This window comes from Hyperolius riggenbachi, chromosome 7 (genome assembly GCF_040937935.1).
Source record: "Hyperolius riggenbachi isolate aHypRig1 chromosome 7, aHypRig1.pri, whole genome shotgun sequence".
NCBI lineage: Eukaryota > Metazoa > Chordata > Amphibia > Anura > Hyperoliidae > Hyperolius > Hyperolius riggenbachi.
This window is the reverse complement of record NC_090652.1, coordinates 69,337,427-69,409,515: the sequence shown is the minus strand read 5'-3', so window position 1 is coordinate 69,409,515 and position 72,089 is coordinate 69,337,427. Positions and strand designations below refer to the sequence as shown.

The following is a 72,089-nucleotide window of genomic DNA, read 5'->3' as shown; positions in this document are numbered from 1 at the left end:
GCTCTGCGGGCTGGCACACTGTAGGAACGGCGGAATGGCAGGCTGGCAGGAATAAACTGTAGAATGCACAGGATGAATGGAGGCTGTGGGAAAATATTTCTGCTTTTTGGATGCATAACTAAGACATGATTGATCTGGGAGCCAAAGTCTTTGAAGTCACAGGATAAATAACATGAGCATTTCTGGAAGTGGTTGCTGTAAAAAGGTGCAGTTCTGGCAGCAGTTTGTAGTGAGGTCACTTTAGATTGTTTAATTGCAGTAGGTTGTGAATTCTGGTCAGGGTTAGTGTTGGGCGAACACCTGGATGTTCGGGTTCGGGTCCGTTCGCCGAACATGGGCCAGATGTTCGGCATGTTCGGCCCGAACCCCGAACTCCCCCGAACATCCCGCTTTTGGGGGCCCTATGGTGTCGCAGGCATAAGGGGGGAGCATGCCCCGGTCGCGGGGGGGGGGTCGGAAATTCCCCCCACCCCCTCCGCTAGCGCTCCCCCTTCTGCCCGCGTCCCCATACAAAAATTTTCCGTAAAGTTCAATAGTACCTTCAGTGGCTGGCTGGCACTGTGGTGTGAGTGAGTAGGAGGAGTCCGAGTAGGACGCGTTGAGGCCGGGCAGCGGGCGGTTCAGCGGTAGTACCCTTGTGGTACTTCCGCCCTTTCTCTGACCTCACGTCCTCTGCATACGAGGGTACGCGTCACGCATACACTCGTATGCGTCATCACGTAGAGGACGTGAGGTCAGAGAAAGGGCGGAAGTACCACAAGGGTACTACCACTGAACCGCCCGCTGCCCGGCCTCAACGCGTCCTACTCGGACTCCTCCTACTTACTCACACCACAGTGCCAGCCAGCCACTGAAGGTACTGTTGAACTTTACGGAAAATTTTTGTATGGGGAAGCGGGCAGAGGGGGGAGCGCTAGCGGAGGGGGTGGTAGGAATTTCCGACCCCCCCCCCCGCGACCGGGGCATGCTCCCCCTTATGCCTGCGACCCCATAGGGGGGCAGTATTCGGCCGAACAGGGCCCTGTTCGGCCGAACAGGGGCCCTGTTCGGCCTGTACGGCTGGGCATTGAGCTGTTCGGGCGAACCCGAACTAAAAAGGCCGAACACCATGAGGTGTTCGGCCGAACTCGAACATCACCCGAACAGGGTGATGTTCTGCAGAACCCGAACAGTGGCGAACACTGTTCACCCAACACTAGTCAGGGTAAGAGTGGAAATCAGAAGAAAGGAAATGGCGCCAGATGGCGATAAGAGCAAAAGCTGCTTCACGCTTGCAAAAGTTTTGCTTCCACAAAGATTCAGTCACACGAATATATGCAGATACATACTCTTCTTCTTTCTCTGTATAAAATTCAATTAAACCTTCCCCATCCCTCTTCAAAAAATTAAACAAATGGTCAATCTGACCGGAATTCAATGGTGATGGTTTCTTGCTGGGTAATACATTTTCATGCTGTCTGACTGCTGCAGGCTGGATATTCTGCACTAAATGAGATGCATTTATTGAGTTAATTAAAGGAAAAGAACAACAACCCGAGCTCAGGATTTCTTTATAAGCAGACATTAAGGCAGAAGCTAGTTGATGAAAGTCTAACAATGCCTCAGCGCAAATGTTCTAATGGTGCAGGGTAGACCGTAATGTTAAAGAAGTTTGGCAACAGTACCTTTTACGGAGTTCTCCCACCTCAAAAAGAATGTACAGTGTACTCCACAAATGGCCAGAAAGCTTGCTGTAATCCCGATATCCAATACCGCTGGCTGCGGGTCAAACAGCGGTACGAGCAGCGGTGATGCTCTGTTCTCACTGAATGAATCTCGCTGGACCGGACTTCTGGTCACGTGATGTGCACTCCTTCCGGCTTCCGCTCCTTGTGCGTTCCAAAGAACTCTCACAGCTCAGGCATGCGAGCGCCGGCGCAGATGACATCCTGTAGCCAATCGGATGGCTCCTAGCAGAAGCCCTAGCAACTAATCACAGAGGGGAACCCTGGCCAGCCCCACTTAACCTCATTGAGCCAATCAGAGTGCACCCAGCCTAAACCCTGGCACCCAATCACAGAAAGGAACACTGGCCAGCCCCCTTGTATAATAAGGAGGGCTGCCATGATGAGACATACAGTATTGTCCTAGCTTGCTGAATGCTCACTGAGAGACATGCTCCCGTGCAGCTGGCCGATCAATGGCTGTACACAGTGATAAACCAAAAGCTGTTCAGTTATTAACCCCTTCATTATCACTACACTATTGTTAAATCATTAATTAGCTTGATTGATTTCATTGTGTGACAGTCAGAGTGTGTGCTGTGCTGCAGTGTTGCAGGCAGCTGCTATGTGTCTGTGTGTGTGCTGTGCACAAATCAGGCCAGCTGCTGTCTGCTGGCCAGCTATTGGCCTTAGCTAGCTATAGTATAGATTAGTTAGGTTAGGGATTAGGGGATAGGATTACTGTGTTATTGTGTAGTTAGTACTGTAGTACTGCAGTCAGTGCTAGTAGTTGTTAGAGTAGTAGTACTACTGTGTTAGCTTTCTACAGAACTGCTGTGCTGTGAGCAGTGCTAGTGTGACAGTTAGTGTTGGGCGAACAGTGTTCGCCACTGTTCGGGTTCTGCAGAACATCACCCTGTTCGGGTGATGTTCGAGTTCGGCCGAACACCTGACGGTGCTCGGCCAAACCGTTCGGCCACATGGCCGAACTAAGAGCGCATGGCCGAACGTTCCCTGAACGTTCGGCTAGCGCTGTGATTGGCCGAACGGGTCACGTGGTTCGGGCCCGAACGCGCTCTGATTGGCCGAACGGTCACGTGGTTCAGGGAAAATAAATACCCGAACCACGTCATATCTCCGCCATTTCTCTGTGGGTTTAGCTTTGGGTAGGCAGGCAGGGTAGTTCGCTCTCCAGCCACGCTAGCCAGGGTCCCCCCCAGTCATTGTGTGTCGCTGCTGGGAACAGTAGTACACCGCTCGCTCAGCCACACTATATATAGCATTGTTTACTGCCACTGTGTACCTCGCTCAGCCACGCTATATATAGCATTGTGTTTTCTGACACTCTGTGTACACGGCTTAGCCTGGCTATATAGCATTGTGTGTACTGCCACTGTGCACCTCGCTCAGCCACGCTATATATAGCATTGTGTTTTCTGACACTCTGTGTACACGGCTTAGCCTGACTATATAGCATTGTGTGTACTGCCACTGTGCACCTCGCTCAGCCACGCTATATATAGCATTGTGTTTTCTGACACTCTGTGTACACGGCTTAGCCTGACTATATAGCATTGTGTGTACTGCCACTGTGCACCTCGCTCAGCCACGCTATATATAGCATTGTGTTTACTGCCACTCTGTGTACACCGCTCAGCCAGACTATATACCATTGTTTACTGACACTCTGTGTACACCGCTCAGCCAGACTATATACCATTGTTTACTGACACTCTGTGTACACGGCTCAGCCTGACTATATAGCATTGTGTGTACTGCCACTGTGCACCTCGCTCAGCCACGCTATATATAGCATTGTGTTTTCTGACACTCTGTGTACACGGCTTAGCCTGACTATATAGCATTGTGTGTACTGCCACTGTGCACCTCGCTCAGCCACGCTATATATAGCATTGTGTTTACTGCCACTCTGTGTACACCGCTCAGCCAGACTATATACCATTGTTTACTGACACTCTGTGTACACCGCTCAGCCAGACTATATACCATTGTTTACTGACACTCTGTGTACACGGCTCAGCCTGACTATATAGCATTGTGTGTACTGCCACTGTGTACCTCGCTCAGCCACGCTATATATAGCATTGTTTACTGACACTCTGTGTACACGGCTCAGCCAGACTATATATCATTGTGTGTACTGCCACTCTGTGTACACCGCTCAGCCAGACTACATAGCATTGTGTGTACTGCCACTCTGTGTACACCGCTCAGCCAGACTATATAGCATTGTGTGTACTGCCACTCTGTGTACACCGCTCAGCCAGACTATATAGCATTGTGTGTACTGCCACTCTGTGTACACCGCTCAGCCAGACTATATACCATTGTTTACTGACACTCTGTGTACACCGCTTAGCCAGACTATATACCATTGTTTACTGACACGGTGTGTACACCGCTCAGCCAGACTATATAGCATTGTGTGTACTGCCACTGTGTACCTCGCTCAGCCACGCTATATATAGCATTGTTTACTGACACTCTGTGTACACGGCTCAGCCAGACTATATAGCATTGTGTGTACTGCCACTCTGTGTACACCGCTCAGCCAGACTATATAGCATTGTGTGTACTGCCACTCTGTGTACACCGCTCAGCCAGACTATATAGCATTGTGTTTACTTCCACTCTGTGTCTGCTGGGCCTGGGAACAGTAGTACACCGCTCACCTGCCACTGTATAGAATTGTGCTCTGTGTCGCTGCTGGGAATAGTGGTACACCGCTCACCCGCCACTGTATAGCATTGTGCTCTGTGTCGCTGCTGGGAATAGTGGTACTGTATAGCATTTCTGTACTGCCACTGTACTGCTGCCAGTCAGCGTGTACTGTAAGGATAAGTGAAATGAGGAAGAAATCCGGTGAAAGAGGAAGGGGCAAGGGAAGAGGTGTTTCCCCTGACGGTTCACGTACAGGCCACAGGGGAGCACCCAAGAAAACCCACTCAATACCGCCCATGTTGTCCAGGACAACAACCCTCACAGATCCAAAAGAACAGGACCAGATAATTACTTGGATGACCTCTCAAGCGTCCAGCAGTGGGTTAAGCAGCACCAGCACATCACGCACGAGGTCCGAGTCCTCAGCCAGTTACAAGGAGCCAGTGGGCACAAAGCTGACACAACCGGCAGCGACACCACGCACACAACTGCCAGATAACCAGTCCGATGAATTACCTCAGGGCACAATGGGGTATTCGCAGGAGCTATTCCCAGCCCAACAAACTTCCACCTTTCAAAGGTCAATGGAGGAACAGCCAGAAATGTTGTGCCCGGATTCACAACCATTAACTGTGGGAAATGCACCGCGCACTGAAATACAAGGCGAGTCCGAGAAGGACTCGGAAACCCAAATCCCAGAGCAAGTTGGGCAGGAGGGGTTGCAATTGCAGGAGGTCGGCCGACAAGATCTGGAAGACGACGTTGGAGTGAGCTGCGCAGAGGTTGTTCTGGGGAGCTCTACTCCACGGCGGCGGCCCCCCACAATGACATATGACGAGTTTGAGGAGATGGAAGAGGAGGGTATGGACAATGTGGACATATACCCAGATTTTGTTTCTGAACAAGAACATCGCCGTCGTAGCAGCAGCACAGATGAGTCTGTTGAAGAACCCACTGCTGCACGAGTTCGCCTTGTGCCACAAGGTAGGCGGCGCGCAATTTCAGGCACCACAAGCGTGGAAGTTCAAGTGAGAGGCAAAAGAGGAGCAAACAGAAATCGCCAGCAAGGAGGCAGGTGCTCCAAAGTCTGGGCTTTCTTTGAAGACTGCACTGAGGATGTTACCATGCCGATTTGCAAGGTGTGCAAGACCCGCCTGAGCAGGGGGAAAAGTGTTAACAACCTCTCCACCACTAGCATGAGCCGCCACATGCTATCCAAACATCCCACTCTGTGGGCAAACGCGGCAGGACAGGGTACCAGCAACACTGCCTCCCTTGGGTTCACCAGACTCACCACCAGACCCGCCTCAGCAGCAGCAGTAGCCCAGCCATTGCGTGGTTCACAACATTCACAAACATCAGACGACGCTGACACTGTCACTTTCCAGAGTAGTGCTCTTGAGGTCTCCCAGTGTTCATCAAACACAACAACCAACAGCCCTTCCGTGTGCAGCGCTACGGTTCAGTTGTCTGTGTCGGAGATGTTTGAGCGCAAGAGGAAATTGCCAGCAAATGACCCCCGGGCCGTAGCAGTAACAGCCAGCATAGCCAAGCTTCTGGCCTGCAAAATGCTGCCATATCGAGTGGTGGAGACAAACAGCTTCAAGGGCATGATGTCAGTGGCCATCCCACGTTACGTGGTTCCCAGCCGCTACCACTTTGCGCGCTCTGCAGTGCCTGAGTTGTATGAGCACGTGGTCAGCAAAATAACCCGAAGCTTGAAGAATGCCGTTGCCTGCAAGGTTCACCTCACCACTGACACTTGGACGAGTGCGTTTGGACAGGGTCGATACATCTCCCTTACCGCGCACTGGGTGAACCTTGTGGAGCCTGGCAGCGATTCCTCACCTGCTACGGCGCGGGTGTTGCCCACGCCGCAAACAGCTGCACCGCCGTCCCTCCCACTGGATAACAACAGCAGCACCTACCTTTCTGACTCCTTCTCCTCCAACGCATCTCAAAGCTGTACCTCATCCGGAAACGCTAACCCAGCAGCAGTAGGATCGTGGAAGCAGTGCAGCACAGCTGTTGGCATGCGTCAGCAAGCGTTGCTGAAGCTGATCTGCCTTGGGGATAAGCAGCACACAGGGGAGGAAATTTGGAAGGGAATAAAGGAACAGACGGATTTGTGGCTGGCACCGCTGGACCTTAAACCGGGCATGGTTGTGTGTGATAATGGGAGTAATCTCATTCGCGCTTTAAGGTTGGCTAAGCTGACACACATCCCTTGCCTGGCGCACGTGATGAACCTAGTAGTTCAGCGGTTCCTGAGGACATACCCAGGCGTGGCCGATCTTCTGTTGAAGGTGCGTCGAGTGGCCAAACATTGTAGAAATTCCAGTACTGCTTCGGGGGCACTCGCCAAGATGCAGGAGCGCTTCAATCTCCCCCACCATCGCTTGCTGTGTGATGTCCCCACGCGCTGGAATTCTACGCTGCACATGCTAGCACGCTTTTGTGAGCAGAAGAGTGCAGTGGTCCAGTACATGACGGCACAGTACCGAGGCGCATCCGGACAGCTGCCAAGCTTCTGTGGATCCGATTGGGCCAACATGTTGGACCTCTGCCAAGTCCTCCAAAATTTTGAGCAATCCACGTTGCTTGTGAGCAGTGACAACTCTTCAGTCAGCATTACCATACCACTGCTGTGTTTACTGAAGAGGTCAATGTTGAAAATCAAGGAAACAGCTGTCATGATGCAACTGGGGGAATCTGAAGGAGAAAACGATCAGCGTGATGGTACCAACATCAGGTCATCCGCCTCAGGGAACGCTGGCCCCAGCAGCTATGATGAAGAAGAGGAGCAGGAACAGCTGGAGTTGGAGCAGGAATTTCATGCCACCACTGACGAGGGCCAGAGCGGTGCACGTTGGACTTCCATAATTCAGCGCGAATGGTCAGCAGAAGCAGACCAGGAGGAAGGTGACGACTATGATGCATCACAACAACTATCACAACGCTCACAAGAGGATGATGAGGATTCTGGTAGGACTCTGGCACACATGGCTCAATTCATGCTAGACTGCATTGAACGCGACCCACGCATTGTGCGCATTCTGGACAACACCAATTACTGGGTTTTATACCCTTCTGGATCCACGGTACAAACACAATGTTCCAAAACTGCTTGAAGAAAGAGTCAGACAGGTCAAAATGGAAGAATACCAGCAGGCCCTTGTGGAGACTTTAGAGAGGAGATTGACATCCTCCCCCTCCTCTAGCCAGTTGTACGCCGACAGACTGACTTCTGCAAACCCAGGATGACCAGGAGGGCAGCAAACAACACAAGCCGCAGCTAGTGCCCAAAAGGGAATGGTATCGGCAGTGTCCTTGGAGTGGGAAAATTTTCTGACACCCATGCAGCAGCAGCCCACTGAACAGCAAGCGTGCAGATCCACCTCCAACACCGATCGCCTGGAGAAGATGGTCAAGGACTACATGTCAGATGACGTAGCTGTGTCGAACAATCCATCTGCACCCTTCAACTATTGGGTATCGAAGCTAGACACCTGGCACGAACTGGCAATGTACGCAATAGAGGTGCTGGCTTGCCCGGCAGCCAGCGTTATGTCGGAACGCTGTTTCAGTGCTGCCGGAGGCATCGTCACAGATCGGCGTATCCGCCTCTCCACAGAAAATGCAGACCGTCTGACTCAAATTAAAATGAATCAATCCTGGATTGGAAATGACTACGCAACACTCCAGGACCCCAACCAAGTAACATGACCAATGAACATCTGGGATGGTGTAGCGTTTCCGGTCCCTGTTTATTGAACCTCTCATCTGTATTACATTTATGACTGCATGGCGGCAAAAAGCATTGCTGCTATATCCGCACGCTTTTTGTCCTCATGCAAGGCCTGGGTTGTTGTGTCTCAAAAAGCATGGCCTTCTCCTCCTGCGCCTGCTCCTGTTCCATCACGTGTGCTGCTGCTGCTGCTGCTGGGTTAGCGTTGCCGGTCACTGTTTATGGAACCTCTTATCTTTATTACATTTATGACTGCATGGCGGTACAAAGCATGCTATCCGCACGCTTCTTGTCCTCATGCAAGGCCTGGTTTGTTGTGTCTCACAAAGCGTGGCCTTCTCCTCCTGTGCCTCCTCCTGTTCCATCACGTCTGCTGCTGCTGGGTTAGCGTTGCCGCGTGGTCCCTGTTTATTGAACCACTTATCTTTATTACATTTATGACTGCATGGCGGTACAAAGCATGCTATCCGCACGCTTCTTGTCCTCATGCAAGGCCTGGGTTGTTGTGTCTCACAAAGCGTGGCCTTCTCCTCCTGCGCCTCCTCCTGTTCCATCACGTCTGCTGCTGCTGGGTTAGCGTTGCCGCGTGGTCCCTGTTTATTGAACCACTTATCTTTATTACATTTATGACTGCATGGCGGTACAAAACATGCTATCCGCACGCTTCTTGTCCTCATGCAAGGCCTGGGTTGTTGTGTCTCACAAAGCGTGGCCTTCTCCTCCTGCGCCACCCTCCTCCTGTTCCATCACGTGTGCTGCTGCTGGGTTAGCGTTACCGGTCCCTTTTCCTGGAACCTCTTATATGTATTACATTTATGACTGCATGCCGACAAAAAACATGTTACCTGTGCAAAGAAAACAGACATTTCCCGCATTTAAAAGACAGTTTTCCCTTTGAAACTTTAAAATCGATTTTCTCAAAAACTATAAGCTCTTTTTGCTATTTTTTTTTCCTCTTGTACCCACTCCCAAGGTGCACATACCCTGTAAATTTGGGGTATGTAGCATGTAAGGAGGCTTTACAAAGCACAAAAGTTCGGGTCCCCATTGACTTCCATTATGTTCGGAGTTCGGGTCGAACACCCGAACATCGCGGCCATGTTCGGCCTGTTCGGCCCGAACCCGAACATCTAGATGTTCGCCCAACACTAGTGACAGTTAGTGTGCACTAGTGTCTTCTCCTCAGGTGTCTGACTGTCACTTGGCACTTGGCACATATCACGTGGCACTTGGCACGTGGCACTTGGCACGTGTCACGTGGCACTTGCCATGTGTCACGTGGCACTTGGCACGTGTCACGTGGCACTTGCCATGTGGCACTTGGCACGTGTCACATGGCACTTGGCATGTGTCACATGACACGTGGCAAGTGCCATGTGACATGTGCCACGTGGCACGTGGCAAGTGCCAAGTGCCACGTGACACGTGCCAAGTGCCACGTGACACGTCCGGCATGCTCCTGGCACACATCGCACCTGCTGCTGCTGCATTGCCCTGCTCCTGCTGACTGTGTTGCTCACACCGCCAGGGTGCCACAGGCCACTGCTGCTGTGCTGATACCACCTATATTTAACCTAAAACACAATTGCTGCATAATTTTTTGGAGGTGTCTGGGCTGAAAGCTGTCATGTCTCAGTTGTGCGGTTGGACTTTGGACATAATGTGGGCTGCACGACCGCTGTCTGGGACCTTGGGCCTGATATTAATTGACAGACTTTTTTTTTAGATTTTAATCCCCACATCATCAATTAGTTTCCCTCTTTAAAAAAATAAAAATGATGCATGCCTCATTTACCCTGAAAACCGTTTTTTAACCAATTTAAAGGCCACTTCCGTTTTTTCTATGTGGATATCCGAATCTGCCCGGATACCTCGGATAGTGAGGTCGGATATCCGATCCGGATTGGAAAATTTTGAAATCGGATATCCGTCCCGGATTGGATATCTAGGTATCCAGATCCGAATCGGATCCGGATTTTGAAAAATTGTCCCGTTGATCTCCGTAGTACCATCTGAAAAAGGGCTTTATTCACCCATCTGCCTCTCCAGCTGAGGGTGGCTCTTTTTTTGTCAAAAAGAAGGATGGTGGGCTCCAGTACTCCACCCCTGTGTCTTTTCCTCTAGGTCTAAGACGTTCTAATCTGCTGAGCACAGTTATGGCATTGGTAATCAAGAGCTTCTTGAGGTAAAGTTGGCTTTTGAGAAATGGAGACACTGGTTAGAGGATGCTGCTTATCTGGTGACAGTATTTACCATATAAATGTGTAATTTTATTTTGAAGGAGCCAAAGAGGTTAAATTCGCTTTAAGCATTTTTGACATTGTTCTTTTTCCATTTTAATTTTACCATTACCTTTAAGTTTGGTACTAAGAACATCAAAGTTTATTTTGATTGGTTTCTAGATGTCCACTTCCCACCCCAAGGATCCTATACCCATTCAGTATAAGAATTATGTAATTTCAAAATTAGCTAACAGTTTTGTGTTTCCAGATTTTCCGATACTTTGACGTCCCATCAAGATGAATCACCTCCAGGTAGTCAAATGGATGGATTTTGTGTGCCTCCTAAACCCATGCTTCAGGTTTTCCAACAGTTCCATGAAGCTAAAACTACTGGTCACCCAGGTGAAAGAAATGCTCAAAATTTACTGGTGTGTCAGGTTTGATGGCCAATGGCCATCACTCACAGAGGAGTCTAAAGATTTTGTTAACCAAAACAGTGTGTGGCAAGCACTAGAGGATGGGCTCTCGACTCTAGTCACCTGTGCACTACAGGTGTCTCTCCATACGAAAATCCAGTGAGTCAGCACCATGCTTAGTAAAAATAGCTCTTTTATTAAGTATCAAAAAAGTTAAAAGTCCATGATGTACAAGCAGCCAGTGACAGCTCCGCTGTCTATACCTTGCATGGTTAGGTCCTAAGAGCAACAAAAGTCAGGCAGAAGTTTTAAGTCTACTGGTCATTTTTTTTTCACCAGGTCTCCTGGATCATGTTTGTAAATTAATAATCAATAGTATTCTAATAGCAAATCAAATACACAATCTGATTTTTTTTTTTTTATATTTTCATTTGCATCTAAAAATGTTTAAGTCATCTTGAGTCCTTCTCTGGAGGCAACAGCAACATTGCCCCACTGCGGAGACTCATAGGAGGAGATGATGAACTCTTAGGGGAGGTTGATCAGCTTTATACATAGAGATCTGCTGGGCTAAATTTCTCTGTGTCTCCTCTTCTATGACACGCTGACCTCCTGTATAGTACGAGCTACAGCAATCATCATCATCAACATTGTGCAGCAAGTTACTTCTAGCCTTTATTGCCGTCGGTGCCATTGAGCTTTGTAATACAGCCTGGTAATATATTTCTGCATGGAACATTAAGCTTTTGTACCAGCTCTGTAGAGCAGTTTTCCTGGTGATTCCTCAACATTGCAGTATATTTCACATTTGCCTCCTGTGTGTAATAATCACAGCACACATTCATACACACAAGATGCATCATTCTGTACATACAGGTCCTCCTCAAAAACGTAGCATATTGTGATAAAGTTCATTATTTTCTGTAATGTACTGATAAACATTAGACTTTCATATATTTTAGATTCATTACACACAACTGAAGTAATTCAAGCCTTTTATTGTTTTAATATTGATTATTTTGGCATACAGCTCATGAAAACCCAAAATTCCTATCTCAAACAATGTGCATATCATAAAAAGGTTCTCTAAACAAGCTATTAACCTAATCATAGTTACATAGTTACATAGTTATTTTGGTTGAAAAAAGACATACGTCCATCGAGTTCAACCAGAGAACAAAGTACAACACCAGCCTGCTCCCTCACATATCCCTGTTGATCCAGAGGAAGGTGAAAAAACCCTTACAAGGCATGGTCCAAAAGGGAAAAAAATTCCTTCCTGACTCCAGATGGCAATCAGATAAAATCCCTGGATCAACATCATTAAAGCGGAATATAACCCTGCATTTCAACTTTGCTCTAAAACATTATTTACAGTATATTATATGCAACCAGCATTTTTTTTTTGTAGACCAGCATTGGAAGGGTTACGCAGTGCTTTAAAGTTCCTGGAGATTTCTGCAGACGCATCCGAAGCTGACATAGATACATTTTGTTTACATAAATGTATCTAAGTGTTGAATGTGACTCATCTCTCTGACTGAGAAGGAGTTGGAGGACAGCCAAAGAGTGTGTAGCATTTCTCAATAGATACATTTAACTAAATAGAATGTAACAATCTGAACTTCTGCATATCTCTCCACGGAACTTTAAACCTCTGTGTTTAACCCTTCCAATGCTGGTCTAGTAAAAAAAATGCTTTTTGCATATAATATGCTGTAAATAATGTTTTAGAGCAAAGTTGAAATGCAGGGTTATATTCCGCTTTAAGCATTACCTAGTAATTGTTGCCATGGATGTCTTTCAACACAAGGAAAGCATCTAAGCCCCCTTTAAATGCAGGTATAGAGTTTGCCATAAATTAATCACTCTTGCTGTAAAGAACCCTTTCCTAAATAATGGCTAAAATGTTTTTCCTCCATGCGCAGATCATGTCCTCTAGTCCTTTGAGAAGGCCTAGGGACAAAAAGCTCATCCGCCAAGCTATTATATTGCCCTCTGATGTATTTATACATGTTAATTAGATCCCCTCTTAGGCGTCTTTTCTCAAGACTAAATAAACCCAGTTTATCTAACCTTTCTTGGTAAGTGAGACCTTCCATCCCACGTATCAATTTTGTTGCTCGTCTCTGCACCTGCTCTAAAACTGCAATATCTTTTTTGTAATGTGGTGCCCAGAACTGAATTCCATATTCCAGATGTGGCCTTACTAGAGAGTTAAACAGGGGCAACATTATGCTAGCATCTCGAGTTTTTATTTCCCTTTTAATGCATCCCAAAATTTTGTTACCTTTAGCTGCAGAGTACGATTATTTAACTTGTTGTTGATAATCATCTGAATCAACTAATTAACTCTAAGCACCTGCAAGATTCCTGAGGCTTTTAAAAACTCCCAGCCAGGTTCATTACTCAAAACCGCAATCATGGGTAAGACTGCCGACCTGACTGCTGTCCAGAAGGCCATCATTGACACCCTCAAGCCTAAAAGTAAGACACAGAAAGAAATTTTTGAACGAATAGGCTGTTCCCAGAGTGCTGTATTAAGGCCCCTGAGTGGGAAGTCTGTGGGAAGGAAAAAGTGTGGCAGAAATGCTGCACAACGAGAAGAAGTGACCGGACCCTGAGGAAGATTGTGGAGAAGGACTGATTCCAGACCTTGGAGGACCTGCAGAAGCAGTGGACTGAGTCTGGAGTAGAAACATCCAGAGCCACCGTGTACAGGCGTGTGCAGGAAATGGGCTACAGGTGCCGCATTCCTCAGGTCAAGCCACTTTTGAACCAGAAACAGCGGCAGAAGCGCCTGACCTGGGCTACAGAGAAGCAGCACTGGACTGTTGCTCAGTGGTCCAAAGTACTTTTTTTTCGGATGAAAGCAACTTTTGCATGTCATTTGGAAATCAAGGTGCCAGAGTCTGGAGGAAGACTGGGGAGAGGGAAATGCCAAAATGCCTTAAGTCCAGTGTCAAGTACCCACAGTCAGTGATAGTCTGGGGTGCCATGTCAGCTGCTGGTGTTGGTCCACTTTGTTTTATCAAGGGCAGGGTTAATGCATTTAGCTATCAGGAAATTTTAGAGCACTTCATGCTTCCATCTGCTGAAAAGCTTTATGGAGATGAAGATTTCATTTTTCAGCATTACCTGGCACCTGCTCACAGTGCCAAAACCACTGGTAAATGGTTTACTGACCATGGTATTACTGTGCTCAATTGACCTGCCAATTCTCCTGACCTGAACCCCATAGAGAATATGTGGGATATTGTGAAGAGAAAGTTGAGAGACGCAAGACCCAACACACTGGATGAGCTTAAGGCCGCTATCGAAGTATCCTGGGCCTCCATAACACCTGAGCAGTGCCACAGGCTGATTGCCTCCAAGCCACGCCGCATTGAAGCAGTCATTTCTGCAAAAGGATTCCCAACCAAGTATTGAGTGCATGACTGAACATAAATATTTGAAGGTTGACTTTTTTTGTTTTAAAAACACTTTTCTTTTATTGGTCAGATGAAATATGCTATTTTTTTGAATTTTGGGTTTTCATCGGCTGTATGCCAAAATCATCAATATTAAAGCAATAAAAGGCTTGAACTACTTCAGTTGTGTGTAATGAATCTAAAATACATGAAAGTCTAATGTTTATCAGTACATTATAGAAAATAATAAACTTTATCACAATATGCCAATTTTTTTTAGAAGGACCTGTGCAGGTGTGTGGGCCTTATTTGCTTTACCATGTTTTTAGCGTAATGTCTTTAGAGTAAAGTTTATTGGTTTGTAAAATATTAAGAGCAAACACAATACATGTACAGCATACAGACACACAATTAAACCTCTGTTACCATATTCATGTATCTGCCTCTCCGGACAGCTCCGGTCTTCACCAGGGTTGCTCGCCAGTGATCTCGAATTCAAATTTACCCGTATGTAAGGAGACAAAAAATAGAAACGGGAGCCCCCAATAGTGTATTATTGTTGATAATAGTTGGTGTAATAAGCAATATAGAGATATACTCACAAACACGGGTTGCCGAGGCCAGGCAACCACCATAAGCGCATATGGGGATATTAGACCTGTCCCCACTCAGGTTTAAGAAATCACTCTCTGTAGCAGGAAAAAAAGGGGTGTGCACACCCATCCACCAGGTGGATAACAATGTATAGTAACAAAACAGAGGTGCCAACAGGATAAAAAGAGAACCGTGTTTAAAAACAATAAAACAAGGCGGTAAGGGTGGACTTACCTCCCCAATTATCAGACACAACCAATGTGGTCAATATGCAAAAAAACATTTAATCTGTACTCCGAGATACACAATTGCAACGCGTTTCACGGGTCTCAAGCCCGCTTCCTCAGGCAAAATACAAGAAAGGAGTAGCTGCAACAAACAAAGATAAAAAAACACGAACAATAAAAAAATCGCTACGACTTCACGTACAATAAAAGATCGCAATGGCTTCAAGAGGAAGAAAAAACAAACAATAGACATAATTGCAAACATAATTGCAGAACATACATGTGTCTGTCATGTGCAAAAAATTCCAGCTTAAATGTCGTGCAGGTATATTTCATACAGAAAAGAAGCATATATATATACACACACTATTATACCCTTCCCATATGGCAAGGAGAGAGGTAATAACATCCCCTTTTAAGGTGTAATTTATAGTTGTCGTTATCCCCCTAATCATTGTATACATACTTTGTGGCCCTTTAATATAAATGGGAATCCCAGAGGTGGTGGTGTAAGGATATGTGGGATTAGCCTGTGCAATAAAGGATCCATTGAAAGATCCAAGAATCTTACCTTAGAAGTTGTGCAAGTGTAGCGCAGCGCCTCTGTAATGAGCGGGCGCCGCGCTGACTCATGATATACTCCTCAGTCGTTTTGCTGATAAGGAGCTGGCGGGAGATCCGTACGGGGGGCATGGTCCGTTCGGGGAGTGGGGGAGTGTCCCTCCTACTGATCCCTGGTGTGTTAGTCCCAGCGGCAAAGCGGAAGTGCGTCACAGTAAGGGCACAATTTTTTGCACATGACGGACACATGTATGTTCTGCAATTATGTTTGCAATTATGTCTATTGTTTGTTTTTTCTTCCTCTTGAAGCCATTGCAATCTTTTATTGTACGTGAAGTCGTAGCAATTTTTTATTGTACGTGTTTTTTTATCTTTGTTTGTTGCAGCTACTACTCCTTTCTTGTATTTTGCCTGAGGAAGCGGGCTTGAGACCCGTGAAATGCGTTGCAATTGTGTATCTCGGAGTACAGATTAAATGTTTTTTTGCATATTGACCACAGTGGTTGTGTCTGATAATTGGGGAGGTAAGTCCACCCTTACCCCCTTGTTTTATTGTTTTTAAACACGGTTCTCTTTTTATCCTGTTGGCGCCTCTGTTGTTACTATATCATTTACCCGTGCTCACGAGTTGTTTTTCATGAATCCAGACTCGAATTTGAATTCGAAGATCGATACCAATCTCAAATTCGAATTCAAATGTATTGATAGTCACGCTCTAATTCGGCCCTGATCACGAATCCGGATTGCGGTATCCAGCATGACGTCATTAGGCCAATTAGCCGATGCCCTAGCAACCAATTATAGGAGGGGAACCTGGCCCTCCCCTCCTCTATATAAGGCGGCGTCCATCTTGAGGAGCCTGTCCTTGCTTGTGACTCTGCGGTACTGAGAGCATCTCCAGTGCTGCTGTTCGTCAGAGCAAGTGCTTTCCTACTTTTAATCACAGTGGTTTTGCTAATTTACACCTCCTGAACACATTGATTGTATTGATTTATAGATAGATAGTGATTTGATTGTTATAGTTCAGTCAGCTAGTTTAGAGTATACTGTATACTGTGTTGGCTAGTGTTAGGTCTGTGTGCAGGCTAGGGCCTGCTAGCCTAGGTAGCCTTAGCCTACTAGCTTAGGTAGGTTAGGGATTATAGTTAGTTGTTGTGTACTACTAGTTTAGTTAATTTGTATTGTTAGTCTGTGAGTTTATTTAGTGACGCAGCTTCAGTACTGTGTTAGTTACTTTACAGGCCAGCATCTGTTGTGATCTGTGACTGGCATCTGCCTGACCCTATTGATTGCTTCCGTGTGTGACAGACTTTTATTGTCACTGTCTGTCACACGAGTTAGTTATCGACTATTGTAAACTACTGTACTACTGTACAGTACTAGTAGTACTACTACTATTAAAAACAAAAACAAAAAAACACCTTTCATTTCTTTTGTCAATCTCCACCAACCCAGACTCTTTGTTAAAGTTTACAGTCTTTCCCGATATATATACAGTGGCTTGCAAAAGTATTCGGCCCCCTTTTAGTTTTCCACATTTTGTCACATTACTGCCACAAACATGAATCAATTTTATTGGAACTCCACATGAAAGACCAATACAAAGTGGTGTACAAGTGAGAAGTGGAACAAAAATCATACATGATTCCAAACATTTTTTACAAATAAATAACTGCAAAGTAGGGTGTGTGTAATTATTCAGCCCCCTGAGTCAATACTTTGTAGAACCACCTTTTGCTGCAATTACAGCTGCCAGTATTTTAGGGTATGTCTCTACCAGCTTTGCACTTCTAAAGACTGGAATCCATGCCCATTCTTCTTTGCAAAACAGCTCCAGCTCAGTCAGATTAGATGGACAGCGTTTGTGAACAGCAGTTTTCAGATCTTGCCACATATTCTCGATTGGATTTAGATCTGAACTTTGACTGGGCCATTCTAACACATGGATATGTTTTGTTTTAAACCATTCCATTGTTGCCCTGGCTTTATGTTTAGGGTCGTGTTCCTGCTGGAAGGTGAACCTCCGCTTCAATCTCAAGTCTTTTGCAGTGCAGACTCCAAGAAGTTTTCTTCCAAGATTGCCCTGTATTTGGCTCCATCCATCTTCCCATCAACTCTGACCAGCTTCCCTGTCCCTGCTGAAGAGAAGCACCCCCAGAGCATGATGCTGCCACCACCATATTTGACAGTAGGGATGGTGTGTTCAGAGTGATGTGCAGTGTTAGTTTTCTGCCACACATAGAGTTTTGCATTTTGGCCAAAAAGTTCCATTTTGGTCTCATCTGACCTGAAAGCCTTCTTCCACATGTTTGCTGTGTCCCCCACATGGCTTGTGGCAAACTGCAAATGAGACTTCTTATTCTTTTCTGTTAACAATGGCTTTCTTATTGCCACTCTTCCATAAAGGCCAACTTTGTGCAGTACACGACTAATAGTTTTCCTATAGACAGATTCCCCCACCTGAGCTGTAGATCTCTGCAGCTCATCCAGAGTCACCATGGGCCCCTTGATTGCATTTCTGTTCAGTGCTCTACTTGTTCGGCCTGTGAGTTTAGGTGGATGGCCTTGTCTTGGTAGGTTTACAGTTGTGCCATACTCCTTGCATTTCTGAATGATCGCTTGAACAGTGCTCCGTGGGATGTTCAAGGCTTTGGAAATCTTTTTGTAGCATAAGCCTGCTTTAAATTTCTCAATGACCTTATCCCTGTCCTGTCTGGTGTGTTCTTTGGACTTCATGGTGTTGTTGCTCCCAATATTCTCTTAGACAACCTCTGAGGCCCTCACAGAGCTGCTGTATTGGTACTGACATTAGATTACACACAGGTGCACTCTATTTAGTCATTAGCACTCATCAGGCAATGTCTATGGGCAACTGACTGCACTCAGACAAAAAGAGGCTGAATACCCCACTTTGCAGTTATTTATTTGTAAAAAATGTTTGGAATCGTGTATGATTTTCATTCCACTTCTCACATGTACACCACTTTGTATTGGTCTGTCACGTGGAATTCCAATAAAATTGATGCATGTTTGTGGCAGTTATGTGACAAAATCTGGAAAACTTCAAGGGGGCCGAATACTTTTGCAAGCCACTGTAGCTATCCAGATTTGCACAGAAATCCAGAATCCGAATCTGAATTGGATAGCTGAAAAAAGGTTGGATATCTGGGTTACCCTGATATCCGGAACCTGAATGAGCAGCACTGTTTTTGACCCTCTCCTTCCATTACAAATCCCTCCCTCCGTTCTGCATATTAAGCATACTAAGCAATATTAAGCATTTGCAATATTAAGTGGATGGGTGAAATGGAGGAGATATTTGGATACATTTTCACACTCACTCCCGATGAAAAATGTATCCAGATTCCTCCTTCGTTTCACCCATCCACTAAATATTGTAAATGCTTAATATTGCTTAATATGCTAAATAGTGTAAATGGGCTGCTGTCTGGTGCCTGAAATATGTACAGTATAGGATGTTACTGTGCTGCTAGTAAACTAGCTGCAGAGTGAGCTGCAGCAACTGTGAGAAAAAACAGATATCTCCAGGTACATTTAGGGGATAAATAGTTGAAAAAATAACAGATGGCCACACCCCCTCTTTTCCCTGGTGAATTGTGATTTTGAGAAAAAATAACAACTAACTATCGCCTATTTATTGCACATTTATTGCACATTTATCGCATGGATTTCTCTCTGTCGATATTTCTCCCTATACTTCTGGAGAATTGCTATTTGGAGATATCACAGGAGGTAAATTACCTCCCATGAGATAAATAGGTCGGTAACCACTGGTGAATTGAGGCCATTGAGACTGAGAGCAGATAAGCTGTCTGAAGAATAAACACAGCACACAGGAGTGAGCCTAGAGGGGGTGTGCACAACTTGTATTTATTATAACAAAGGTAGCCCATTCCTCCCTGGGTCGACAAAGCTTGACAAAGAAAAGAAGATTAGATATATTACAGAAACAGTGCAACTAAAAAAAAGCTGTAGTAATCCAGATCACATTAGAACAGGTATAGGAACTTATAGGATAGAAGAAATAAGGCTGAAAATGTTGTTACAGAGTCTCTCTAATCGTATGTGTAGATAGTGAAGGGTTAGTGTGAGAACTAAGTTATATTGGGGGATAGGAAAATATCAGTAATATATATATTTTACAACTTTTCCTGGTGCCCATTTTGCTTGGCGCAAGAACCACAATATTAGAACAATGGCTATTTGCAGCACCCTTTTTACTGATGGCAATTTCTAAACATACCTATCGAAAGACCTGGTTAGCATTGTGCTGTGTCCTTACATAAGGTAAAATTCTGGCTTAGCTGCTTAGCAGAAATTGCTGGCTTAGCTGCTTAACAGAAATCGCTGGCTTAGCTGCCAACAGAGTGGCCAATAATATGGCGTGTATAGTCCCTTTTATATACAAAAGTGCAGATTAGCTGTATAAAGGCCTAAAGTTAAAATGTACAGAATATATACTTGGCATGTTCATATGCTTTTGAATGCAAATATTAGATCCACAATTTTGACCTGACAAACTTATAGACATACTAAAATAAATCTGTTTCAAAATTGTATTGATGTAGATAAGCTCCTAGAGAAGGCACCTTCTGTGGAACACGGTAATTAATGTCTTCATGAATCTTCAAAGTGCCACCTCTAATAGTTGCATAAACAATTTGGCTACGGGAAATCAGACCCTTCAATCTGAGTTTATCTTGGTTGGTCTATCAGATCTCACGTATTCGAGGATTCCACTTGTTGTATTTTTCTTCTTCATTTATCTGTTGATTGTGGCTGTGAATCTTTTTATCATTGTCCTGGTTTTCACGGACTCCCACCTGCAGAGTCCAATGTACTTTTTCCTTGGGAACCTCTCTATTATAGATATTGTCACCCCATCACTTCCTGCTTTACATTTGCCTTCTGACCTCTTTCCTGGAAGGAAGCTGATTTTGTACTCAACTTGTGTAACCCACGTCTTCCTCTATGTTTGGTTTTTCTGCACAGAAGGTATCCTCCTAGCATATATGTCCGTTGATCGCTATGTCGCCATTTGCCACCCTCTGCATTACTCGACAATAATAAGTATTAAGTTGTGTGTACGGGTTATGGTCGTCAACTGGATCTTCAGCGCGTTCTTCTCATTAATGCACACGCTGTGTTTGCTAAGGTTGTCCTACTTTTCTTCTGTCACCATCCAGAGTTTATTCTGTGAATTATATCAGCTGATTCAGCTCTCGTGTTCTGACACCTATCTTAATAACTTACTTATATCTCTCTCTGGAGTTTGGGGTGTTGTCAATATTGTCCTCATTAATTTAATTTCATATATCTACATTTTCAAAAACATCATGAAAATTAAAATGAAAGATGGAAGACAGAAAGCCTTTTCCACCTGCACGTCCCACCTTTCAGTGGTCTTCATCTTTTATGGAACTGGTCTATTCAATTACACACCTTCTAATGCCAAACATGTCAATTCAGGCATGATTCAATCTATACTTTATACTTTTTTAACCTCTTTTCTTAATCCGGTTATCTACAGCCTGAGAAACAAGGAGTTGAGAAGTGCTGTCCAGAGAAATATGGTCAGAGTGGGCTACAGATCTTGAGCTGTTACCAGCAGGGGCATAACTAGAAATCACTGCATCCCCCCCCCCCGCAAAACTTTGGATAGGGTTCCCTCCCCCCTTGCTTTCTGCACAGGTAAACTGAGAATTAATGTTATTTAATCGGCTAGTGCACACTTAAAGGACTTACGAGGCGAAAATCAGAAAAAATGTTAGTTACCTTATTGTAATATCACACCTCAGGGCAGACGATCAGTGCCTCCCCTGTCAGTTTCAGGCGTTCTGTTACCTAAATCCAGGATACATCACAGGCCCCGACCCTCTGCAGGGTGGCCTGAACTGATGAGCTAAGAATTGCCGCTTTAAACAGCAATGTGAGAGTTACTCGTGGCCGCCACATAGCGGCTCCCTCCCCCGCTGTGAGCCGCTGCTAGGAGGGAGCCGCTGCTATAGTAGGCAACCCTGTCCCTGCCGGTATCATCCAGTCACACGCCGCCGCCTCCCTTCCCCAACCCGCCGAGCAGCCAGCACATCTATTCTACCCCCTTTTGCGGAGGAATTGCACGCTGACATGCTGTCACTGAAGAGCCGCTGGCTCATGAGCAGAGAGTCACTGAGCCGGCTGGTGAGCCGGCTCACGTACGAGCGGTGTGCGGATAACAAAGAACCGCTGGTGAATCAGAATATTCTGATTCACCAGCGGTTCTTTGTTATCCGCACACCGCTCGTACGTGAGCCGGCTCACCAGCCGGCTCAGTGACTCTCTGCTCATGAGCCAGCGGCTCTTCAGTGACAGCATGTCAGCGTGCAATTCCTCCGCAAAAGGGGGTAGAATAGATGTGCTGGCTGCTCGGCGGGTTGGGGAAGGGAGGCGGCGGCGTGTGACTGGATGATACCGGCAGGGACAGGGTTGCCTACTATAGCAGCGGCTCCCTCCTAGCAGCGGCTCACAGCGGGGGAGGGAGCCGCTATGTGGCGGCCACGAGTAACTCTCACATTGCTGTTTAAAGCGGCAATTCTTAGCTCATCAGTTCAGGCGACCCTGCAGAGGGTCGGGGCCTGTAATGTATCCTGGATTTAGGTAACAGAACGCCTGAAACTGACAGGGGAGGCACTGATCATCTGCCCTGAGGTGTGATATTACAATAAGGTAACTAACATTTTTTCTGATTTTCGCCTCGTAAGTCCTTTAAGTGTGTTTTCCCCACGCAAATAAAAACAGACAGCAGTGAGGCACTGCATGTATTTTCTCTATCAATTACATTAGCTTCTGTGATTAAAAGTGCATGTTTTCACACATAGACACATATGGGGCTAGATTCACGAAGCTGTGCTAATGTATAGCACGACTGCGCTATGCATTTGGCACGCAATGTGACGCGCGCAAAGGTTTGTGCGCGTAAATATTTACATGCGCGTGCTAAAGAAGGTTGCCACGCGGTAATGCGCACACTTTGCCGCATAATCTTTACGCACGCAAACCTTCGCGTGCGTCACATTGTATGCTAAATGCATTGCACAGTCGTGCTATGCACTAGCACAGCTTTGTGAATCAAGCCTATGGTGTGCAGAAAACAAATACAGAAAACCAACTGATGTGTGTGCTCCCAGCCTCTGCTTGTTCATCTCTTGTGGAGCAATACTGGCTCTGCAGACTTCTCCAGCATCACGACTGTGGAGAGCACTTGTGGAGAGGTGAACAAGCTGGGCACTGTATACAAGAGCCTGCTGCACACTGAATAGGGACTTTCTACAAATCTTTTTCTGCAAAACTTTGTACGATTCCTTATCAGTGGCTGAGCAGATGCAGTAATTAGAAGAATTGTGCAGAAAGCTTTTTCTCTCCTCTCCGCACCGTTAGTTGTCAGTCTCTCCCCACAGGGTCCCCCTGCTCCTTACTGAATAGCAAGTTTTACAAATCTTTATCTACAAAACCTTGTACAATTCTTTGTCAGTGGCTGAGCAGATGCATTCATTAGAACAATTGTGCAGAGAGCAGAAAGTTTTTTTTTCTCAGCGCCCTTAGTTGTCAGTCTCTCAGGACAGGGAAAATAAACGTCTACCCCCACGGGGCCCCCTGCGGCTTCTGTCCCCCCTGAAGCAGCATCCCTTGCAGGGTCTATTGTTACACCCCTGATTACCAGACAAGAAAATAGGACTGCTGAATTTTCTGAAATATTCACTATCCTGCTAGGTTATTACAGAAAGTGTACCCCAAGCCGATCTTGACTCAGAATTCATATACCTACATAAGAAGAGGGAAACCTCTAGATTCTATAGAGCCTTCCCATGCTATTCTCGGGTCTCCTATTGCGCCTTTAAATGCCGGGTACTACTGTGAGGTATCATGACCACGATACTTCACTTGAATGGCCACTACTATGTTAATTAACATAGGTACTATGTATTTAACATAGTAACTGTGTTAATTAACATAATAGTGGCCGCTCTAGTTAAGTATTGTGTCGCGACACTTCACAGCAGCACCCGGCATTTGAAGGAGGGCGCGTTGCTAAGTAAGCAGCGCGTGTAACTAAGGAAGGCACGCACGACCGCGTGTAGCATGCACAGAGCTCAGAAAGGGGTTTTTAACTCGAGCTGCTGTAGCACCACAGGATAGTGAATGTAGCCCAAAATCTGCAAATGATCTTCAAGTAGTCCGATGCGGAAGTAGGAGATTTGGGCGCATGAGACAAGTGGACAAAAAGGGCGCCTCATTCACTCCCATTATAAATATCGTTTAATGGGCGCCGAACAGGGAAAAAAAAGGCGCTGGAGATTATTAACGTTTTAACAAACGGCGCCCGGAGATTTTTAAGGATATATAACTATGTTTGTGATGATTTAACTTTACAAAATGAGCCCGTGACGAATAATGTTTATAAAGATACTAAATCACTATTTCTAAAACATTTCTAAAACATTATTATCCACCCAAAAAATTATTTAAATTTTTTTATTTACATTTTTTATTTATTAATGTCTGTAAAACATTATTATCCATAGGGGGTCTTAAGTTTAGGCACCACCAGGGGGGTCTTAGGTTTAAGCACCAACTGGGGGGTCTTAGGTTTAGGTACCAACAGGGGGGGTCTTAGGTTTAGGCACCACCAGGGGGGTCTTAGGTTTAGGCACCAACACGGGGGTCTTAGGTTTAGGCACCAACAGGGGGGTCTTAGGTTTAGGCACCAACAGGGGGGTCTTAGGTTTAGGCACCAACTGGGGGGTCTTAGGTTTAGGCACCAACAGGGGGGTCTTAGGTTTAGGCACCAACTGGGGGGTCTTAGGTTTAGGCACCAACAGGGGGGTCTTAGGTTTAGGCACCAATAGGGGGGTCTTAGGTTTAGGCACCAACAGGGGGTCTAGGGGTTAGGGATAGGTACAGGGAGGGTTTTTAACAAACGTAAATATAAGATTTAGTTTACAAACAGGGAAGATTAACGTTTTAAGAATTGCCGATCTCATACACATTATTTAGTGATTTATAAATTCTTAAAACACTATTTCTAAACGAAATTCTACACAATATTTCTATAAACAAAAATACTGTTTATCGTTTACACCACGCGCCCTTTTTTCCCGACGCCCTTTTTTGATGTACGCGTCTGATGCTCCTCCTGTGATATCAACTGCAAATACTATTAGCGGTAGGCATACATTTCTCGACTTGGAGGCTGATCAACCATCCGATTCGATAATTACTATCAAATCAGATGAATATTGCCAAGAGCATGTCTGACCGATGATGCAACCAATTTTGGGCTGAAATTGGTTGCATGTATCAATCAGACATTTTGTAAGATGTCGGGGCATTTTGGTCAATCGGGTGTGTGGGGGTAAGGGCGAACGATATTGGGACGAACGATAACTGGGAGAAAAACCTCGGCGCTGTTCCCCAAAGTACAGTATATAAATGTGCCACTCATGTCATGTGTGCATTTATACACTAGGAGGCAGTGTTAGGATTCCTCCTGTGACGTGTTCTGTCCATTGCAGGTGGAGCCACAAATGGACAGTTCTGGTTTGTCAGTCTGCATTCGGTTGTGCATTCGCAGTGAGTCACTTTGCCATTTGCAATTGCTCTGCAGTTCTGGACAGCTCAGAATACTGTCATTATTCCACTAATGGTTTGCTGCAGCTGAGCTGCAGCCAGATAGCCCTGGATTTACTGCATGCATGTTCTTGCATAAAACTGCATGCATTTGTTATGATGGTCTTTCAGCTAGCAAATGGGAGTCAGGCCAGCACAGGATTGAGTGATTACCATTCAGCTGTGCAGTGATTTGCATCTCTGCTCTCATTGGATGACCTCAGTATAAAGGTTTGCTTCCTGCAAGCGTGCTCCGCCCATCATAGTTTCAGCTCTGTCTAGGCTGTTACTGGGTCCCTTGATATTGTAAAATATATTCCTTGTCTTAGTTCAGTTATTCTGTGGAGCTACGCTATATATTTCCCATGGGAACATATATACATACTCCTTCTAGTAAAGAGATTCTGTATTGCCTAGTCTTTTTCGCGATATTGCTCCTGATCCTAGCCAGTCTTCCTTGCTTATGTTATATATTGGTTCATTGCCGATATATTCATATGTAGTCAGTCGTTTGTAGTTTCATTGATAGCTGTAAATTGTAATACGCTAGGAAATCATATCTATTGTATATTTGTCTATGTATTACATTTGCCTGCCTTTGATTCAGCTATTTTCTGACTATTCTGTCCTGTCCTTGCGAGGTAGCCATTGCTGAGGTTGCTATTGGTTACCTCACTCTTGTCTTTGTGAATGCTTGCTGTCACTGAGGTAGCCAATAGCAACCACAGCAATGGCTACCAGCAAGGACAGGACTAGGAGGACAGAGGCTGGCAGAATGAATGCTTGCTAAACTAGTCTCTCTCTCTCTCTCTCTCTCTCCCTCCAAAAGGGATTTTTGTCATTGAAGGCCTCTGCTCGGATAACCTAACTAACTATCCGCCCAGATTTCAGATTTCACATGGAAATCCGAGTTTGCTCGGAAAGTGCTATTCAGATTTACACAGATATCCGGAATCCGATTCAAAGTTCGGATAGTGGAAAAAGTTTGGATTATCTGGGTAGTTCGGGATACCCGAATATTGGATGAGCAGCACTGATAGGAATTGATAAGCTGTACTATAATCGGAGGGGTGGGGGAGTATAACTAGTGGAACTTAAAAGTATTTGTATTATATCTTCTGGCTCCTGTGATTGATTACCACCCCTGCCTCTCCATGGCCAGATTTGTACTTTTTACCACCCAAGGCCACTGTCACCAGCAGCCCCCTTTCAGTATAGGTAGCCAGATGACCCCTTCCTACCTTTCTAGGTGGCTAGGTGACCCTTCCCCATCCAGTATAGATAACCTGATGACCCCCTCCCCCAGTGTAAGTAGCTGGATGACCCTTCCCCTCCTCCAGTACAGATAGCCTGATGACCCCTTCTTCCCTCGGCAGTCAGCCTTCAGAATTCCCACCACATTCTTGCACCCCCACAGTATGTCCCTCTGCCTGCTAAGCTGCAACCAGCACAGGTTTTGGCCAACCTGTCAAACAGCCCGGACTGACTAACTTTTTTTGCTTACTGTTTGTTTTTTGTTGTATATGGTGTATGATGTATATTTCGTTTACTTTTTGCCCATGTAAACTGCATTTGTGTGTCTAACCATCTATTTACCTCTTCCCTCCACTTGAGCCATGTATTGTGCCAAACCCAATTCTGGACAGGACCCAGTCCTGCTTGGCAAAATAAATTATTCTGATTCTGATTATTCATACCCCCTTTCAATATAGGGAGCCAGCTCCCCTCCACACCACAGCAGCCACCAGTCACTCACCTCTCCACTCACCCCCAGTGCAGAAACATCCTCTTCTCCACCATCTCCATCAGCCGCTGCTGTACATCTGTCTCTCCAGCTGGCATCTCTCACATGTGACTCACCCGTATGTTACCAGCAAGTCACATGAAGGGAATCATGTGGTAACATGCTGGGGAGTCACATGTGAGAGACGGTGGCTGGAGACGTACTGCAGTGGCTAATGAAGATGGAGGGGAAGAGGAAGCTTCTGTTCTGGAGATGAGGGAAGAGGTGAGTGACTGGCAGCTTGTTTTCCACCTCCACCGCTCATAACTCTGCAATGTTGCTCGAATACGTAGTTGCCCACCACAACGCTAGTACAGTGGCCTCAGAGTGGGTCTAGCAGCACTAAGAATCAACAAGATAGAAATAGTAGGCATTCAGGCACTGCAGCAATGTCAAATTTATGCTGTGTTTAGATGTTCAGCTGTATATTCCAAACAAGTTGCTGTATACAGTGGTAGGTGAGTAAGTCACAATCACATAGTTGTTGCACACAGAGAAAAAAAATCAACATTGGTTTTATCCTAACGGCACTGAGGCAGATGGCGGTGGTTGCAGGGCAATAAAAGGGCAACCTAACAGCGTTTCGCACAACAGTGCTTCTTCTGAGACTGGTGCTTCTTCGAAGACTGGTCCACCAATGTTGATTTTTGGAGAATGCAGGAGAGAATACAAGTGGGTGCAGGAGAGAAAGGTACCCAATGCTTAATTATTTATTTATATTTTTCCTGGTTGGACTTGATGGACAAATGTCTTTTTTTTCAACCAAACTAACTCTGCAACCATGTAACCTATTGTCACCAAGTATATGAAGGCCATTGAACTATAAAAAAAAAACCTTTACCTTATTTATTTTTGCAATACATTTGACATTATCACACCAGTTTGAAGTTGCTGCCAGTGTATAAAAGAAATAAACTGAATCTGAATCATGGCAGGATGATTGTTGGTGGTGTGCAATACTGTAATACAATTTATTGAATAAAAAAAAATAATGTGTGCATGTAAATAAAAAAATAAAAAAAAACATTATAAAAGAGATGTTTAGAAAAAGGACATATGTTTTGCCATCAGCTCCTAAAATTTGGGTAGGGGTACTATTTGACTTGAGTCATATGAGTTTACTAGAGTCATATATAACAATTCAGCTGAATAACATGTAATACAAATATCTATGCATGTGGTAATGTCAAATATTAAATACAATGGGCTCGATTCACAAAGCGGTGATAACCCAGTTAAAGACTTTAGGCGTGATAACCATTTTTATCATGCCTAAACTCAGTTTAGGCATGATAAGTTTAGGCATGATAAGTTTTGGCATGATAAGTTTAGATAAGTTTAGACTGTGCGCAAAGTCCCGCACGCAAAGCAGCGCCATTAAACTCTATGCGAAGTGCACCAGACTTTGCTAGCGCAAAACTTTTGATCAGCTGTGCACTGCGGTGCTAACCCAGTTGGTACTTAAACTTATCACACCTAAAAACTTATCACACCTAAACTTATCACACCTAAACTTATCATGCCTAAACAGAGTTTAGGCGTGATAGAGGGCTTTTCACCACGGTGCTAACTGTTAGCACCGCTTTGTGAATCAGGCCCAATGTGTAAAAATGTGTCTTTAAGAGGAACTTCAATGCAGGATTGAACTTCATCCCAATCAGTAACTTCATCCCCCAATCAGGGGGTCTGTATTGCTGATATTATGTGATTACGTCCCTCCAACAGTGTGATGTCATGACCATGATTAAATAATTTATAAGTGAATATTGTCCAAAAAAAAGCAAAACAATTATTGTGTTATTTTCACTAAAGTTCCTCTTTAATTTAATTTTATTTATTTACTTATTTTTAATTTTGGCAAAACAATATATATTAAATAATTAAGAGTGACATCAAATGTGTACTTTAAAATCAAGTGATAATAAAATCTTCATTCACATAAATCATTTTACTGTGTCAGTGTCAATCAGAGATAATGACTGTCTTCGGTTTCTTTTACAAGTCCTCAGAGACCCACCCAGGTGCACATCTAGACAATGAAAATCATTTACAATACACCGCTCATTAGAAGACTAACAAGCCAGCCAGTTTCAGAACTGGGAATATTGAATGATACATAATAGTGGTTTACTGTAGAAGCGAAGTGGAAGGCTGCGGATTCCCTTGATGGCCAATAATGTTCTTGTTATAGAAACAGCAATAATTTCAAATGTTGCTAATAGGGTTATACACAAGAATATTTACACAAGCTGAGACACCACACTTACTATTATATTTTATATTCCCTGTAGATTGTTTTAAGCTTGCTAACAAGCAAATGATGTAACCAGCTGGTTAAACTCTGCAAAACAAATTGAAGAAAGAGTTTTAAGCAAACTACTCAGTTTAACTGTATAGCATTAAAGACATTATTCATATCATGATATGTTGTGTATAGTAAAATGTTTTCAGATAGGTATTAAGATTATTTATTGGATTTATACAGCTCCAACATATTATGCAGCGCTGTACAATACATAAGATGACAGACAATGATAACAGGGGTGACCAAGAAAACAAAAAGAAACACAACACAATACAGGTAGTAATACAATGTCAGATCATACACTGGAGTGTTAGTCCCAATAATACAAGTTCACATTATTCTGGGTAGAGTGCACAATCAAGTGTGATGCACAAGGAGAGAGGGCCCTGCCAAAGGCTTACAATCCAAAGGGAGGGTTTGGTGACACAAAAGGAGGGGGCTGGATCAAGAGGCTCTCGCCAGATAGAGTTGAGGTGGCCATACATAAGGCGACTTGGTGGCTGACGACAATCCAATTCCATTATTGTAATCAAATTGGATGAAAATCAGTGCCACCAAGTGCATGCCAGACCAACAATGCAACCAATTTCGGGACGGAAATTGGTTGCATTCTCGATCCCGCATGCTGCAAGATGTTACTCGATTGGGTGCGTGGAGGTAACGGCGTGCAATTTCCCAGTAATTGACAAATGCCACAAAAAGCCATGATGCTGTCCCCCTATTGTATATGTACCCCCCCCCTGGTACCCCATGTAAAGTGTATACATTACCTTTCCACGGCCTATGTTAGTCCCTCCGCTGCTCCCGGCGCATTCCCCTCTCCTTAGTCCTTACACGCACACCCCACGTGATTTCCTAGTAAGGGTGCGCGTGTGACATCATGCAGAGATGGAAGCCAGTGGGGGACAAGCGGAGGTTACATACAGGTAATGTATACACTTCATACAAGGCAGCAGAGGGACATACATAAGAGACCCAGTGTCAGGTCGGCGAGGCGGACATATCACAAGGTCGATTCCTAAGAGACTGCACGCTAGAATTGATCGGGAATCAGCCTATGGTGTATGGGCAGTTGTCAGATCACTCTCTTATCAGATTCAATAAGAGAGACATTTGTCTCTTGGTCGAATCTGTACATACATCACCTGATGTATGGCCACCTTTAAGGCAACATTGAAGTTGGTGTAGGCCTCCTTGAAGAGGTGAGTTTTGAGGGCTTATTTGAAGGTGTTGATGGTGGATTCAAGCCTGATGAGCAGTAGGAGAGAGTTACACAGGATGGAGGCAGCATTAGTGAAGTCTTGCAGTCATGCATGGGAGTGCAAGATGTGTGGGGTGATTAGGAGGAGGTTGTTGGAGCATTGGAGTGGGTGGCCAGGATTGTATCTGCTGACCAGGTGAGAGATGTAGGTCAAGAAGGACTTGTGTATAGATTTATACGCCAAACATAGGATCTTGAAGCTGATTTTGAAGCAAATTGAAAGCCAGTGAAGGGATTTGCATAGGGGAGTCCTTAAGACAGAACAGTGGAAGGAGTAAATTAGTCTGGCTGCTGCATTTGTGATTGATTGTAGGGGAGTGATGCAGTTTTGAGGGAGGCCTGACAGGAGGGTGTTACAGTAATCCAAGCGGGAGATGGTGAGCGCATGGACAAGGAGTTTGGCAGTGACTGGGGTAAGGTAAGGAAAAGCTGGATCCTGGAGATGTTGCATAAATGGAGATTGCAGGCCCTAGCTATGGTTTGGATGTAGGGGGTGAAGGAGAGGGCAGAGTCCAGGGTGACACCCAGGCAGTGGGCTTTTGTGGTTCAACAGATGATTGTACCATTGACAGTTACATGGATGTCTGGGGTCGGGGGGGGGGCGGGGGGGGGGGGAGAGACTGCACGGGGTGGGAAAAGGCAGTTCTGTTTTATCCAGGTTTAACTTTAGGAACCTGGTTCCAAGATGAGATGGCTGATAGGCAGGAGGATACTTTTTCACGGTGGGGTAGGCCTCCTTGAAGAGGTGAGTTTTGAGGGCTTATTTGAAGGTGTTGAAAGTGGGTTCAAGCCTGATGGGCAGTGAAAGAGAGCTCCATGGGATGGAGGCAGCATTAGCGAAGTCCTGCTGGCAAGCATGGAAGTGCAAGATGCGTGGGGTGGTTAGAAGAATGTTCTTGGAGGAGCAGAGTGGGTGGCCAGGTTTGTATCTGCTGCCCAGATGAGAGATGTAGGACAGGCAGATGTAGGCCTGTGCAGTACGCCACGGACCACGTGGCCATGATTGACAGCAGCGTTTCACACAGCCACAGAAAGGACAGCACTGAGATCAGTCTGACCAGCATGCAGGGAGCCCGGGTTGGCAGCGGAGAGCGGAGCAATCAGCGTGGGACAGTTGACTACAAGGGGCTGGAGAAAGCCCCATGTGAGTAAAGCTGATTTTACCTTTTTTGCCTGATGTTTCCTTTAAGGGGTGGTGTGGTAGTAAGAATTCACACAAAGGTAAAGCTGCGCTTAAATGTCCTAATACACAGTCCTTCCAATTAAAAGGATGCTCAGCAATGTGCAAGTCTACACAAATCTATGTTCTCTTCTACCGCAGGTGCAGTAAGCTCCACTTCAGTGAGAAAACCACCACCACACCCCAAGCAGTGGCCACTCACCGTTAGAATAAGACCCTCTGTCAGATGGGTCTTTAGCGCCTATGGGGTCATCTGGCCGCCCCCTGCCATATACGAACAAGTAGATCTTTTGCTTCCTCTGTGTATAGTCCACATCACCTCAGATAAAACAATGCAAAGCTTCCATAGCGTAAAACCATAAAATCAATTTTAATAAGTAAAAGATGTACACTTACAAACCAAGCCGTGGAGATGCGTACAGAGTTTTAATGGGCTCCACCCCAAACGTTGGCCGCCGGGTCGGCTGGATGGCGCTATCTCCTAAGCCTCCCTCCTGGCTCTCACGTCCCTCTCCACGGTGGATACAGTAACCGCGTGTGCTTGACTAGTTTCGTCGTATAAAACGACTCATCAGAAGCTAACGCGGCCCCCAGATGTCTAAAACTTTATACCCGTTGCGGTGAATCCTCCTCCCACCCCCCACTCTTTACCCCGGAAGTGAGCTAGGTGGCACACCCTCGCTCCTTGGTTGCCGCTCACCACCCGGAAGTGATGTTATACAACCACTTCTGCCTCTGATAGGCTGCCTCCCACCACCCGTGACCATCACTCTTTCCGAGCGGAGTGGCTTCCCAGTTGCTAAGCAACCTTATACCTACGTTATCCTATCCCCTACTCACACAAAAGTAAATTGTGCCCAACCTTTTAGCCTCCCCGGATGTCAACGTGTGCGGGACCCTTACAGTCAATCTCACCCCTGCCCATTGTCCGGACAAGACTACAGCCAATGCATGATATTATATACTCTCATTTAACCCCATCACCACCTCCTACCGTTTCCATATGTAACATATATCACTGCACACTGCTCATTAATGTGGAGCGCGCAGTGCATGACGTGAAGCCCATACACTTAGCTTCTTCCTATCCACTTAACATATATTTTCTTAAAGCTGTCCAGGCACAAATATTTTCTTCATTCTCTCTATATATAAATCAGATCTACTTGTCTCTATTTGTTCTAGTCATAATTATTCAAAATTGTGGCTGGCCTCCAACCCCTCCTAACCCTAAAATAGGGCTGAATTCCTGAGAATGTAATTATCTCCACTACGTGATCCCCAACCCTCTCACAAGTCCAATAAATACTAACCCTACAAACCCCCCAAACTGATCATAAACTACACACCCCCCACCCTTATTCAATATAACTTCCAAAAAAATAATTCAATCTAATGCGCATTTGTGTGCCACCACACAAATACGCTTGTGCTAAGATGGTTATAATAAACCAAAGTACCAAAAAGTTGTGCATCCCTTATACACTCTACTATCTACAGGATGAATTGGAGACCAGTCCCTCCCCTCCATCAATCGTTACTCAGAAAACATATCAGATCAATATCTGCATTTAATCCCCTTGGTTTTAATGTATTCAGAAGATATATCCACTTTGTCTCTCTTTGTGATACTTCCCTAATCATATCACCACCTCTCCATGGCCTACGTACTTTCTCTACACCGCAGAAGGACAACAGTGAGGGGTTGCACTGATGGAACTCCTTAAAGTGTGCTGATAACGTGTGGCTTTGTAGTCCCTTTGCTATGTTTCTAAGATGTTCCCCTATTCTCTCCTTCAACGGTCTTGTTGTCCTCCCAACGTATTGCATTCCGCAGGGACACCACGCCACATACACCACAAATCGATCATTGCATGTGATAAAGTCCCTAATTCTGATGGTTTTGCCACTCGCTGTCCCCCTGATAGTCGTAATCCTCTCCGATCTTGCCTCCCTGCATCCCTTACAATCTCTGCATGGATGGAAGCCTGGTCGCTGCCTTCCTTGAAACCTGGATGGTTGTTTTTGTGGCTGCACACAGCTAGGTGCTAATATATTTCGTAAATTCGGTGCTTTTCTATATATAAATTTGGGTCTTGGTGGTAATATTTTCCCCAATTCCACATCTGACAATAGTATCTCCCAATGTTTATTAATAATTCCTTCTACTGATCTATATTGACTACTGAATTCTGTGATAAATGCATAATTATGCAAATTCCCTTGGTCTTCTTGTGGTACCCTATTAACCAGTACTCCTCTATCCATCTGTCTCACTAACCCTATTTGTTCCTCCAGGAACTCTTCTCCATACCCCTTCTCAAGGAATCTATTTTTCAGGATCTCTGATTGGGCCTCAAAATCTTCCGGGTTACTGCAGTTCCTCCGCAGTCTTGTAAATTGCCCTTTAGGGACATTTTTAATCCAGTTTGGGTGATGTCCACTACTGGTCGATATGTATCCATTCCGATCGGTTGCTTTAAAGTGAGTTTTCACCCTAATCTTATTTTCTATTACCATTAACTGGAGGTCTAAATAATTAATCCTCTCTGTGTCACACTCGTAAGATAATTTTATATTTAATGTGTTACTATTTAAATCACTCATAAATATGTCTAAATCCTCTCTAGTGCCCCCCCAAAAAATCAACAAGTCATCTATATACCTTTTCCAGGTGATAACCCTTTGTGATCCTACCTGTCTCAATACTTCTTCTTCCCATTTCCCCATGTACAAGTTCGCGAGGCTGGGTGCAAATCCCGCCCCCATTGCACATCCCCTGTGTTGTCTATAAAACTTACCCCCGTGCCAAAAATAATTCTTTTGTAAAGCAAACTCTAAGACCTCCAATAGGAAACCTATCTGTTCCGGTGGCAAGGTTCCCTCTTTCTCCATATAATACCTCACAGCTTCAATGCCTTTTCTCTGCGGGATACTCGTATATAAAGAGGCCACGTCTGCCGTCACCAATAAAGTTCCCATTTGCAAAGGCATTCCTTCTATCTGCTGTATTGTGTGTTTGGTATCCTTCAATACACATGGTAATGTGCTAACCAGAGGTTGCAGAATAGTTTTCTGCAACCTCTGGTTAGCACATTACCATGTGTATTGAAGGATACCAAACACACAATACAGCAGATAGAAGGAATGCCTTTGCAAATGGGAACTTTATTGGTGACGGCAGACGTGGCCTCTTTATATACGAGTATCCCGCAGAGAAAAGGCATTGAAGCTGTGAGGTATTATATGGAGAAAGAGGGAACCTTGCCACCGGAACAGATAGGTTTCCTATTGGAGGTCTTAGAGTTTGCTTTACAAAAGAATTATTTTTGGCACGGGGGTACGTTTTATAGACAACACAGGGGATGTGCAATGGGGGCGGGATTTGCACCCAGCCTCGCGAACTTGTACATGGGGAAATGGGAAGAAGAAGTATTGAGACAGGTAGGATCACAAAGGGTTATCACCTGGAAAAGGTATATAGATGACTTGTTGATTTTTTGGGGGGGCACTAGAAAGGATTTAAACATATTTATGAGTGATTTAAATAGTAACACATTAAATATAAAATTATCTTACGAGTGTGACACAGAGAGGATTAATTATTTAGACCTCCAGTTAATGGTAATAGAAAATAAGATTAGGGTGAAAACTCACTTTAAAGCAACCGATCGGAATGGATACATATCGACCAGTAGTGGACATCACCCAAACTGGATTAAAAATGTCCCTAAAGGGCAATTTACAAGACTGCGGAGGAACTGCAGTAACCCGGAAGATTTTGAGGCCCAATCAGAGATCCTGAAAAATAGATTCCTTGAGAAGGGGTATGGAGAAGAGTTCCTGGAGGAACAAATAGGGTTAGTGAGACAGATGGATAGAGGAGTACTGGTTAATAGGGTACCACAAGAAGACCAAGGGAATTTGCATAATTATGCATTTATCACAGAATTCAGTAGTCAATATAGATCAGTAGAAGGAATTATTAATAAACATTGGGAGATACTATTGTCAGATGTGGAATTGGGGAAAATATTACCACCAAGACCCAAATTTATATATAGAAAAGCACCGAATTTACGAAATATATTAGCACCTAGCTGTGTGGAGCCACAAAAACAACCATCCAGGTTTCAAGGATGGCAGCGACCAGGCTTCCATCCGTGCAGAGATTGTAAGGGATGCAGGGAGGCAAGATCGGAGAGGATTACGACTATCAGGGGGACAGCGAGTGGCAAAACCATCAGAATTAGGGACTTTATCACATGCAATGATCGATTTGTGGTGTATGTGGCGTGGTGTCCCTGCGGAATGCAATACGTTGGGAGGACAACAAGACCGTTGAAGGAGAGAATAGGGGAACATCTTAGAAACATAGCAAAGGGACTACAAAGCCACACGTTATCAGCACACTTTAAGGAGTTCCATCAGTGCAACCCCTCACTGTTGTCCTTCTGCGGTGTAGAGAAAGTACGTAGGCCATGGAGAGGTGGTGATATGATTAGGGAAGTATCACAAAGAGAGACAAAGTGGATATATCTTCTGAATACATTAAAACCAAGGGGATTAAATGCAGATATTGATCTGATATGTTTTCTGAGTAACGATTGATGGAGGGGAGGGACTGGTCTCCAATTCATCCTGTAGATAGTAGAGTGTATAAGGGATGCACAACTTTTTGGTACTTTGGTTTATTATAACCATCTTAGCACAAGCGTATTTGTGTGGTGGCACACAAATGTGCATTAGATTGAATTATTTTTTTGGAAGTTATATTGAATAAGGGTGGGGGGTGTGTAGTTTATGATCAGTTTGGGGGGTTTGTAGGGTTAGTATTTATTGGACTTGTGAGAGGGTTGGGGATCACGTAGTGGAGATAATTACATTCTCAGGAATTCAGCCCTATTTTAGGGTTAGGAGGGGTTGGAGGCCAGCCACAATTTTGAATAATTATGACTAGAACAAATAGAGACAAGTAGATCTGATTTATATATAGAGAGAATGAAGAAAATATTTGTGCCTGGACAGCTTTAAGAAAATATATGTTAAGTGGATAGGAAGAAGCTAAGTGTATGGGCTTCACGTCATGCACTGCGCGCTCCACATTAATGAGCAGTGTGCAGTGATATATGTTACATATGGAAACGGTGGGAGGTGGTGATGGAGTTAAATGAGAGTATATAATATCATGCATTGGCTGTAGTCTTGTCCGGACAATGGGCAGGGGTGAGATTGACTGTAAGGGTCCCGCACACGTTGACATCCGGGGAGGCTAAAAGGTTGGGCACAATTTACTTTTGTGTGAGTAGGGGATAGGATAACGTAGGTATAAGGTTGCTTAGCAACTGGGAAGCCACTCCGCTCGGAAAGAGTGATGGTCACGGGTGGTGGGAGGCAGCCTATCAGAGGCAGAAGTGGTTGTATAACATCACTTCCGGGTGGTGAGCGGCAACCAAGGAGCGAGGGTGTGCCACCTAGCTCACTTCCGGGGTAAAGAGTGGGGGGTGGGAGGAGGATTCACCGCAACGGGTATAAAGTTTTAGACATCTGGGGGCCGCGTTAGCTTCTGATGAGTCGTTTTATACGACGAAACTAGTCAAGCACACGCGGTTACTGTATCCACCGTGGAGAGGGACGTGAGAGCCAGGAGGGAGGCTTAGGAGATAGCGCCATCCAGCCGACCCGGCGGCCAACGTTTGGGGTGGAGCCCATTAAAACTCTGTACGCATCTCCACGGCTTGGTTTGTAAGTGTACATCTTTTACTTATTAAAATTGATTTTATGGTTTTACGCTATGGAAGCTTTGCATTGTTTTATCTGAGGTGATGTGGACTATACACAGAGGAAGCAAAAGATCTACTTGTTCGTATATGGCAGGGGGCGGCCAGATGACCCCATAGGCGCTAAAGACCCATCTGACAGAGGGTCTTATTCTAACGGTGAGTGGCCACTGCTTGGGGTGTGGTGGTGGTTTTCTCACTGAAGTGGAGCTTACTGCACCTGCGGTAGAAGAGAACATAGATTTGTGTAGACTTGCACATTGCTGAGCATCCTTTTAATTGGAAGGACTGTGTATTAGGACATTTGAGCGCAGCTTTACCTTTGTGTGTATTGTATTCTTTTTTAAGCAGCGCACCACCAGTATTAACACACCTGTGTGTATCAGCGCAGTATTTTGGTGTTTTTTGGTAGTAAGAATTGTCCATGGGAATGTTGAAATCCCCAAGGATGATGGTGGGGAGGTCAGAGGAGAGGACGTGTGGGAACCAGGAGGCCAGGTTGTTCAGGAATTGTGTAGTGGAGGTGGATGGGGTGCGGTAAAGGACTATGATGACTGCCAGGAGCGGATGGTAGAGGTGGATAACATTGGTCTCAAAGAAGGTAAAGTGTAAGGAAGGTGACGGCATGAGGACACGGAAAGTGCAGGATGGGAAGAGGATCAGGCCCACTCCACCGCAAAGTCAATTGTCAGGTCTGAGAGTATACACATTTCTCTCAAAGAGACATCAAACAAATGACAGCGCTCATAGACTGCAACTGAATTGTAGACCAACAGAGGCATGCAGAGCCCCACAGGGCTAAATACATGCCTTGAATGCAAATCAGATGCAAATCATGTACTAGATCTAGTCTATAATTTGAATGCAAATTGTTGCACGTGGATGCAGCTAGCCATAAGTATACTTACATGAGTTTTGTACAGCAGGAGACATTGGCAGTGCTTCCAAACAGAGGCTGCACCCGAATTGACTACCTGCAATAGATGTGCAGAGCTCCACAATTGTGGACTAAAATACACAACATGCATTCAAAACAGGTACAGGCAAACGTCCTCCTTTGCTGTACCTGTTTTGAATGCATGTTGTGTATTTTAGTCCACAATTGTGGAGCTCTGCACATCTATTGCAGGTAGTCAATTCGGGTGCAGCCTCTGTTTGGAAGCACTGCCAATGTCTCCTGCTATACAAAAGTTCTGAGAGTATGACTGAGATGTAGTCCCCATAAGAGAGGGCCACCACCAAATCAGAGTCAGAGGGGGAGGGCCATGTCTCTGTGAGGGCAAGGATGGTGCGGGAATTAGACAGGAAAAGGTTATGGATTTCTGTGAAGTTATTGCTGACTGATCTGGCATTCCAGAGACCAGAGGAGAGAGGGGTGTTGTGCTAGTAAGAGGTCAGTATGGTAATGAGGGAGGGGGTAATTGTGGGTGTGGGATGGAGCTGTGTGGGAGGTGGATAAGGGTTTGGGGGGTGTGGGGGTCAGTGATGGAGCGGGGTGGGGGGGGGGGTAGAGGGGGAGGCTTGGACACAGTAAGGTGGTGATAGCAGGTGGGGGAGTCGGGTAGGAAGTGGCTAGGTGTTGGTGGCCAAGTGGGGGGCTTGAATTAGATGAGGTGAGTTTAGTGAGGAATAGGTGGTAGAGGTGGTATAGGAGCAGGTGAACGTAAAGCATGTTGTAGTAATATAGGGGTAGTGGAGGATAGGGAGGAAGATGAGTGCAGAAAGGTAGAGAAACCATGGAGTGGAAGAATAAGTAAGGGTAATGTTCTGTGTAGGCTGAGATGGTGTTTAGCAGTGTGTGAAGTTATAAATGGTGCAAATTACTTGTGTTTACTGCTGTTGAATTGGTCAGGTCAGGCCAGGTCAGCTGTTAGACAATTTGCAAATTAAGTAATGGGGTGGACTGGTCTCTTGCAAATTAACCCTTTAGGGACCAGCTGCCTAACTCCCCTTAAGGTCCAGGCGATTTTGCATGGGGGGTTGTGTTTGGGGGGGTCAGGCAGCCAGATCCCCTCTGTGGCTAGCTGGGCTGTGTGTCCCATTTGTGGCCATGGGTCCCCCCCTGTAGGCAGCAGCCTTTACTCACCTCCCAGGCTCCAGAGATGGAGCTGTGGACCCCTCCACTTCGGCCGGCATCCTCGCTCATACTGCCGCTCAGTTTCGGGTTGTGGCTTGATGACATCATCAATGGATGCTGGACAGAGTGGAGGGGAGCGCCGATCGCCATGGTAATGGCAGGGAGGCAGCTTACTCTCCCCTCTCGGGTGCGCACGATTGTGAGATACTCGGATATCCTAGCTCTTTTTTCACTATTCGAGCTCGAATACCGAGCTCGAATAGTATTAGCTATCCGGGCTGTGCTATCCGAGCACATTCGGATAGCAATCAGCTATCCGGAGATATTTGAGCTATCTGAGCTCGAATACGGAGCTCGGATAGCATCATCAGCGGGTGACGTCACCTCGAGTCCTCACAAGCGATTCAGAGGGCTCCCAGCCCTCTGACTGTAGCCAATCACAGAGGGGGAGCCTGGCCAAGCCCCCTCTATAAATAGCGGGCGCCATGTTGCCTCACTCGTCCTGCTTGTGACTTACTGATTGTACTGAGAGAGACTGCTCCAGTGCTTTTTGTCTGTGCAAGTGGTGCATTTATTGTTCAATACACCAAGCGTTTTTACACTCCAACACTTGATATTCACCTGTATTGCTTTGTATTGTAGATAGATTGTATTTTAGGCAGTTTAGTTTGTGTGATTAGGGACTAGGGAGGGAGACTGTCACTGGTGCTGCTGCAGCTGCAGCAGCTAGGCCCTGTGCCTAGGCAAGGCAGCCTGCCCTGCTCTGTGCTCTAGTCTCTAGTTACCTGTGCTCTCACCTGTCCTACTCTACTGTACTACTTCTGTGTTAGATAGATTATTGTACTATTTTGTAGTTAGCAAAGCCCAGCTTTACTGCTATACCTGTCCTGTATCTGCTCTCTGTAATCTAGTCACACCTGTTCTATTGTTTAGCTAGATTCTTCTATTGTTTAGTTAGTACTGTAGTGTACTCTAGTCTGTGTATAGGGACTGTCCGTCACCGCGTTACCTAGGGTCTTTGTGTGCGAAGTTCACATCTGTGCTGTCCGCACCCTCTCGTTAGTGCTACACCCGTCCTATTGTTTATATTACTTGTATTGTGTATTCGCTGAATTGTACTGTAGTGTAGTCTGTGCATAGGGACACCGTCAGTCAGCATCAGCTAGGGTCTTTGTGTGCGCACTGCGCACTCTCTCGTTAGCGCTACACCGATCTCTGCTGTAGAGTACACCTGTCCGTCACCTCACCCACCCACCACCACCACCAGTCCCACCCCATTAAAGTACCCCACTTGTCCCACCCGCCTTTACATACATAACTTTTTTTTTCATTTGTATAATATTAAAAATATACGATGTCTGGCACTGGCAGCCGCGGTTTGGGCAGGGGCAGCAAGGGCAGCAAGGGCATCGGCAAGAGAGGAGGTTGTGGCAGCCGCGCCACCACCACCACCACCATGCGCAGTTCTGCGTCTGCACCAGTGGCTATTCCGCCATTAGCCACTGGCCGTGGCTGCCTTGGCCGCCCAACAGCTGGGAGTCACGCTGCAGAGACACAGCAGCAGCGTGTGGTGCAGATGTTCCTCCCACTGCCAGGTCGTAGTCGTCCTATTGAGGAGAAGGACGCAGACTCTGTGGTGTAATTGATGGTGGATGAGCAGGCCACCATTAGCTCTGGAACCGAGTCCTCCACCCCCGCCACCACTCCTGTTCGCAAGAGCAGCAACAGCTGCCCAGCACTGCCTGGGCAGGAGGAGCAGGAGGAGTGCAGTTCTCCAGCCCCAGCGGGCAACACCAGCACCCTGTCACTCAGCACCTTCTTATCCCCAAGCACAGCGAGGCTATGGAGTGCTGTTGCGGCAGAATTGGAGGAGGAAGAAATGCTTATGGGCACTTTGGGGGATGATGCTTTGGACAGTCAGACAGTGGTGAGTGTCCATTAGCCCATGCATGCAGAAGGGGAGTTTGTGGGGTCATCCCAGCAGGACATGTTTGCGGATGGGTAGGATGATGATGACAGGGTGAAGGACAGAGACTGGGTGGCAGATCCTGGGGATGTCATCAGCTCTGAGGAGGAGGAGGAGGATACGTCTGCGGGCCTTGCTAGAAGGATCAGCATCGCAGACATAGGCAGGATCAGAAGTGGGCGTGGTATGCAGGCCACACAGCGTGCTGATCCGGAGAGTTCTGCCAGTGCCACCAGCCGCACCAAGAACCCCCCCCCCCCCAACCACCACAGGGAGATCAGCGGCAGCAGCCCCTTCGAGCCGAAGGGGAAACTTCACCTCCCCAATTTGGAATTTTTTCACCCTGCCATATGTGGATTGCAAGTATGCCACCTGCAACCAGTGCCGCCAGCAGCTCAGCAGAGGGAAGGAGCCCTCTGCGTACGGCACCACCTCTCTGGTGAACCATCTGGCAGGGAAACACTTTCATGAGCATGAGGAGTTCATGAAGTTGAAGGAAGCAGGCAGTGGCAGACCTGCCACCACTGCGAAGCCATCGGCAGCAGCCACCCACCCTCCTCCACCTCCTCCAGCAGCTACAGCAGGAGTGCGTCACAAACGCACTGCTCCTCCTCCCTCTGCAACTCCTGCCGCCGACACTGAGGCCTGTTCTGGCAGCCAGTCCTCAGTGGCCTCCTCTGCTCCCTCCAGTGATTCCCGTGCCAGCAAAAGGCGTCGCCCAGACCCTGCTCAGCGACACCTTCCAGGGTGTGGTCAGGGTTCTGCCTCCCAGCAGCCGTTGCGTGCATCAGCTGAATGGCTTGCTGGCACGGGCCATGTGCTCCCAACTCCTGCCTTATTCCCTTGTGCAGGAGGGGAGCGACATGCGTGCACTCCTGATGTGTGCAGCCCCCGATTGGCCAATCTCCAGCCGACATTTTTTCGCGCGCACGGCCATCCCTGCACTTCATCGCTCTGTGATGGCCAATGTCAGGAGAGGGCTGGATCAAGCAGTGGGTCAATGGGTCCACATCACCATGGACTCATGGAGCAGCCGGTTTGGGACAGGCTGCTATCTGTCCTTCACCGGGCATTGGATCAGCTTGGTGGAAGGGGGTGAGGAGGGGGGAGCATCATCGGGCACTGTCAGAGCAGCAGCAGCAGCAACAACGCAGTGGGTGGTGCCACCATGCAGGGTCAGCGGAATTGCAGCAGGTTCCTCTGATCCGCTTCCATCCTCCGGCACACCAGCCGAACCCCCTCGCCTCAGCAGCAGCGTGAAGCACCGCCACTGCCAAGCGCTGCTGGAATTGGTCAGCCTGGGGAAGACCAAACTGACGGCGAACCATGTCCTGGCCAAATTCTGAGAGCAGGAGAGGAATTGGCTGACCCCCAGAGGCCTCAGAGTCGGAGAGGTGGTGTCCGACAACCTGGTTGCTGCAATCAGCAGGGGAGACCTGACCCACATCCCCTGCCTGGCGCTCGTCCTGAACCTGGTAGTCCAAAAGTTCCTGCAGACCTACCAGGGGATGGACTGACTCCTTGAAGGCGGCAAGGAAGGTTGTGCGTCATTTCCGGCACTCGGCTGCAGCCGTAGCAAGCCTGGAAGGGGTGCAGAAAGAGCTGCACCTGCCACAGCACCAGCTCATGATCGATGGAACTCCACCCTGGCGATGTTGGAGTGTCTGGTTGAACAGAGGCAGGCTGTCAGCCAGTACGTTGCACGAGCAACAGTTGCCGCCATCACTGCAACTGGGCGTGCCGCCACCAACCTCCCGTCCATCATCTCCACGGAGGACGGGGGGCACATGCAGCAGGTGTGCTCAGTGCTGGCACCCTTCCTGCAGGCCACCAACATGGTAAGGAGGGACCATGCAATGGTGTGCGAGTGGGTCCCCATGGTGTGTGTGCTGGACAGGGCCCTGTATGCACTGCTGGAAGAGGGAGCGGCAGCCTTGGACCAGCAGGAGCTGCAGGCAGCTTCACAGGCCACCTCTGAATAGGAGGGCTTGGAGTTGGTGGAGGTCCCTGACCTTGTTGCTGATGAGGGGGAGCAGCAGAGCGCAGCTGGAGTGGTGCGGGGGTGGAGAGAGGATGAGGTGGAGGAGGCAGAGGATGAGGAGGACAGCACTGTCAGCTCTGGGGCTGCCGATGATGTGCCAGCAGACGTGGCCAGACTCTTCCCAATGGCAGCGCACATGCTGAGGTGCCTGCGCAAGGACCCAAGGGTCATCCAGATGAAGCAGAGGGAGGACATCTGGATCTGCATGATGCTGGACCCACGTCTGAAGGGGAAGGTCAGCCAGTTCCTGCCTGCAGGAGGAGACCGTGTGCAACAAATGAGGGATTTGCAGCTGTCCCTTGTTGAGCGCTTGGAGGAAGCCTTCCCTCAGCCATCCACCCCCACTGTCCAGCCAGCACAGAGGCAGCAGCAGGTGCCTGCATCCACCAGCAGGAAGCGCACGCGCACCACAGACCTGCTGTCTCTGACCAACGAGCTCTACATGAGCGCAGAGCTGCCAGGGACTAGAGAGGAGGTGCCTGCAGCAGCATCCTTCTCTGGTCACAGACAGCGCTTGACCCGCATGGTGGCTGACTACATGGGGTCCTTCAGCGGGCTTGACAGCGTTGCCCCTGTTGATCCCATGGGGTATTGGGTCAAGCACCTGCCGATCTGGAGCGAGCTTGCGCAGTACGCCCTGGAAGTGCTCTCCTGCCCCCCTTCCAGCGTACTGTCAGAGCGTTGCTTCAGTGCAGCCGGTGGAGTCAACACTGAGAAGCGATCTCATCTGTCTCACAAGTCTGTGGGCAGACTGACGTTTCTCAAAATGAACCAGGCTTGGTTGGAAGGCAAATTCCTGGCACCTGTTGTCGGCGAGAGGGGGACATAAAGTGGCACACACACATTACACCTGCTGCCGCTGCTGTTTTTCTCTCTGCTGTCTGTGTCTCCACCGCCAGGGAACACATTAAAAGGTGCTGCTGCCCATGCGCCACCAGCTATTTACGCTCAAAAATAGCTGCATTATTTTGAAAAAAAAAATTAAATTATTTTAGAGGCTTCCGGGTTGAAAACTGTGCTGTCCCAATTGTGTATTGGACACAATGTGGGCTTTACGACCGCTGTCTGGAACCTCATGGTGTTCATTTACGGCCCTGGTACCACCACTAGGAACCAGGGCCTATTATGTCTCACTGCCTGCCCTCCTGCTGCCTGCTGCCAGTCTGCCACACACTCATCCTCCTCATGCTGCCTGCTGCTGTATTTCCTCCTGCCTGTCTGTCTGTCCTGTCTGTATGTTTCCACTGCCAGGGAACACATTACAAGGTGCTGCTGCCCATGCGCCACCAGCTATTTACGCTCACAAATAGCTGCATTATTTTGAAAAAAAAACCACAATAATTAAATTATTTTAGAGGTGTCCGGGTTGAAAACTGTGCTGTCCCAATTGTGTATTGGACACAATTTGGGCTTCATGACCTCTGTCTGGAACCTCATGGTGTTTATTTACGGCCCTGGAACCACCGTTAGGACCCAGGGCCTACTATGTCTCGCTGCCTGCCCTCCTGCCTGCTGCCTGCTGCCAGTCTGCCACACACTCAACCTCCTCACGCTGCCTGCTGCTGTATTTCCTCCTGCTGTCTGATTGTTTCCACTGCCAGGGAACACATTACAAGGTGCTGCTGCCCATGTGCCACCAGCTATTTACGCTCACAAATAGCTGCATTATTTTGAAAAAAAAAATATTTAATTATTTTAGAGGTGTCCGGGTTGAAAACTGCGCTGTCCCAATTGTGTATTGGACACAATGTGGGCTTCACGACCGCTGTCTGGAACCTCATGATGTTCATTTACGGCCCTGGTACCACTGCTAGGAACCGGGGCCTATTATGTCAGTCACATCACACTGCCTGACGCACACTCCTCCTCCTCTTGTAGCTGCATTGAGCTTCTGCTGTCTGTGTGCTGCTACCACTGCCAGGGAGAACAGAAGAATAAATATTTTCTGCTGCCACCCACTCTCCTACCAGCTATTACCACACTACAATAGCTGCACCTACTTCCTCCTCCTGCTGATGTCTGTGTTTTACCACCACCAGGGTACACAGAAAAAGGCGCTGTGGCTTGCAATGTGCCACTAGTACCTATTATGCCATTAACACAAATATAACTATGGTGTTATTAAAATAAAATATTTCCACAAATGAATTAAAACAAATATTATAAAAGAAAGGAAAACCAAGACACATAATATAATGATAGAGAGGAAGAGGAGGAGGAAGAAGAAGAAGAAGAAAAAAGAAGAAGAAGATATAGAAGAAGAAGATATAGAAGAAGAAGAAGAAGATATAGAAGAAGAAGAAGATATAGAAGAAGAAGATATAGAAGAAAAAGAAGAAGAAGAAGAAGAAGAAGAAGAAGAAGAAGAAGAAGAAGATATAGAAGAAGAAGAAGATATAGAAGAAGAAGAAGAAGATATAGAAGAAGATATAGAAGAAGACGAAGAAGAAGAAGATATAGAAGAAGAAGAAGACGAAGAAGAAGAAGAAGATATAGAAGAAGAAGACGAAGAAGAAGATATAGAAGAAGAAGAAGAAGATATAGAAGAATAAAAAGGGGAGGCGCATGCGCGACGTCACGGAGATGGCAGCCTAGGCTCTGAGCTCCAGCCCATCGCTCTCTCAGAAGAGCCGCTCTCCGCTCCTCTACGCCTCAGATCCGAACGGCTCACACCGGGTCAGACGCCCTAAGACTCCCTCCACCTGATGGCCGCAAAGGGACCCTCCAAATCACCGCAGGCTCCGGGCACAATGGATTGCTTTCTCCGCCCCGCGCACACCCAAGATGGCGCCGATCAGCCAGACCACGCTGACAACACCCCGCAGGCCAGTATAACGCCGGACACTACACCGGTAACTGCAGCTTTCCTGGAATCTACACTAGACAGGCACTGTAAAGCCATACATGACTCCCTCCAGAACCTATTTTTATCCGCTGTGAAAGACATTAAGGCAGACATAGTAAGCCTGGGCGAACGTACCAGCGCTCTGGAGGAAAAAGCAATCACTCTCTCTCAGAAGCAGTCAGCCATTGAGGACGAGCAGGTCATAATACAGTCAGATCTGAAAATGATTCATACTACACAGGAAGACTTTGAGAATAGGGAAAGAAGGCAGAATCTGAGGGTGAAAGGGGTCTCCATGTCAGTTAAGCCTGACCAAATTAAACCACACTTGCTGGAACTATTCAAATCGATTGTGACTGACTTTCCAGACGAGCTATGGCGCATGGACAGAGCCCACAGGTCCTTAGGGGAACGCCAACCCCACAACCAAAGGCCTAAAGACATTATAGTCCGGATGCACTACTATGAAGCTAAAGAGGCCCTGTTGCAGGCATTACGCAAAGTCCCATCTCTCACTTTTAAAGGAGATGAGATCCACGTTTACAATGATTTATCCCTCATCACCCTGGCAAAGCGCAGAGCCCTAAAGCCAGTCACACAACTTCTGCGAGATGCGGCCATCCCTTACAAGTGGGGTTTCCCCTTTCGCCTAACTGTCAACCGTCAAGGGCTGACCTTCACCTTAACCGATATCGATGATGCCCCCCTCTTTCTCAAGCAAATGGGACTTAAACTACCACCTTTACAACTCACCCAGAATCCCAGATCTCCCTCTATGTCCTCCCCCACCAGGAAGGCACGTCACATCTCGGATTGGACTCGAGTCCCCGTCCGGAGCCTCACATACAACCAGACCCAAGAGGGCATGGAAACCTCAACTAGCTGAACTCTCTACTACATCCCCTCTATTTCCTAACAGAGGGATCCTACACCCCCTGCACTAACTTTTGAGCCCCTAACAAGATGCTCTGATACCATCATTGCTGATACCACAAAATCATCTCTGTTCCCGGCTCTCAACGATCTAGACACTGGGACTCTGGTCCCTGGGCCGCTACCCTCCGGTACTTCCACATGCACCTCAGGAGATTTCCTTATGGGCTTATCTGGCTCTTTTGGAGTCTGGTACCCCCAAAGGCTTTCTCACCCAGGCAGCTCTTTTTGGCTGCCAATACCCATGGCCACTTACTTTATAGTGGCATAAGCTTTCTTTCTCTATATCAATCAGCATATGTTTATATCGATATGTTTCTATCACTGATATGGAAGTATGTTTTGTTAAGGTTCATATCTTGTTTGTTTCTTGTTTTCTGTGGGTCACGATGGTCGGACCCTACCGCATACACCTCAAATGTGCTCCGCATTGCCACGGACTATGGTTAAGCTGATCACGTTAAATGCGAAGGGCCTAAATATACCTCAGAAAAGACTCACCCTATTAAAAGACCTCAAAAGACTGGACATAGACATTGCTATGCTCCAGGAAACTCACTTAAGACAACGGGACTGCATTAGGCTGGGGAACAAGCTCTATTCTAAGGTATATTTGGCCTCCGCCTCGACTAAACGGGCAGGTGTTGCTATTGTGTTCAAATCAAATCTCCCCTTACAGATCACAAGATCCGTATGTGACCCAGATGGTCATTACCTATCGGATCCCTGGCGGGCAAACCCATCACCTTGGCCAATGTTTATATCCCTAACAAAGACCAAACCTCTTATTTATCCTCCTTTCTGGATAAACTTCAACAATTAAAAAACGGCACTTTAATCTTAGGGGGAGATTTCAATTTGGCTTTCTCAGCCGTCCAAGATAGAAGCCTTGTAAAAAAATTTCTCCTCAAAAAGTACTCATGACCGCAACTCCCGTAAGTTCAGGGCACTCATGAGAAAGCATACATTGCTCGATCTATGGAGAATCTCTAATCCAAAATCTATCGAGTATACTTTTTTCTCCCCTCCTCATGCATCTCACTCTTGCCTGGACTATTTTTTCGCCAATTCCACCCTATTACCTCTTTTGGACAAGTCAGAAATACTACCAATGGCATGGTCCGACCACCAGAGTGTTGTCTTACACCTAAACTGGCTACGTAGACCCCATAAGCCTTTAAATTGGAGACTCAACGAAGCCCTCATATGGGACAAAACCTTTGCCAATGAACTTAGTGAGGAGTTGCGGTCATTCTTCAACACAAATTCTACAACTGTATCCTCCTATGGCATTTTATGGGAGGCTCATAAGGCATTCATACGGGGACTGTTCATTGCTGAAGGCTCCAGGAGAAAAAAACTCTCCTCCCAAAAATTTCTTTCCCTCCATGCCACCCTGATTAAGGCTCAGTCAACCTATAAAACGTCACCTACACAGGAACACTTCACTACAGTACAAAATCTAAAACAAGAAATTCGCTCCCTACAAACCCTTCAACTTGAGAAAAGCCTGAGGTGGTCTAGGCAACTCTTTTTTGAGAGGGGAAACAAACCCCACACTATACTAGCCCGAAAATTGAATCCCAAATCCTCCCAGCAACTGATCTATTCCATGAAAGACTCAGAGGGTACAATACACTATGACCCCCAGAAAATCGCCCATATTTTCTCTGACTACTATTCTCAATTATATAGCCTACCAGATCTATCCAAGAAACCCACCTTCATCCCTAAGTTAGACTCATTCCTTTCAGAACTCAACCTCCCAACCCTTACGGAGGCTCAATTGACCCTACTTAACAACCCGATAACAGACACCGAGATTCTTGAGGTACTAAAATTCCTTCCCTGCTCTAAAAGCCCCGGCCCAGATGGTCTCCCCTACTCATACTATAAGACATTTAAAGCTGATCTAGTCCCACACTTAGTCAAACTGGCGAACAAAATACTCCAAGGAGACTCACCCCCCTCCTCCATGTTAACTTCCCTACTTACAGTAATACCTAAGGAGGGGAAGGATCCCCAACTCCCTCAAAGCTACCGACCCATTTCTCTTCTAAACTCAGACCTGAAAATTATAACAAAAGTCATGGCCAATCGTCTCAACCCTATCCTAACCACACTTATCAATAATGACCAGGTAGGATTTATCCTAGGACGCCAAGTCGGCGATAACACCAGGAAAGCAATAAATCTTATCTCACTCATGAGTCAGAGTGGCAGGCCTTCTCTGCTCCTAAGTTTGGATGCAGAGAAGGCCTTTGACAGATTATCCTGGCCTTATCTATTCCGGGTATTAGAACACCAAGGCTTCAAAGGACCCTTCCTCTCCTTACTTCAATATCTATACTCCACCCCATCCACCTCAATTAAGCTCCCTTTCGCCCCCACACAACCCTTGCGAATACAAAACGGCACTCGTCAAGGATGTCCCCTTTCCCCTCTATTATTTGCCATAAGCATTGAACCTCTAGCCTCAGCAATTAGATTGAATCCGAACATACATGGGGTTCGACAAGGCAAACATGAACATAAGATATCTTTATTTGCTGATGACGTCTTACTCACAATCACACAACCTCTTATCTCTCTCCCGGCATTGCACTCCACCATAAAAGAATACGAATCCCTCTCAGGCTTTAAGTTAAATCAGGATAAGACAGAGGCCCTTCCCATTAAAATACCCCCCACCCTAATGTCCTCCCTTAAAGCCCACTACCCTTATAGATGGAAAGTCCACGCTCTCAAATACCTAGGAATAAACCTTACACCTACATATTCCACATTATACAAGCAAAACTATCCTACACTCATCCAGACCATTCTCCAAGATCTACACAAGTGGACCGCATATAAAATTTCTTGGATGGGGAGAATATATTCCCTAAAAATGAACATCCTCCCACGCCTCCTATACCTATTCGAAACCCTACCATACCAAGTCCCCTCAGCCCAACTCTCCAAACTACAGGCTGAGTTTTTCAAATTCATATGGAACCACAAACACCCGAGAATCCATAAAACTATACTTCTATCCCCACGAGAATCAGGAGGCCTGGCAGCCCCCCATTTAAAGCTTTACTATCAGGCTACCCATCTCAGACAGCTAACTGAATGGACTAGCCCAAAAGTTTACACTAAATGGGGCCTAATAGAAGCTACAAGCATCCTACCAACCACTTTAGCCTCACTTATCTGGTCACCAGCTCCCCCAAAACTCCCCCCCAACACTACATTACCCACTATACACTTCTCTACCCGCATATGGAGGAGCACCATGTCTACTGCTCATCTTAGGTCTACCCCCTCCCCACTCCTCCCAATACTGGGAAATCAATCTTTTCCTCCTGGAGCCTCAAAACAATTCATGACCCGCTGGTTCAATTTAGGCTTTTTTAATCTTAGAGATTGGATTAATCCATTGACGGGTAAAATCTGGGACAGAACAGCACTAGAAGAAAAGACCCTGTTCTCCCCCCAGATGTACCTAGAATACTATCAGATTAAACACTTCCTTCAAAAAATCACCAAAGGAGCAAGCGTAATTCCTTCCTGGACACAATTTGAACGCCTATGCAACTTGAGAGGACATCAAAAAGGTCTGATATCACAAATTTACTCCCTCCTCCAAACCAAATCAAATTCCCTCACCCCCTCTCACCCCTATATGGCCAAATGGGAATCTACCCTCTCCACCCCTATTACGCTAGAGGACTGGGAAAACATTTGGGAAAATGCTAAACACAGCTCCATCTGCATACAAATAAAAGAAAATATATACAAGATCCTCTTCCATTGGTATTTAACCCCAGATAGACTCTCCAGAATATACAATGGACCTTCCGATTTATGCTGGAGAGGATGTGGATATAAAGGCACCCTTGCACATATATTCTGGTTCTGTCCTCTCATCGATACACTATGGAGAGACACCCAATCACTGATTCAACATGTTACTGGCACTCCTATCCCTCGTGATCCCCTACACATGCTATTGGGCAAAACCATACCTGGTGTCCCCTCACACACAATGCGCCTAATTACTCACATCCTGACAGCCACCAGACTCTCCATAGCAGCCGCGTGGAAACAAATAGCCCCACCTACAATCTTGGAGATAAAAACTAAAATCACTTGGTACAAAACTATGGAGAAAATGACAGCTTCCCTGAGAGACTCTGAGGACAGATTCCATAAGATCTGGGACCCATGGACTTTCAGCTCCTCAGACTACATACCCCCCTAAAGAGGGATCCTGACCACCCACCCCTCCCTAACATTTGCCAGAACCCTAATCACTATATCACGCCCTGTACACCCACCCCAAGGACTTTATATTATCTTCCTTTTTTTTTACTTTTAGGCCCTTCCTCTCTTCTACCTTTAAATAGGACTAACCTCATCTGAGGTAATACCCAAGGCTATTATGCGGAATGTCTGACCATCGTGACTCACCTGGACCTGTTGTCCATCACTTCTTTATTCTCACTAGTTGTTATTTTCTTACATTTCAGCTGGGTGACCTTTAATGGTAAATAAACTCCATTTTCCCTTATCCCTTCCCCACCACCCCTCCCTCACCCTTCCCCCTCCCTCAATCCCTCCCCCTCCTTCCCCCTCTCCCACACATAATGCTGTCTACTCCATCAAGGACTTAATTGTATTTTTAGGATCCATCTTAGGGAAGTAGAGAAATATACAAGCCACATGAAGACTGGCTAAAGATCTTGTCACCTTAAGATTCCTACATCATAGACTCTTAAACTCTGTACGACTTGTAAATTAACTTCTATTCTCTTCACGGTCTTTTTGTTCCATCTTAATTATTCAATAAAAACCAGTATTACAAAAAAAAGAAGAATAAAAAGATAATTGAAGAAGATACAAGAAGTAGAAGATGAAGAAGATTCGAGTAGAAGAAGATATAGAAGAAGAAGAAAAAGAAGAAGATATAGAAGACGAAGATATAGAAGAAGAAGATGAAGACGTAAATGAAGACTTCCAACTTACAACTATTTTGGACACATCTTCTCATGCAAACACTTTTCATGAAGTTAATTTACTATGTTTGATACCTTTTTTATAACTACTACATCACCACATTATCACATGATGTTTTTCTTTATAAAAAAGGTGGTTTCATGCATCAGTGACCTCCAATACAAGTTTCAAAAGCTATTTAAGGCCAGCTCAAATATTTTACTCGAATACAGACTCGGATAGTGACGTCGGATATCCAAGTTCGAATCGGATATTCTGTTAACTCGAATATCAAACTTCGAGTGAATTCACAGAACCCCTGAAGACTTCTTGATTAACCACGGGGTTCAGTGGAACCCTTGATGAGAGATTTTTCAACAAGGGTCAACTGAACCCTGGGGCTCCATGAGACCTGTTCGGAGATTGCTCATGTATACAGCACTGCAAGATCACGAGTCTTCAAGTGACTGCATGCTAACATTAGAAAGTGCTAACCAATGACTGTCAGATTATTTTCCTGGGCATTTTCTAAATCTTAAAGTTTATTATAGTGTTTCTTTAAGCTGTTTAAAAAAAAAAAAGCTTCACTGTGGATTCTACCAGCCCCCTGAAGACGCCCTGTCCCATGCCGGTCCTCAAGAATCCTCCTGTCCAGCGCTGCGTGTCACTTCCTCTTTTTTTGTCTAACTAGATGAATGACACTGCGGTACGAGGAAAGTTCATACTGTGCCTGCGCAGGACGCTCCTGGCAGTATGAGGGGGAGCAAGGACGTGCGCGACCACTGAGGCGCAGTGTCATTCATCTAGGGGGCCAGAAGAAAAGTCCCAGGTAAGTGAAACAGCTTAAATAACCCCTTTAAGCAGATGTGGGATTTGGGTGGATTTTTCTTCTTTTGAGACAATTGTCATATTTATTAATCATACCCTGTATGACACATTTTGTAGCCTCCCACAGAGTAGGAGAAGAGGTGGAGTCTTCAATATAATCAGAGGAGAAATCCAAGATAGGACCTCCAAAATACACAGAATGGTATTAAAGAGGATCTGTAACCTCAAAAAATCCCCTGGGGGGTACTCACCTCGGGTGGGGGAAGCTGCACTCCGTGCAGCCGTGACGTAATATTTACCTTCCTGGCTCCTGCGCAGGCGCTCTGACGGCTGTCGGCTCCGAACTACACGGAAATACCCGATCGCCGTCGGGTCTGCTCTACTGAGCAGGCGCAAGTTTCCGGCGCCTGCGCAGTAGAGCGGACCTGACTGAGATCGGGTATTTCCGTGTAGTTCGGAGAGGAAAGCAGCCACAGCGCCCCCGCTGGAGCCAGCAAAGGTAAATATTGAAATTACAGTCGGGCCTGTCGCCGGCTGTTCAGAGGGCTGCGAGACCCCCGTGGGACAGAGGACGGCGTGGGAAGCCTCATTAGGATCCGGAGGCTTCCCCCACCCGAGGTGAGTACCCCCCAGGGGATCTTTTTCATGTTACAGAGTCTCTTTTAAGACAGATGTAACAACAATTATCAGGGAAGTATCCGTACTTGGCAACCATCTGCTCCCTGCAATGGCAGAGAATTAGCTGAAAATAGCACTAATAGATTTGGGTGCTGCTATATTTCTAATGTTAATTATTGTTTTTGTAAATTTACACTCAATTTTGCATATGTTTGGGCGCAAGTGCCTAAAATCGATAATTTTACGTAAGTCGATAAAGTAAACTCGGTAATATTCCTAATTTTGTTGTGGAATCGGTAATATCGCTAATTTAAAGTTTATGATAATATATCAGAACGAATATCATAACAATAAATAAAGAAAAACGATGTGAATCATAACGATAACTTAAAAAGTGTATTGGTGTAATAACGGTAAATGAACATATTTAATGATGGAATGTAAGCAAATTCTGTCCAAATAAAGATAACTTTGTAATTACGAAAATATAACATTCACTGTATGGATGTAATAACGATATTTGACATTTCTATTTTACGATAATATATGACGTATTTACGATAATTTATGGTTAGACACCACCAGGAGAGTGGTTAGGATTAGGCACCACCAGGGGAGTTTTAGGGTTAGGCACCATCAGGGGGGTGGTTAGGGATAGGCAACACCAGGGGAGTTTTAGGGTTAGGCAACACCAGGGGAGTTTTAGGGTTAGGCACCACCAGGGGGGTGGTTAGGGTTAGGCACCACCAGTTGGGTGGTTAGGGTTAGGCACCACCAGTGAGGTGGTTAGGGTTAGGTATCACCAGGGGAGTTTTAGGGTTAGGCACCACCAGGGGGGTCTAGGGGGTTAGGGATCGGTATAGGGAGGATTCTGTGTCAGAGTAGGGCTAGGTTTACTTAGGGTTAGGCACCACTATTGGGGGTTAGGGTTAGGCACCACCAGGGGATGGTTAGGGTTAGTCAACACCAAGGGAGGGTTCTGTGTGAGAGTAGGGTTGGGATAAGCTGTGTTGTTGAATTACATTACGATATTACATTTTCGTTTTCAACTCACATCTGTTTTAAAACTGTAATAATAATAATCCGAATTAACGATTTTACATTACAAATACCGTTATATTATCGATATTTCTAAATTACGAAATTTTTCTTTTGCCGATAAATCGCGCCTAAATTTAACCTCAACTTTTTTTAAATGTATGCAATGGTAGATCCTCTTCTACTTCCAACCCAAGTAACTCTTTTACAGTAACATCCAAGCATCATCCAAGACATCAATATTAGAAAACCCAATTAACTCTTTTACAGTAACATTTAAGCAACATCCAAGACATCAATATTAGAAAAATGGCAACACTAAATTCCATGGTGAATCTTAGATGTCCCTCGCTGCTCTAACCACTCAGCTTCACATGCTTCCATGACTCTTGGTCTCCACATCAAATCAAGCCTCCAGGCCTCATTTTGTGACTCACCATGTGCTTGTGGAAGTGTCATTGTGTGTGGAAATGCTGTGGCTAGAGTGTATTGACCCATATCTGAGCATTGCTGAATCTAATATAAAATATACTACATATCCATATCTACCATATTTTCACCTGCCTATCTAGCAAGGTCTTTTACCAGTAGATGGGTAACTGTTGAACAGCTTTCATACACCCTTAAAGAGACACTATCCCACGTTAGACTGAATTCTGCATTTGCAGGTCTGCAGAATATAAACTGGCTGTACAGGATGTACAGGATCCACTGATTCCACCATGTGAATGCTGAAGCAGATAAAAATGTTGCAGGATGAGCGCTGATAAAAATGGAGCTGCCATAGGCAACAATAGTAAGAGCCACAATTAGTGGAAAGGAGATTAAATTATGGCACCCAATAAATCTAATTGAACTCAAAATGTAACCTCCTCTCCGCTAATTGCGGCTTTTACTATTACTGCCGATAAATAGGGCACCATAATTAAACCCCTTTGCCACTCGTTGCAATTTTTTAATATTGCCGCCTATGGTTTTCAGGAAGTAGGTTCAATTAGGCAGGGGGTTAGGGTTAGGCATGGAGGTGGAGTGGTTAGGGTTAAGCAGTGGGGGTGGAGTGGTTAGAGTTAGGCAGCTGGGGTGCAGTGGCTAGCTTTAGGCAGTGGGGGTGGAGTGGTTAGGCTTAGGCACTTGGGCAATCTTAGGGTAAGACAGATTGAGGGTTCAGTGTGAGAGTAGGCAGGGGTGAAGGGATACATTATCTGGTTCTGGCAATCACATCTCCTGCACTTCTTAGTTTACAGTTGTCCTGCAGCCAGCCAATCACCATGTTGCTTCAGTTGCCACTCCCCAGATGGTGATTGGCTGCCTGAAGGATTCCTGCACGCTAACCAGGAAGTGGAGGAGGAGATGCGATTGCTGGGACCAGATAATGTATGCAGATGCCATGCATGATGTATGCAGTTATTGGATAAACAGATAAAATTATAGTCACATGATCAGATCCAGTGCTATGCAGATCATTTTCCACTTATATTAGTGAGCACATCTATTTGCCCCCTTGGACATAATTGGGTGTTTCTTTAGAAAACAGGACAAGTGAAAAGGTGTTGCTATAGAATTTGAGTCACAGTGAAAACTTTTGTTAAAAAGTCTGTAAAAAATATGTTCCATCAGGTGTGCTCATTGCCAGCAGTCACACAAATACAGATTCACTAAGTTGTCAGTGAGCCTTTATTGTGGTCTGAGAACGCCCTGCCACCAAACAATTTTTTTATTCAATTCAGGTAGTTTGCTGCATCACTTACAGTATATTCTCAGTGATTTTCTCCAGAGTAGGAAAACCTTAGTTAGTTAATCAGGCCCAAAGCCTAAAGTTTAGTAAATGTTGCCCACAGAGACTCACAGGAGGAGATGATGAACTCTTAGGGGAGGCTGATCAGCTTTATACATGGTGATGATATGTTGGGAAAAAAATCCTTGCATCTCTTCTTCTGTGATGTGCTGACTTCCTGTATAGGACAAGTTACTACAACAATCATCATCATCACTGCTATAGAGTCCTGCAGCAAGCAACTTCTAGCCATGCTGTCAATGCCATTGTGCTTTGCAATACCATTGCCATTGTCCTTCGTGGAACTTTGCATTTCTGTACAGTAAGCATTGCATCTTTCCTGAAGATCCCCCCTGCATTGCAGTGTTGTATATTTTACATACTCCTCCTCTGCATCACGCGTAATAATCACTACATACATCATACATGTAGGATGCAGTGCTCTGCGTGAACAGGTAAGGGTGAATATTATCACATACCTGCTGTGTTGTGCTAAAGAGATATATTGTTTAACAGCTGTTTAAAGTGAACCTGAGGTGAGAGGGATATGGAGGATGCCATATTTATTTCCTTTTAAAGTAAATCAAGGTGACATGTGACATGATGAGATAGACATGTGTATGCACAATGCCAGACACGCAAATAAGCGACGTTTCGGGCGCACCCGCTGCGACGTTTCGCGTGCACCAGGCAGCGCTAATCTTTGTGCGTCCTTAAGGGCTTTAGGCGTGCTAAGGGGCTTTTAAGTGTGCTAACAAAGTAAGCAACCTTTTGTGAATCAAGCCCCAGGTATGCAAGTGGCAGTTTCTTTCCAGGTCGGGACTGGGTCGGACTGAGTCAGACTATAGCATAACCCTCACTGATAAGTAATTACAGCCATAAAATACTTCCCCATCAGTAAATGGCATCCTGGAGCAGAAAGTATATAAAAAGGGTCAATAATTTATAGATTTGAGCTCTAGCATACTTCAATGAAGGTGTTAATGAGCGGAGACAATGAAACAGTAAAAACTTAAAAACTAGATTTGAAATATAAAATAAAACTGCGGGATATCTAAAACTGTCATTTTTAAGAGAAGGAGGATAGATATATGAATGTAAAGGCCTAAAAGTGAACCCAAGGTGAGAGTGATATGGAGGCTGTCATACTGTAATTATTTCCTTTTAAACAATACCAGTTGCCTGGCATCCCTGCCGGTCTATTTGGCTGCAGTAGTGTCTGAATTACACCAGAAACAAGCATGCAGCTAATCTTGTCAGATCTGACAATAATGTCAGAAACACCTGATCTGCTGCATGCTTGTTCAGGGTCTAAGGCTAAAAGTATTAGAGGCAGAGGAGCAGCAGGAGAGCCAGGCAACTGGTATTGCTTTAAGGACATCCGAGGTGAAAATAAACTAAGAGAAAAACAATTGTATCTGCGCCAGAGAAAACAAATAGTCCCATCAGCTGCCAAGAGGCAAAAAGTCCTCAGATAGACTTCTATACCACAGTTCTTCCAATCGCCTCAGTGCTATAGGACATTCCACCTATGTATTTCCGTCACCAAACCACCCTTTAAAGTGCAGGTTTACCGGATTATACTAAGACCCAAGTTATAAGGTCTTGAAAGCATTCAGCCAGATCACAACTCCGATCACCACCACGTCCTTGGTCCTCAACGATCACATCTTCTCTCTTAATCAGTCGCTCCCAATAAAATGTAGTATAAAACCAAAACAGATCTAAGCGTATACCATTTAAAACATTTCATTTATTGCACATCCAAGTCGAATACAAGCTCAATACAGTCTCTGATACTTACATCCGGGCCCTTCTGACAGGGACCCATGAAGTTATCTCGCACATCAATCAATTCTTCTCTGGAGTACCGTCACTCTCTATCATCCGTAGGCCCGACCGGTTTCGCTACTGCATCATCAGGGCCTTGCTTACGGAATGATATAAGTTCGGTTGAGAACGATATGGCGTTATGGCGTGTATATTTAAACAGCAGAACTTATATAGTTCCGTAAGCAAGCCCCTGACGAGGCAGTAGCGAAACCGCTTTATGTCTTTATGTCTCCAATTTAGCAATGCAATGTGATTTCTGCCTTAAAACCCTGCTGTGCATTAAATCCGGATTTTTTCTTGGGACTTTTGGCGTGTATCCAACTCTGCCATGCCCCTCTCCAGGTGTTAGACCCCTTGAAACATCTTTTCCATCACTTTTCTGGCCAAAATTTATGTTTGAAGTTTTGAAAGTTTGCCTGCCCATTGAAGTCTATTGTGGTTTGCAAAGTTCGCAAGTTCACAAACTTTTGCGGAAGTTCGCATTCGAGGTTCGCAAACCTAAAATCAGAGGTTTCAAGCCATCTCTAATTACCAATTTTGTATTTTGTACCAATTTTCATATTTGGAAAAACTTTAAGGGCTCGCTGTAGGGCCGTACAACTCAGCACACAAGTGATTTCCTCCCCCCCCCCCCCCCCCGCTCTGTTGGTGGGGTCTGATCACTCCCCAGCTGTTTGTTTGTTTAAAAAAAATGTATGTAGTACCTCAAACAACTTCCTTGGACCTTTCATTAAATCAAAAAGTTGGATCGGATTCATCCATTACAAAGGAAAAAAAAATGTAAGCTTTGCGGCCACCTTTTTTAAAAATTACCCAATACCCAAAGTAGCAATAAGATGTCCCCGTTCACTTGCATTAGAAGGAGGTTAATTGCTAGTTTCCAATTTACAGACAGTACTTCTTTTGTGGGTGGGACTTGGTATTAGAGTATTCCATCCACAAATAGGAAACGTTATGTTACCTTATCCGGCAGCTACTTTAAAACTCGATTCTGAAAAGGAAGAGAAATATTGGTGAAAGAGAATAATAATAAGAATGTATTCTTGCTGAATATTCCTCATAGGTATCAGCTCTAATATCATGATCATAGAATGACTGGATCTCTTGATGTTGACTGCTGATATTCTGTTGGTACGAGCTCTCAGTTTTCCTGGGTCTTATGTGATCTTATGAGCGCATTGCTGGAAATTTGCCAAATCTAGATAACTTATCTTTTTTGATAGTAAGACCTTAAAGTGTAATTCCACTTCTGCTGAAACATGAAGTCAGTATGCTATACAGTGAGGTTGAGGGTGAGTATGTGCACCCTATGGGAAGAAACACAGAGACAACGGGAGCCCAGATGGTGCAGTACGTCACAGAGATTGATGAATAAATTAAATGGTGTTGAAATAATATTTACAAAGGCGGGTTGCAGAAGGGCAACCAACCACTGCAGGCAGGTGGAGATGCACAAACCCGACTCCACTCGGGGTACCAGGAGACCTGGTGAAGGTCGCTCTCTGGAAAAAACTCTTACACACTGGCAAACTAGGTAGTGTCAGAGACCACCAGTGGTCAGGTGTAGGAGCACCCCACGGATGGGGTGAGACACAGTAAAAAAGGGATAAAGAGGCGCCCAAGGTGACTAAAATACACTAAAAGCAACTAAAATATAAATAAATGAGGTGGCTTACCTCAATGATGCCACACCCATATAGGAATGGATATTTATTAGTAAAAAAAGCACAGGCAACGCGTTTCCTGGGAACTCGCCCACTTTCTCAGGCCAAATAAAGTGCCACTAAATGCCGGTAGCCGGATTCAAGGTGCCTCTAGTGCTAAAGTTTGGGCAACCTTGTTAATCATCATGCTTTTCCTGTATAAATTGTTGGTTGTTATGATAAAAAAATGTCAGTTAAATCTATCATATATGAGACACACACAGTGATATTTGAGAAGTGAAATTAAGTTTATTGACTTTACAGAAAGTGTGCAATAATTGTTTAAATAAAATTAGGCAGGTGCATACATTTGGGCACTGTTGTCATTTTATTGATTCCAAAACCTTTAGAACTAATTATTGGAACTCAAATTGGCTTGGTAAGCTTAGTGACCCCTGACCTACATACACAGGTGAATACAATTATGAGAAAGAGTGTTTAAGTGGGTCAATTATAAGTTTCCCTCCTCTTTTAATTTTCTCTGAAAAGTACAACTCTCAAATTACCTAAAGACAAAGGTTGCTCACCATCATGGTTTAGGGGAAGGATACAGAAAGCTTCCACAGTTTTGAACATATTGAGGAAATGGAAGTCTACATACTCAGTTCAAGTTAAGGCTCGAAGTGGTAGACCAAGAAAAATCTCGGATAGACAGAAGTGACGAATGTTGAGAACAGTTAGAGTCAACCCACAGACCTACAACGTAAAGCGCGTCTGCATGACGCAGAACGCGTCATGCGGACACGCTTTATGGCTCTTTACGACGGGGAATGCGGAAGAAGAGGACGCTTTGCCCGAGGACGACTGGCAGTCGTCCGAAAATGAAACTTAGCCGCGGAGGGAGACCAGAGGGCACCGAAGGACCGGCGCGGGCACAGGACTGCTGCAGGAGGCTCGGGAAAGCCCCCAGGTAAGTGAATTTTTTTTCCCACCAGTTAAGGTTCCCTTTAAATATCACTGTGTGTGTCTCCTATATGACATATTTAACTGACATTTTTTATCGTAACAACCAATGATTTATACAGGAAAATTATGACGATTAACAAGGTTGCACAAACTTTTGCATCCCACTGTATATCAGTGCCAAAGTTGTTCAATAGGATATTAATAATGTTGGCCTATGTAAATTCAATGCAGATTGTTTTTGAATTTGGGACAATCAAACGCTCTTCCTATCAAGTTTGATTATCTACATTCCAAACTGTATAAAATGCACTAAACCTGCAAGCAAGCCAGAATTTTTACTATCTCATCTGCCATTTTTAATCAGTGATGGGGAGGAGCTAGTGATTTGGGCTAAATTCTTCTGACAATAGGCAAAATTAAAATTTTGAAAAAAAAAATCTTCTTTCTAGATACCAACCCAACCACAATCTTACATCTGCTCACAACCTTATTTTGTCCTGCTCTAGAATCACCTCCTTGCATTCACATATTCAAGACTTCTTAAGTGCTTCACTCCTCTGCTGGAATGCCCTCCCACAACAGATCTGACACCACCAACCTTTATAATCTTTAAACACTGCCTCAAAACTCACTTTTTCTGACAAGCATACACTAACATCTAACTTAGGCCATTCCTCATTTGACCTCTGATCAAGTTGTATTTCTCACTAGTTAACCTAAAAACACACTGCCTATATAATGACTATATATTACCCCACCTCTTGTCCTTCCCTGACATTCCTTCAGATTGTAAGCTCACAAGGGCAGGGCCCTCTCACCCTTTTGTGTCTTGGAAATGTTTACTCGATTTGTATCGTGCAATCTGTTATACATTTTATTCATCATGTTTTATTTGTCAATGTAATTACCAATAGAGTTGGCTCAAACGGTTCGCATGCGACCTTATTCACGCGAACATCGGCGGTTCGCGTAAACAGCCGAACGCAAACTTTATGGTGGTTCAAACTGCCCCCTATACTAAATCATTGGTGTAAACTTTGACCTTCTACATCACAGTCAGCCGACTGTGATGGCAGCCAATCAGGCTGCACTCCCTCCTGGACCCCCGCCCCCCTTATATAAGGCAGCAGTGTCGGCCATGTTCTCACTCTGTGTGCTGCAGTATTAGTGTGAGAAGGGAGAGACATTGGAGAGATAGAGAAAGCGATAGTTAGGGGGTCTGTTAGCTTACTCCTTGCTGATATTTGTTGCTGGAAAGCACCACCAAAACAGAGCTTTGGAGAGCTAATGTTCTTGTGATGTGTTTTTTTTTTCTTTTGTGGCCCACTGACACTTGCATATACAGCCCAGTCTGTCACAGCTGGTTCTTGCTAATTGCTATACTGTGCCAGGCCCTGCACATTCAGTGCATACCTTTTCACTGCACCTGTGTGTGTGAGAGCTGCACATTGTACTGTAATACCCGTCACTGTATACTTTTCACTGCACCTGTGTGACAGCACGCAGTTTTAAATACCAGTCACTGCATACCTGTTCACTGCACCTCTGTGTGACAGCACGCTGTTTTATATACCAGTCTGTGCATACCTGTTAACTGCACCTGAGTGACTGCTGCACATTGTATTGTAATACCAGTCACTGTATACCTTTCACTGCACCTGTGTGACAGCACGCAGTTTTATATACCAGTCACTGCATACCTGTTCACTGCACCTCTGTGTGACCGCACGCTGTCTTATATACCAGTCCATGCATATCTGTTAACTGCACCTGTGTGACAGCCGCACATTGTATTGTAATACCAGTCACTGTATACCTTTAACTGCACCTGTGTTTGACAGCATGCAGTTTTATATACCAGTCTGTGCATACCTGTTAACTACACATATGTAACAGCTGCACATTGTATTGTAATACCAGTCACTGTATACCTTTCACAGCACCTGTGTGACAGCACGCAGTTTTATATACCAGTCACTGCATACCTGTTCACTGCACTTCTGTGTGACCGCACGCTGTTTTATATACCAGTCCATGCATACCTGTTCAAGCTGGCAAGTATGTTTTACAGTGTGTTTAAGGGTGATGTCACAGCACAACAGAATAAAGGTGCCACTGCCAGTAATATTCATCATCCTCCCATGTCCACGCAGGCAAGGACAGGATGCTCTAGCGATCCCATGGTGATGTCGGACATGCGGACATCCAACGCCTTGCCTTAGCCCTTTTGGATCCACCCTCCACCAACACCTCGACTGGCAGTTAGCCAACTACCTGACCTTAAGTGCGGATGTAGACACTCTGAGCAACAATGAACCCCTGGACTACTGGGTGCGCAGGCTTGACCTGTGGCCAGAGCTGTCACAATTTACCATCCAACTTCTGGCTTGCCTTGCCTTAAGTATCCTATCAGAAAGAACCTTTAGGGCAGCTGGAGGCATTGTCATTGAGAAGAGAAGTCGCCTAGGTCACAAAATAAAGGTGAGGTACTGAACACTTTTGTGACTTAGGCGACTTCTCTTCTCAGTGACAATACCTCCAACTGCGCTGAAGGTCCTTTGTGACAGGATGCTTGAGGCAGGGCAAGACAGAAGTTGGATGGCAAATTGGGACAGCTCTGGCCACAGATCAAGCCTGCGCACCCAGTAGTCCAAGCGTTCATCGCTGCTTACAGTGTCTGCATCCACACTTAAGGCCAGGTAGCCGGCTACCTGCCGGTCCAGGCATTGGTGGAGGGTGGATCCGGAAGGGCTAAGGCGAGGCGTTGGACTAAAGAATGTCTGCATGTCCGACATCACCATGAGATCGCTTGAGCGTCCTGTCCTAGCCTACATGGACATGGGAGAAGGATTACTTACAGTGGTACCTTTATTGCGTTGTGCTGTGACATCACCCTTAAAGGAATACTATCGATACCCAAGTGTTCTAAAATGACAGTGTGCAAATAATGTCTAAGTAGCTGTGTAAACATTTTCCTACTTTTCATGTTAAATATCAGAGGCAAAAGCTGTAATTTAATGAGGGTAGGATTTAGCTACATTGGGACAAATCAATTGCAGAAGGGGTGTCTGCTTCAATGCACAGCCAGAGTTGCATATCAGACTACAGAAAGCAAATATCAAACATATCAAACTCAGAAAGCAAAAACAGTATGAAAAGCTGTGACAATTAGTTACATTTCCTCTGCTCTCTTCAGACACGTCAGTCAGAAACACAGGACACAGAAGCTGCAGCTGTTCTCTCTGTCACATGCAGAGTTACACATAGAGTTAACTGATCAAGTGTAAGGGGAATTTCCCCTCTCCTCATGGCTCAGTCAGCCGTCAGTTTTAGCATCAGTAAAGTTTGAATGTATTTTGATAACAGTTAACAAAGAAGTTGCTACTAAAATGAAATGTATACACCAGTACTTAGCAGCACTTCCCAAACAATTCCTGTGTCAATTGAAAAAAAAATATGTGAATCGATAGTATTCCTTTAAACGCATTGTTAAGCATAGTTGCCAGCTTGTTCTGCAACTGCTGCATCCTTTCTGCCTTCAGGTGATTTGGAAACACAGTTTTAACTGCCCTGTGTACTGATCACCCCTCCCAGCTGCGCACCCTAAGCTTCAAATGTCAATCTCAAAATGTAAGAAAAAAAATTTCCACCAAAACAGCAGAACGAGAGCAAAAACATCAGAAATCCCATCATGCTTTGCACAGCATCAGGGGAAAAATGCCCGGGCAGTTTTCTTCTGTGCAGCTAAAAATGAGGCTTGTATAAGAGAAACAAAGTTCTGAGGCTGTGAAACTGTTAAAGAAACACCAGGCCTTTTCAGTGCTGCTGAGTCGATTTTTAGTCTGGAGGTTCACTTGAAGGAGGAAGAGGAGAAGGAGGGTGGCTTTTCTTTTGTGTGCTGCTTTTGCTAAGGTGCTCTTCCCATTGCAGTTTGTGCCTTTTCTGCATGTGCCTTTGTAAGGCAGTTGTCCCTACGTGGGTGTTGGTATTTCCAGGGCTCAATTTTTGGAGGCAGAGAGAACAGATGGCATTGCTTTGATCTGAGGGACACATTTAAACATTTCCAAACCTCTGAGCCCCCCTGGGGTGATGGCACTATGGTGGCACCAGCAGTTGACGTTGAAGGGCATGTTGGCTATGTGTCTATAGGTGGCGATACATGGCGCCGGACACTGCCACCAGCTGTTTCTGACGACAAGCTCCCCCTGCTTCTTTCAGCAACTCGTCTCCTCCTACTCCTCTCTGACTCCCCCTCTGAACTGTCCCCTTGGTCATCGTTTCTCTTAGGAACACACGTTGCATCCGTATCATCGTCATCATCATAATCATCCTGCCCAGCTCCGCTTGCCTCAGACACCTCATAAACTGCACCAACAGCAGGTACTTCATCATCCTCCTCTTCACACGTTACGTCCATAGTGTCACCTAACTCAGACATATGAGGTGGTGTAACTTGCTTAGCGCCTTCATCTGGTTGTAACAATAATGGCTGGGCATCAGTGATTTCCCCACCAAATAACTCCTGCGGACTGTCAAATGCAGTGGATGTGGTGCTTGTAGTAGCGCTGGTGGCTGCAGAAGATGAGGTGTTCTGTGTTAAATAGCCAACCATGTCCTGACAATCTTGGGAGTTGATGGGACGTGCCTTCTTCTGAGCACTGTACTTTGGGCCAGGGCCGCACGAAATCACATCAGCACGACCTCGCACAGACCTGCCGGGTGGCCTTTCTCTGGTTCTGCCTCTACCTCTGCCTCTACATGTTTTGTCCGTTTGTCCATATTGGGGGGATGAAGTGAAAGGTATGCACTGACATGACTAATACAATGTGCAGTCACACAGGTGCAGTTAACAGGTATGCACGGAGTTGTATATCACACTGCATGCTCTCACATATGTAGGTGGGTGCACTGAACAACAGGTAGGTATATGCAGTGATGGGTATTACAATGTGCACCTGTCACACACAGACAGGCACTGGACAGGCACAGTGACACTGCGTGCACTCACGTAGGTGGGTGCACTGAACAACAGGTAGGTATATGCAGTGATGGGTATTACAATGTGCACCTGTCACCCACAGACAGATACCGGACAGGCACAGTGACACTGCGTTCGCTCACATAGGTAGGTGGGTGCACTGTGAACAACAGGTAGGTATATGCAGTGATGGGTATTATAATGTGCACCTGTCACACACAGACAGGTACCGGACAGGCACAGTGACACTGCTTGCGCTCACGTAGGTAGGTGGGTGCACTAGGGAACAACAGGTAGGTATATGCAGTGATGGGTATTACAATGTGCACCTGTCACATACACAGGTAGTCACTGAATGTGCTGGGTCTGGCAGTGTCACACACAGTATGAATTATCAAGGCTGTCTATGCTACACAAATGTCAGTGGGACACACACACACACACACACACACACACACACACAAAATAGATTACCTCTTAAAAGAGCTGTTGAGGGGTGCTTTTTTAGCAATAAGAATCAGCAAGGAGCAAGCTAAGAAGCCTACAAAAGCCTAAATAAGCTTTCCCTATAGGTCTCTGCACAGCAGCTCTCCCTTCTCTAATTACTGCAGGTACACGAGTGAGTCCAATGCCTGACACTGCCTGCCTTTTATAAGGGGGGGGGGGGGGTGGCTCTAGGAGGGAGTGTAGCCTGATTGGCTACAATGTGCCTGCTGACTGTGATGTAGAGGGTCAAAGTTGACCCTCATGATGCACCATGGGAACGAATCGAACTTATGTAAAAGTTTGCGGTTCTCCGCTATCGTGAACCACGGAAGTTCGCCGGGAACCGTTCGCCGGCAAACCATTCAGGCCATCTCTAATCAAGATGTGTTACAATTTTTTCAGCTACTACAAAGAGGGACTTCTGAACTCGAGTAGGGTTGGGTTTGTTCCTCCCACCAGCACCTACAGTGGTCGCCTTTGAGGTAACCCATGTTTGTTAGTATTACTCTATTCTATGCAAACAATTAAACTATCTCCATATAATTACATACTACACTATATTGGACTCTTGGTTTCCCCTTTGTGTTTTTATCCAAGAATTGAATGGGATTACATACAACAGACCTCACATTTTCCTGTTATTGAATAAAGAAGTTCGGTTTTGATCTACTTATTCTACTTCTGTCCTGAACTATTTACAGATACAGTAACATTAAATTATATTTGTTTTAAAGCTTAATTGATGCAGATAAGCTTACACAAAATGCTATTGCTGAGGAACTTATCATCTAATGTCTTCATGGATTCTCACACTATTGCCACTGACATCTGTGTGAGTAATTTGGGAAATCAAACTTTTCAGTTTTTCTTGCGTGGTCTTTCAGACCTCACACATTCCCGGATCCCACTTATTCTGTTTTTTCTCCTTATCTATTTCTTAACAATTGCTGGAAATCTTCTCATCATCATCCTGGTGGTAACAGACCCCCAACTGCAGACCCCCATGTACTTCTTCCTTGGGAACCTCTCAGTTATCGATATTGCTATCCCATCTGTAACCGTTTCACATTTACCTGCTGACATCTTCTCTGGAAAGAAGTTGATTTTATGCTCAAACTGTATAGCCCAAGTCTTCTTCTACATCTGGTTTGCTACAATTGAGTATTTTGTACTAGCAGCAATGTCCTATGATCGATATGTTGCCATCTGTCATCCACTACATTACACAACCGTGGTAAGCATTTGTCTGTGTATTCGGTTAGCGGTCATTGCCTGGGTCTTTGGTTTTATGTACTCCTTGATGCACTCTCTTCCTTTACTAAGATTGTCCTTCTATGAGTTTGTTACCATCGAGGGATCGTTCTGTGAATTATATCAGCTGATTGAACTCTCCTGCTCTAACACATATCTCAATAACTTACTTTTACATATTTCTGGGATTTATATAGTTATGGTCATTGCTGTCAATTTACTTTCATATGCCTTCATCTTTAAAACTGTCATGAAAATTAAAATTGAAGATGGAGGACAGAAAGCTTTCTCCACCTGCACTTCCCACCTCACTGTGGTCACCATCTTTTATGGAACTGGTTTATTCAATTACTTTCTGCCTAAAACCGCTACTACAAGTAGAGTGCTATCTGTAGTTTATACAGTTTTTGCCTCTTTCCTAAATCCTATTATCTACAGTCTGAGGAACAAGGAGCTGAAACGTGCCCTCCACAGAACTTTGGCCAAGGTTAGATTAGGACCATAAGCTGTATACAAACAATTCTGGACAAGCACCATCAATAAAGTTTATACTTTTAATCGCCCCTCTGTGTGTTGAATAATAAATTGACAATGTTGGGAGTGTGCAGATAACATGCAGAATTGTATAGCTAGAAAAAGAGATCAAATGGGACCGCACCACTACACCAAATTAAAAAAAAATCCAAAAGGAGCTTTATTGAATGAAATAACAATTCATTCATTGAAAACATTTCAAACCAATCTGACGAGGGTCACAATAAGGTCATTGTGAGCAGCACTGTAGAAGCTTGCTTGTGGGACTTCCTGATCTCTTATCACTTCTTGGAGTGTATGTCTCTCCCCGTCCTTCTCTGTTTTCTCCTCTCTCTCCTTTTCCTGTACCTCCCCAACCAGTGCAGGATTTCAGTGGCTTATTTCATCAGCATGTTCCTCTTGTAAGAAATAGCGGAGATGCCGCCGCTGTGACAAGCGACATGGCGGCTATCTCCGCGGATCAGCCTGCGGCCTCTGCCGCGCGGTTACATGCTCAAGTTATGCCTGGACCTTCCATTGCTCACAGGCTGAGGGCTACACGCGCGCGAGCAGAGCGACAGGACCTTTATGCAGCTAAGAGGGGAGTCAGCTGATCCGTCGGTCAGCTGACTCCAACTTGCTTCCGGATTGGCTGAGGGACTGGGGCGGTGCTGTGGAGCGTGGCTGGGTATATATAGAATAGGCCTGTCAGTACCTCCGCGTCTGCTGTTGCGAATGCTTGAGTGTGTTAGCGCTCAGACCCTAGACAGTTCCCAAAGTGTGCTAGAACCAACCGGAGTTGGGGATCCACACTTAGTCAGATCTGTTGATAGCTTAAAGTACTAATTTGAATTGTATTATTTGTTATGACCTCCTGCCTTCTCTGACTATTCTTCTGATTATCGATTCTGTACCTTCGCCTATCTGATTCACATTGCCAACCCTGCCTGCCTCTGACGTTGAATCAGCCTTTCGCTCCTGTACTCTACCTGTCCGCTTGTTGCCAAACTCTGCTTGTCTGACTACGCACCCGCACCGGTGGGCTTTGCCACTGGTGAGGGATTATTAGTTCCTACACCATCACCTCAGGTGTAGGACACTATCATATACTTGTCACTCACTCCTTGGGTGGTCCTTTGACTGCAGTAGAGTCTGATTCCCAGCAGTTCAGGGTAATCACCGGCTCTCTGGTTATCTCCAGCCCTCTACCAAGGAGATACTCCTCATACGGTCAAGGGCCACCTGCTCCCCAGGTGGTCCATGCTCATCTACTGTTGCACCAAACACTTACACGTTATCAGGTGTCAAGAGGTTAGTTATACTTGTATTATTGGTGATTCTGCAGATCATCAATAATCGGGTATATATCTGCATTGTTGGTGATACTGCAGATCACCGGTAATCAGATTCTGACACCAATCGTTACACCTCTCTAACAGAAAGTGTCAGACTGCAGTTCTGATGAGACATCTTCCTGTTTCCTGCCATTTACCCTCCCCCCCCACAGGCACTCTGTCTTGTGCCTAAACCTCTTAATCCCGTTTCTAGTTTATGTATACCCCTTCCTTTCTTATGCCCCCCTTTTCTGTTTCCCACATTTCTCTCCCTCTCCCCCATTGTCATATCTCTCTCCCTCTCTTTCTCCCACACATTTATCCCACAATATCCATTAGTGTGGAAGTGCTGGGGGGGGGGGGGGGTATCTGCAGTTGCCCCGCCTTCAGAACCCACAGAAATGTAATGTAGATTTCTAGCAGACAGCATGACAAGCTTGACAATGGCAATGAATGTGATAACTAACAGAATAATTAAACTGAGGCAGCCACAACTGACAGTATGTTGGTGGTAGCCACAAACTCAGCAGAGGAGCAGTGTGGACTTATGAGAGGCATCTTGGTTGGCCAGTGAGTCCTTGTGTCAGTCAATCAGTGACATCTATGCTGGGGATAGCTACTAGTAAGCCACCTTTCGGTCACTTTCAAAAAGGGAAGGTACTGGACATTTTCAGGTGACGCCATGATCGGTTTTCCATGACCACTCTGCAGCGCTTGTTATTGATGCACATTGTAAATGTACATGGACTATTTCACACATTTTTTAGCCCCATTGACTTTAATAGTCACACATTAACAGTTATTGGGGTCGCCTTGTCGTGTGCAAATGCCCCTGCAAGTATAGCAAGCCCTGGAGATCTTTAAAATTGACTCCAGTGCTTCCTCTTGGTATGTTAACATGTATTTATCATGTATGCAGTCCATTGGCTTTAATGTTAAATGCAAAACTGAATGGTGTCACCACTGTCATGACAAGCCTCAGCCTCATCCTGCATTCATCACCACCTCAACCAGCCAGAAAGGAAGCAACATACTTGTGCATCATGTACTTTATTTGTTCTCGATGGTCATTGCTCAGCAAGCATTTCACTTGTTTCAGGTCATTGCATTAGAATTTGCCAGATACCCAGAGAATCACCCCTGTCTTGACCAAAAGTGTTAGATGATGTGCACGGCCTGCTTCCACTATGGTTGCTGCCACTAGAAGAGGATAAGTTGGAGCCTGTGTCCACCTGAGATCCATGTGTGAATTGTGGTGGATGGACTCCTGCTTATCTGAGCAGTCACATAGTACCCTGCTGAGATGGGTCAGCTTTTCTTTCTCTTGGTTAGGAACTTTTATATGTTTGTAACAGTGATCTAGAAGGGTGGCCAGACAGTAATTATCTCACTTTTTATGCTGCAAATGCAAAGGTCCCTCTGTAGACATCACAACATGTGTAATAAAAGAGGAGTCCAAATAAACATACAATTTTAAAATTTGCAACAGTTATATGCAATGTAATGCAAATAGGAACAGGTCAGTGTCCTAGCTCTTAGGGCCCTTTTACACTTAATGCGTTGTGTTGAGTTGCATTGCATTGCATTGCAGCATGCTTTTTTGCAGATGCCAAAGGGGGCGTGATGTGACTCAATGCAAATCAATGCAACTCAATGCATCAAGTGTAAAAGGGACCTTAAAAAAATTACACAACTGAAAGTACAAATATTGCTACACCCATGTGGTGTGAACAGTTCTGGTGCAATTCTATACAACATGCCACTGCCTTAAAAATACAATTAAATAACAGAACATACATTTTTTGCAATGCCTTTGTGACGCAAACAGTGCTGGCGCAATGCTTTACAACTTGTTAGTGTCTTAAACTAGACTTTTTGCCGCCTCAGGCAAATTTTGGAAAAAAATTTGTTGCGCCCCCCCCCCTTGGCTCGATCCAGCGTGCGCTCCACTGACGTCACTTCCTACAACGCCGTCCACTTACAATACAGCCGCTAGGCCCAGTACCCCCGTCCTGCCCGCTACCCCTCCAGCTCGGCGGCTGGCTCCCCGCATCCACCGACGGGCGGATGCCGCCCCTAGAAATGTGCCGCCGGAGGCAAAAGTTTCACCCCGCCTCATGAGCGGGCCGGCCCTGCCTATGTGGTGTGGTCAGTGCTGTTGCAATGCTATGCAACATGTCAGTGTCTTAAACAATTAAATAACTGAACATACAATTTTTGCAACACACATGTGGAGTGATCAGTGGTGGTGCAATACTATGCAACACATGAGTTTCATTTAAAGAAATGAGTGTACATTTTTTTTTCACTTTTGATTTGATGTTTCTTGGGAAAACAGGCAAAGTGAAAATGCATCTCTATAAAATCTGGGTCACAGTAAAAACCTTTCTTATAGTTCTGTAAAAAAAAAAATGTTGCAGCAGGTGTGCTCATTGACTGAAATCACA

The 72,089-nt window shown here is 45.5% G+C and overlaps 1 long non-coding RNA gene across 1 annotated transcript; it reads right to left on the bottom strand.

The window, feature by feature from the left end:
• Nucleotides 1–20,126: 20,126 nt before the first annotated feature.
• Nucleotides 20,127–55,390, bottom strand: LOC137525548 (uncharacterized). The gene is made up of 3 exons (XR_011022936.1): nucleotides 55,302–55,390; nucleotides 29,280–29,353; nucleotides 20,127–20,778 (listed from the first exon to the last, which is right to left on the bottom strand). It is a non-coding gene; the product is annotated as an uncharacterized lncRNA (long non-coding RNA).
• Nucleotides 55,391–72,089: the final 16,699 nt, after the last annotated feature.